A 72,089-nucleotide genomic window follows, 5' to 3' on the forward strand; every position below is an offset into this window, starting at 1 on the left:
TATATCAAATGTTCATTCACGAAATACAAACTCTATTGAATAGCATATGCAATATCACTTTTCATGAAATTATGTACTTGCATTTGTACACATTTTCCAGCTTAATAAGCATAACTCCAGCCTGCACCATCAGAAGAACAAGACAAAAGATGCATCGATGATCATATTGGAAGAAAAGGAGTCTTTTTTGCATAGTGATCATCAATACACATTAACTTCAGAATATACAACAACTATGTTACAGTTGTACAGATGGATGTATAACATCAGTCCTTTCAATTTTGTCATACAATATGTAGGAAACTAATATGAAATGACACAGGCCAAATCCACAATACAAAATGAAGATTCAAATGATTCAACATGAATTGCAAAGTCCTAACATAGCTCTAGTAGTAAATTAGACGAACAGTTCATAAAACAAAGGTTAATTTCACAATGTTTAAGGGATATATCTAAACCATGAGATGAGCTTAACACTGCATATTAGATAACCTCCGTCTCTGTGAATTATAAACACCGACATAAATAATTAAAAAAACAAAATAAAAAGTTACAATAGAGCTAGGAGCACAACAATCGAACTCTCGAAGCAACCCGAAAAACAACCACCACAGAAACCCTCGAGTACCACTAAAGCCGCGCTAAAACAACAAAAATACAAAGAAACAATTTACACAAAGCAAAACGCAGAAACCCCTATTAGAAGCAGAAACAAAGTCCAAAAAAAGTCCGTCATCACACAAAGTCCAGAACACACAAATCATTTCCAACTTGCCCATACAACAATTAGCAAAGCCGATCGAAACCCAGATACAAAACCTAAAAAATATTAGAACTTTGGGTACATAACCCCAACCAGCGGAAATCGATTAGGTAACGGAAAAAAATTAGGGCTTTTGTTAGTTACCAAAAAAGGTGGAATCTGGGGCGGGGATTCAGGAAGATCAAAGTCGGTAGATGCGATTGGAAGGTCCGAAGCAACAAGTCTCTTCTAGCTTTCGGAGCAGAGAAGAGAGGGAGGGAGAGTCAGAGAAAGGGTGCTGCTGGAGCTGGTTGCTCCTGAAGCTAGACAGAGAGAAGAGGGAGAAGGAGGAGAGAGAAAATGAGAAAGAGAAGAAAATGTGACAAGGTAGATGTGGTAATTATAGGAGCAGAAGTGAGAGAAAGAGAGAGAATCATATAAAAAGTAGAACTTGCTGCTGACGTGGCACTGAAGGGTTCGCTCGTGGCATTTTGCTAAAATGTTTGTTCTGGCGAAATTCCAAACATTTCTCCCCGAATTTTAGTATAATTAGTAATTAGTAATATTTATGGATTTATTTATTTTTGAAATAAAAGATTAGTATATGAGTCGGCGCCGTTTTTGTTTTGTTTGGGAGGGAGTAGAGCCGCTCACCTCAGACCTCACTGAGTCACTGACATTCGCCTCACCGCTCTGTCTCCTTGGAGCGTGCATCTACGCTCTCCTCCCCCCCAATGGACAATAGTAGCAATCTTCACATTCAAACCATTCAAACAGTCATTTAAATTGAATTCCATCTTATTTCTGGTACATTTACACTATGTTTGGATGAGTGAAATTTAGAAGGAAAGAAAATATAAGAGATGAAATTGGATGGAAAATTTAACTTTCTTTTGTTTGGATCACAAAAGAAATTAAATGAAAAATAAAAATTTTCTCCTCAATTTTGCCAAGAAAATTAGTGGAGAAGGAGAAACATAATTAAAATTCTATATTTATTCTTTTGATTTTAATAATTTTAATATATTATTATAATAAAAATATTTAAATATTATATATATTAGATAAATAATTTAATTTAAATATATAAAATTATAATATTTTATAATATTTATAAAATATAATAAAATATAAATATATAAAAATATTTATATTTTATTTTGTTATAAATATATTAATGTAATTTTATATTATTATAACTTTTTTTTATCCAAACAATATAAATTTTTTTTTTATCTATTTTTCTCAATCCAAACAATACACAAATAACTCTACTTTTTTATTTATTTTCTTTCTTTTCATTTTTTTTCCTCTTATTTTCTTTCTTTCTATTTTCTTTTCTATATCCAAACAAAGCCTTAGATTGGAAACCGAAAAATTCAATCCCAACCAACAATATCATTATTTATTTTTACTTATAATATATCAAATACATTTATTTTATTTACACATTAGAAGAGTTTTGATACATTCGCTGTCCATAAAAATTGTTATTTTTAAAAATTTAAATCTAAAATATTTTAATTAAAATATAAATACTTTTAATTTGATTAACCTAATATTTATTTTTATTATACACATTTAATAAATAAAATTAGTATATATACTTTCCATAGGAAAATATTAAAGGTTTATTTTTTTAAATGTTCAGTGAAAACGCACAAAACAAATGTTGTTAGAAAAACTTTACTAAGTTACCATCAAAATCAACGTTTAACTAAAAAATAAGAGTAAGAATTTTAAGTTTTTCCAAAGTGGAACATTTATACATGGATAGTAATACATGATAATGTTTATGTTCGGAAGTATTTAGTCCTTTTGAGTTAAGAGTAGATTAGAGACACAAAGTCATCACGATTTTTTTATTTCAAGTTTTTAATATTTTTAATTTTTTATTTTCAATGGTAGAAGATTGTACTTATAAGAATTTTGATATTTAAGTTTAGTTACATCCAAATTTTTTTGATAACTAAATCCAACTAAATTGGTTCAAATTCGACAAAAATCACTTTTATTATATTAGCGTGTACACACGCGCGTTTCACTAATACAAACATATCTTTTTTCGTCTTCGCGTTATTCCTTCTTCTTTTTCGCATTTTTCCTTCTTCGTCTCCTCATTCCTACTTCTTCTTCGCATGTTTTCTTTGAATCGTCGTTCTTTTATTGCTATTATTGTTGCTGCATTTTTTCTTTTTCTCCTTTTAATTGAGGTTCATTTGGATCCAGAATTGAATTCGATGCGTTTTTGTTGATAATTGAGTATTTTTTACTGCTTGTTCAAAATTGAACTAATTTCGGTTCATTTGTGAATTAATTGAGATTTACTTGATACTGCTATTAAGTATTGACGAAAATTTTTATTCCTTAAGTAATTTTGGTTCATTTCTTAGTTTAATTGAGACTCATTTGGATCCAGAAATGAATTGGACGTATTTTTGTTGATGATTGAGTCTTTTTTACTACTTGTTCAAAATTGAACTAATTTCGGCTCATTTGTATGTTAATTGAAATTCACCTGATGCTGCTGTAAGTATTGACGAAGTTTTTTATTCCTTAAGTAATTTCGGTTCATTTCTTAGTTTATTTGAGATTCATTTGGATCCAGAAATAAATTCGATGTGTTTTTGTTGATGATTGAGTCTTTTTGACTGCTTGTTCAAAACTGAACTAATTGAATGGAATGTAGTGAAATCTAATGCAATTGAATAAAGTAATAATGAATAATTTCATTCATCTTTGCTAAAAAATTTGGTTAATATTTATCAGCAGCATCAAGTGGACCTCAATTAACACACAAATGAAGCGAAATTAGTTCAATTTTGAATAAGTAGTAAAAAAATCTCAATCATCAACAAAAATACATCCAATTCATTTTTGGATTCAATGAACCTCAATTAAACTAAGAAATGAACCGAAATTACTTAAGAAATAAAAAATTTAGTCAATATTTATCAGTAGTATCAAGTGAACCTCAAATTAACACACAAATGAACCAAAATAAACTAAGAAATGAACCGAAATTACTTAATGATGGCACCAGAGAATATCAGAATCGATAAAGATGTTAGCAAAATGTTGGTATTTTTGGTGATGACGATAACAAAAGAGAAAGATAACGAAAAATAAAAAGAAGAAGAAGAAGACGCAGCATCAGGGAAGAAGAAGACATGCGCGAATTTGAAAAAGAAGAAGAAAATGGGAAGAAGAAGAACCTGCGTCCACGAATTTGAAAGGAGGAGGAGGAGGAGGAGGAGGAGGAGGAGGAGGAGGAAGAGGAGAAGGAGGAGGAGAAGAAGAAGAAGAGAAGAAGAAGAAGAAGAAGAAGAAGAAAATGGAAAGAAGAAGAACTTGCGTGCACGAATTTGAAAGGAGGAGGGGGAGGAGGAGGAGGAGGAGAAGGAGAAGGAGAAGGCGTATGATTTGAAAAGCGGTTATAACAACTTGATTAGACTTGGTTAAGTATTTTGCTTGGATGTAGAGCTTTATTGATTCAAGTTAGTATAGATCGCGAGATATATTAAATTAGAGATCATACCTAAATGTATTATTTGGAATAATATATTGTTTGTTTGAGCGCCATTAAGTTGATAAAAAAAATTTCAATGAAAAAATATCTTTTTTATTTTTTTTAGCGTGTTTGGTAAATTTCTAATAGTAAAAGTAAAAGTACTAGAAAAAAAAACATCTTTTTGAGAAGTTACCATTTATATTTTTTCTTAAAAAATCTTTTTTCTTTAAAAAAAATATTTTTCACGTAATAAATAAACAAAAAAGTACTTTTATATGGTTATACCCAAATATAATTAATAAATAAAAAGATCTTTTTGCATGAAATATCTAAACATAAAATTACTTTTACTTTTTTATAAGATATTTTAAAAAATATATTTTCTTAAAAATTCACCCAAACAAACCCTGTATATTGTGAGTTTCTCTTATATGAATTATCCTTTCATGAGTTTCTTTTTTTATGAAATACCCTTTTTTTTCTCTCGTCTAATATCTTATTCATGATTTTAGGTCTATATATAGTCTATATTGTAACAATCCTTTTAATAGTAGAATGAAGGTTACAATGTAGCAATTAAACCATAAAATTGAGTTATTAGATGAAGTTAATAGTCAAAATCGTTCCTGAAAGATACCTCGATCTCCATTTTCATCCCCAAAGATAAAGTTAATCAAAATAGTCCTCGAAAGATAATCGAGTTGTTCACGTTTATCCTTCCGTCATCTCCTTCGTTGAGGTGGCTAACGTTGACTTACGTGTGACGTTAACTACCAGCGTGGCAGACAATGAAAACGACGCAGTTTTTATTAAATGGCCTCTAAGCCTTGATGCGTCGTCGTTTAATATCCAAAAGAGATTCAAAACGTTGTAAAGCCTCACCCCATCTCATAACAACCATCTCTCTATGTTTCGCTCCAAAATGTATCGTCTCCCTCAAGCTATGCCCTAAGCCTTTCACCCTGCATTTGAACCACGCCATCAACCTTTGTCAGTATTGGTTGACAATTAAAGCAGAAGAGGTATTGCTACTGAATACAGAGTTCATCATCTCCTGGAGTAACATTGATTGTGGAGGAAGCCATCACGACGGTTAGAGGTAAGGATGAAACATTTTTCATGTTTTTTGAGTCATTCTGTGGCGTGATGTCTTCCTAGTGGTGTGCTGTATGTTTTCCTCTAATTTAGGGCAGGGTTTGGGGTGACTAAGGGTTTGTGTGACTATTCTTAAAGAATTTGAGTGTGTTAGAATGCTTTGCTTTTAGTGGCTTTGTGATGATTTTTAGTTAGGGGTGTTTCATTTTAATGATGGTTCTTTTCATTTGTTACATGTACATTTTGATTTAGGGTATGTTTTCTTATGATTGAGAATAGCTAGTAATAATCTATGGGCTAAGGGTATTTTCATTTCTGTTATTGTTGATGGAAGGTCCTCCGATGACTTTTGTGTTTCACCATGGTGGATTATTTAAAAAGAATGTTGATGGAGACATGATATATAAATCTGACAATACAGAAGTGTTGATGGGTGTTGAAGGAGACACGCTTGATATGTTCTTTGTAAGGAGTTACTATAAGGAGTTGGGATAAATTGAAGCTGGAAACTGTTGGTGGAAAGCTCCTGGAATTCCCGTTTCATCTGGGTTGAGAAGCTTAGTCATAGATGCAGACTTGCTTGCAATGTGCAAGGATTGTAGGAGAAACCAAAATGTGATCAATCTGTACCTTGAGAACTGTATTTCACAGCCATGTATAGTAAACAATATGGAGGAGGATGTAGTCAATGTGGAAGTAGAAAGCTTCAAGCAGATTAACTCTTCCCAAGCTAAGAAGCGTCATTCTCAACCTGCCAAGATGCCCACAACAATGCACCCTCAATCAAACAAGCAAACCTCTCAGCTCACTAGACCAACCTCACAGCCCAATTCTCATCCCAACAAACTAACAATGAAGCCCAATTCTCAGCCCAACAAACTAGTTATGAAGCCCAATTCTCAGCCCACTAACCAGCCTATAAGCTCATCAAGACTACATCTCAGCCCATGAAGGCTCCCTTGCAATCCATGAAATCCGACCCTCGGCCCAAGAAGACCACCCATCAGGGCAATACAGTTCCACCTCAATCCAATGCATCATCTCAAACAGCCAAGAACTCACAAGGTAATAAGAATAAAGAAAGTAGCAGTGGTTGCAGACTCACCAGATCTGGAAGACAAGTGAAAGAAGCTCCCATTCAGGAAGATGACAGTGACTCTCATGACTCATATGAGAGTGCTGAAGATGAACTGTACAGGCCTCCCAAAGTTCTAGGAGACAATCTGTATAGTAGTAACAGTGATGTGACTCTAGCAATATAAAAAGAAGTGCAAGAAGGGACATCAAGTTTGATGTCAGAGAGAAGCACAAGCCTCCTAAGGTCAGATTAGGGGATAAAAAAATAGATACTGATGACTCTAGCTATGAGGGTTTTGAAGATGAACAAAGCTCTGACTCTGGTATGTTAATTTTCTTAGGGTTACTTATTTATTGATTTATTTGGCAAATGTTAGGGTAGCTTATGTTTTGGATTTTTTCTTGGCAAATTTAGATGACAGTGATGATAACCTTGATCGTGCCTCGGATGCTGACTCATGGCATTCAGAGGATTTTGATAAAGTGTTGGACTCTGATGAGGAATCACCAGTTATATATCCTCAGTTTAATGAAAAAATCAAGTTTGGACTGTTGAAATTTGAGGTGAGTATGATATTTAAGTCAAAAGCTAAATTTATGCAAGCAACTATGAATTATACAATCCAATGGGGGTAGAAATATTTTATTTACAAAGAATAACAAGGTTAGAGTTAGAGCTATTTGTAAGACTGAAGATTGTCTATGGGAAGTATATTGTGCATGTAACAAACAAGATGGGTCTTGGCAAATTAACACTCTAGTTGATACTCACACCTGTCCAAAAAGGAGGAAAAATAGAGCTGCCACCTAAACCTGGACACTTAGTAAATTAGTACCTAAACTTAGGATACATCCTACCATGAAGCATCGAGATATTTATGACTAGTTTGTAAGAAAATGTAATGTGCATTTGAATAGCACATGCATTACTAAAGCTTTGAAAGCTGCTAGAAAGGTTGTGGAGGGTGATGAGATAGCACAGTATGGATTAGTGTGGGACTATGCTAATGAGTTACTGACTAGCAACCCTGGATCCACAATACAAGTAGGTGTCATCCCCATGCTTGAGAGTTCTCCCTGTTTGATCGATTCTATGTCTATCTTGATACCTGCAATAGGTGGTTTAAGGCAGGTTGTAGACCTTTAATTGGGTTGGATGGAGCATTTTTTAAGACATTACATGGGGGACAAATTCTGACAGCGTGTGGACAGGATGCTAACAATCACATCTTTGTGATTGCTTATGCGATTGTTAGCGTCAAAAGTAAAGATAATTGAAAGTGATTCCTGGAGTTGCTTTGCATGGATCTAGGAGACTACAGAGACAACAAATGGTGCTTCATCTCAGACATGCAGAAGGTAAGGATGTAATTGATTCACGATAACACACTGTTAGGACTAATTTGATTTAATGATTAACATTGAAGGACCATTTTGATTTAATGAAAATCATTGAGGGACTAATTTAATTTACTATCTTTTCATATATTTGCTTGGGTGAAGGGTTTAATCCATGTTGTTTAGGAATTGTTTCCAAGGGTTCACTATCGATTCTGCGTGTGGCATTTGTGGCGCAATTTTTTAAAGCAGTGAGCAAGCTGTGAGTTAAAAGACTTGGTATGGAAATGTGCTCGGTCAAGGACAACAAATGAATTCAACAGAAACATGAATAGAGTGAAGTTGATCAATCAGAAAGTTTGGGAGTATCTCGACAAATGGCCGAAAGATGCATGGACAAAGGCGCATTTCAGTGAAGTTCCAAAAGTGGATAACATATGCAACAATACTTGTGAGTCGTTCAATGCAAAAATCAAGCACGAAAGGAGCAAGCCCATCCTGACTTTACCTGAGGAAGTTAAAAGAATCATCATGAAGAGTATAATTGACAATAGAAAAAATTACAGAACTATCAAAGAATTCTCTCCCCTGTTCAGCAAAGTAGACTTGAAGCAATGACAACGTTGTCTAGCCATTGGGCTCCTCAGTGGTCTGGCAATAAAAAAGAAGAATTGTACGAAGTTCATGACTGGCCAACCAATATGGTGGTTGACCTGGGAAAGCACACATGCAGTTGTAGGTTTTGGCAACTCACAAGTAACAAGTTCAACACTTAGTTATGATCTCTTCAGTCAAGCATGAAATTTTAATTAATCTTTTAATTTGTTTTGTAAGGAATGCCGTGTATGCATGCAATATTAGCAATACAGTATAGGAATGACAAAAGGGCTGAAGAGTATTGTCATGAATGGTTGAAGATGGAAGCGTATAGGAGGACTTATTGTTTCAACATCAATCCGATCAAAAAACAGGATCTATGGAAAAAAAACTTCACACCCAGCTCCAGTCCCACCAACATTTAAGCCCAAACTTGGAAGACCGACAAAAAAAAAGAGAAGGGACAAAGATGAGCAACCAACTAGGTCAAAGACAAAGATGAAGAGGAAGTTTAACTACATCAGATGCATGTATTGTGGTGAGATTGGACACAACAAAAGAAGTTGTGCAAAGAAAAAAACTGTAGATGCTAAGGAACATGCCAAGAAGATGCAGCTGCAACTAGCAGTTATTGCCCCTGGTGCAAATGGGGCTGAGCCTGAAGTAAACTCTATCCCTGTTGAACATGATCCAGCTCCAGGAGAAATAGCACCATTGCCTGCACTTCCATCACCAAGCCAGCCTCCAACAGAGATTAACATTAGCCAATCTGAAAGCATTCCACCAACCCAAGATACATAACAGATTGTATAATCACTACTCTATTGTAAAAAATATATGCTTTCTTTTATAATCTAACAAATGCAGCTGGTATTAAATTATGTACGAACAAGTTGTAGCTTACAAGTGATTAAGGAGAAAGCCAGACTTAGATCCTCTCCTAAACCTACTGCAGCTGCACCAGTGGCTATATCTGCGGAGACAATCAAAGGGACAAGTTCAGCAACTGCTAAGAAGTTGTCCAATTTTATGTCCTTCGTGCTTACTCCAGGCTACAAGCACCCAAGGAAGACTGATAAAAAAACTTTGATTAGAAAGCAATGTGTTCTGCTTGACTTTCCTTTTGTATGGGGCTATTTTATATTTTTTGCACAAGGCAAATGAAGTTGTATCTGTGTATTTGAAAGTTGTATCTGTCCTTTTATTTTGGTGTAGCCTTCTTTTTAGATTTGTATCCTCTTGCAAAACCTTATGAATTTACTGTGGTATTTATGCTTAAGACAATGTGACAATTAGCCTTCAATGGCAAGACAATCTTAAGATTACTTACTTTGATTACTAAGTCTATTCATGGCTTAATATATCTTATAGCAATAGTGATTCTTATTAGTTTGCAACATTTAATGGATAGTTTGGACTTAATCTTAAACAACCAAATTGAACATCTATTCTCATTCAAGCCATGCAATTCAATACACCATGACATTTCAACAGAATTTGGTTTACTTGAAAGTACATAATAAACAACAAAGGATCACACTAATTACAACTATCACAAACATGAAAATTATTAGCAGTTTCAAAGCTCTAACTTCAACTTCCAAACTATCCAATCTCCATGCCACATTCACCCTCCATTCATCATAGTCTCTTTCAACCTGCAAATCAGTTCTATAATCTTTCTTTGTTCCACTTTCAGCCACTCCTTGATAGTCATCATCATCGACCCACTTAAAGTAATTACAGTGACTGCCCTTCTGCAAGTTGAAAAATCAAAAAAGAAAAAATTGAAAAACACCCAACAACACAGAACAAGATGGAAAACTTTTAGCTTTTTTCACAACACTCACCCAGTACCTTGGACATGCATGGAATAATCTATCTGAATTCTCCGCTGTCCCAGATTTTTTTTATCACAGCCTTCAACCCACAGAAACATGATTCCTTATGAGTCTTCCTCCTAGTTCGCATTGAAGCGCTGGAACCATTACTGTCGTGTGACGAAAATGACACACCACCACTACCACCTCCATTTTCTATCTCCATGATCACCATGAACCAACAATTTCAAGTTCTACCCAAGCATATGGCCCTCTGATTGTTGGCCACTACTTATTCATCATCGAATTTAGGATTAGGGTTCATCAACTAAGGGACTGATTTGAACTGTTTTAACATACTTACCTTGTCAGCAATAGTAGGGTACACCTAGGCGTCTGCCACGCTGGCAGTTAACGTCACACGTAAGTCAACGTTAGCCACCTCAGCGAAAGAGATGACAGAAGGACGAACGTGAACAACTCGGTTATCTTTCGGGAACTATTTTGATTAACTTTATCTTTCGGGGACGAAAATGGAGATCGGTGTATCTTTCAGGCACGATTTTGACTATTGACTCTTATTAGATATCAAAAGCAATCATGAGGAGTTAGTGTTCTCTTTGTAACATTTTTTTTCGGAATTCGAGAGAACACTTAGACTCGGTTTGATAAAACTTTTTGAAGAAATGCTTTAAGGACAAGCACCTCGTTTTGTGTTTGGTAAATTAAAAAGTTTATGTGTTTGTGTTTGCAGCTTTTAAAAGTTAGGGGTAATTTTTAAAGCACCTAAAAGGAAAACTTTTAAAGTTGACTTGTGCTTATCAAAATTAAAAAGTCTAATATAAACTCGTACATTAATTAATATTCACATTTAATTCTTATATTAATGTCTATTATAGTATTTTTAAATTTTAAAAACTATTTTACCAAACACACTTCTTATTGCTTGTACTTATTAAAAGTTATTTTTAATTTAATTTACTAAATACAGATGCTACAACTTTTAAAAAGTTATCTTTTAGAAAGTTATCTTTTAAAAGCTAATTTTTGTAAACTACTTTTAAAAAAATAAAAATTTTACCAAGCTAAACCTTAATTATCAAACTAATTTCTTAAAACTTCTCATACTCTAAAACCTAATTTTTGGTATTGAACTTAATTACAGAAATGGTCCAAATCAATTTACACATAATTATATTTGTTAAAATTTTTTTTAAATAATATTGATTGTTAAATTTACAGATACTATCTTATGAGTTGTGAATAAAACTTTATTTCAAGTTACACTTATTCTTAACGCTTAAAAATGCTATAAATAATTAGCTATAAGTAAAAATCGGTTTAAACAAGTACTATCTAACATATATATAAGATAAAGTTTGCCTTTAAAATTTATTAATTATCATGACAAAAGATATTTAGATGAAAAATTATTTTTGTTAAAATCTAATTATGATGACTTTGTTTATTAATATTATATTTATTTGTATAATCAAAACAATATAACTAACGTATTATTTATTAAAATTTTATATTTTGTGATATAATTTTTAAATTTCTTAATTTATAACCTTATATTATTAAGAGGCTATTGGATTGGTCAATATTATATTATTAAATGATATAATTGACTCTCTATATTTTTTCATCCATATAAATTGAATATGAATTAAGATATAATTTTTTCATCTCTAAAAATGATACACATTAAATAGTTGTTGACCTCTTTAACAATGTTTAATATATGAGTCAATATAATTCTTGCTTTGAAAACATCATTTGAAAATAAATTGTCCAAAATATTTGAATAAGAAAAATCATTCAACTTATTAAATGTTTGGTCTAAACAAGAAATAATAATATTTTTAGAAGAAATATTTCAAATTGATCACCATTTATATTTTTTCTTATAAATCATTCATCAAATTATTTTGCTTCTTCTTAATCAAAAGTAGTACCCACAAAAAAATGTGATTTTTGTTAATTTGAATACTTGACAAAAATATAAAAAATAACATGAATTCATAATAATATTATTTTATCTCGACAACACTCATGAAATAATAATAAAGATTTGTCTAAAATTTTCATTTAATACAATTATTTTTTTTAGAAACCAATTTTTTTTATAAATTGAAAAAAAATCTCATAGTATCACTCAAGTACTTATTAAGTGTTTCATAACATTACTTATTATTTATAAGAATCTCTTTTTAAATTAAAAGTTTGATTCTTAATAACAACATTACTTTAACAGTGACTGAATTTGATGTTGCAAATTAAATTTTCAGTATTTATTTTTCTAATCACCTACCAAAAATAAACGTGACATAAAACTAAAAAAATTAAAAAGAAAATTGAACAAGAGAAGAGTATTTTCATTACTTAAGAAAAAAGAAAAGAAAAAATTGCAAATTGTAGGGTGTTGATTGACTATCCCACGGAACCAAACACACGTTCTTTAATTTTTTTTTGTGAGGATGCATGCCTTATTGTGCTTATAAGATTATATGATTGATAACTAATTAACTATGGCTTCCTCTCAGATATTTACATTGACTTTCGCAATGGAATTTGTTGCCTTATATTCCCCTCCCTTTTCTGCATATATTTTCGAGGGGAGGTAATGTTGTTTGGCATGATTAGACATTAAATTCAGTTATCTCTTCCAACTAATTAAATAAGAAATGAGAGAAAACTCCTCTCCTAAACTCAATTTTCCTCTATGATTCATGTGTAATTATTAGGTCGGTTCTGTTGTTTTGCACATGGACCATCATATAACAGGTCTATTTTTTATTTGATCCGTGTTGGGTCTATCATTTTGTTCTACCAACATTTTCATTGATGCTAAAATCGATTTTTCTTTTTCTTTATTTTTTACGTTTATGCTTTCTTGTATGTAAGTTGTAACACCCTACCACACTAAGCTTTACGCTTAAGTCGTAAAACAAAGGTAGTGAGGTATTACGACCTCTAAAATAAAATGAGTACATATAATAGCAGAAGAATTATAATATGCTAGGAGCCTTGAAGAAAAGGGGGAAATAAAAATCGCACAATAAAGGCGCTACGCTCAAGGAACGAGTTAACTTACGTGCTAAGAAAATCATAACTATCAAACATAAGATAACAGAAATAGGAGTAGAATACCAAAGATACAAAATAACAAGCTCCTAACTCAGCCTGCGAAGTCAAGACTGGCCGGAGAATATTTACACATATATACATACATATCCAAAATCCAAAAGTACATATACACAATCCTGCCTCTCCATAAACCTCTAAGAGGATCAAAAAGAATAAGTCATGCGGAGAGAAAGCTAAGTACATATATATACATCATAGCATAACAAAATATCCCAGTAACCACTCCGCTTCAAGAGTCCAGACGCCTAACGAGATGCCTCTCGACCTGCATCTGAAAAACAACAACATAGTATGGACTGAGAACCGGAGGTTCTCAGTATGGTAAAGGTGCCTCACACATAATATATAAGGTCCTGGGAATGCCAGAGGCAATCCTAGAACATCGACACTCAGATTATAGAGCTTAAAGTATTAAACAGAAGCCATAAAAGGTGGTTTCCTAAAAATATTTAATCATAACTTAACTTAAGAGTCCATTAAATCTAAGTCCTATACTGCCATTCCTCCATACCTCCAACTCCATCATGTATTTTCACAGACAAATAGACAGATAAATGCAAACACAAGAAGGTTACAACTACTGCAGGTAACAAATACACATTTAGCATGGCAAATACAGATAGGCACACCCAATTAGAGCACAAGCAAGTAATTCAAGTAATATGCATATGATGCATGCCTGTCCTATGGCTGATGAGGCTCATCTGTCGGTTATCCAGCCAACCCGACAAGTCTGAATTGTCCTTAGACTGTCCCCCGACGTGCATCCCCAAGAGTCTATGCATAGATTTTTCTCAAATAATCAATATTGCTCAATGGGGGTAACATTCCCGGGAATTTATATAGTGCCCGGTCACACTTACGTCGTAGGGTCAACAGAGTATCGAGTTTTCAACCTGGTACACGTGGTGGCAAGCCACGGCACTTAATCCAGGGAATCTCGTATCTCAGATTATTCAAATTCATAAGCCATATAAATAATTCAATTATAATTCCTCAACATCCACATCATTCTTAATTGCATCTCATTCATCATCATACATTAAACATATTCAATCCTTATCCTTCATTATCACATCTCTCATTCCGTCCATCAATAGTTCTAATTCAAAACATAATTCATTCTTTTCCAAATGAATCAAACTTAAAACATGCTCATTTTCTTAATAACTCAAAATCAAACCATATAACCTTTGAATCTTAAATCTTTATAAATAATCATATAAACTAAATCTCTAATTTTTATAGAATTTCGGTAGCATCTCCTCTAAAACTCGGACTTTGCCACCCTTTTCGGGTCCAAACCTGCTTTCTTTTCAATTCAACATACCCTTCCTCATCATCATAACAACCACCACGATAAATCTACCTCAGATAAACAATTAAACTCATACTATATTCAAATCCAACAACCCAAAATTCAACTAAGGATCATAGTTCACAATTCCTGAGCTTTTAACACAAAATACCTCATTATCACAACAACCTCCACAATAGTTATACCTCAAATCAATAATTCACCAAATCATTAGTTAATCAACAATAACATTCAACCATAATTCCCTCCAAATTAACATAACAACATTCACCATCCAAAATTAAAAACTAATTATCCAATAAACTTCAACCAATTATATTCATCGACAAATTACTAAATATTAAACATACACCTGCATTCCAACTTATCCTATGGTCATCTAGCCTAAGTTTTCACAGAACATTATATATTAAATGCAAGAAACCTAAACCATACCTTGGCCGATTTCCACGTAACGACCAAAGCTATTTATTCAAAACCAAGACAGCCCCTCAAAACTCAACTAATCCGCTTTCTCCAAGTTCCAGTATTCACAATTTCAAGCTCCAATTATTTATTCACAACCTAATACACATTCATAACACATATATATATCCAATTTAATACTCAAAGCTCAAATTCAATGAAAATAAAATAGAATTATCGTATCCTCACCTTACCCAAGCTTCACATAAGCAAGAGTGAACGTTTTTCTCAAGCTAATTGGATCCTAAAACATCAAAAATCAAAGAAATTCAATACCCCTTCTCAAAACTCGAAAATTGGGGAAAAAGAGTGGCTGAGAATATTTAAGGGCTTACCTATAAAATTGTTCCGGTAGAAATGTAAAGCTCGACGCGGTGGACGCGTGGTCGCAAACGGTGCGGCGATCGGAGCTCGGATCGGGAAGTTACGGCGCCTTGAACTTGGAACGAGGGTTCGGACCCCTTTTTCTTCTCCTCCCTGGACGCAAGCTTTCAGCGTCACGTTGCTGAAATGAGGGAGATGCAATGCGTGGGTTCATTTAATAGGTCGGTTCGGTTGGACCGATGGTCCGATTTGGATCCGGTTCAACCGGTTCGGTCCATTCGGTCCAATCTTGGACCGATTTTCTCAAAATTAGTGTCAAAATTTTTGTTTCGATGAGCTCTATCCTAATTTGATATAATATTCACATTTCTAATCCTTCTTATTAAAAACTAATTTATTGACTAATTATTTACTAATTTAACCGGGGTTTACATCCTACCCACCTAATAAAGAATTTTGCCCTCAAAATTCAGATGTAGTCAGCAGTTATCTGAAAAGAGATGTGGGTAATCCTTTCGTATATCTGATTCGAGTTCCCTGGTATGTTCCTCGATACCAGCTCGACTCCAAACTACTTTTACTAATGATACTTCCCTTCCTCGTAATCGTTTAACACTGGTGTCATCAATCCTCATCGGAATTTCTGGAAGTGTTAGATCTTCTCTCACTCGGATTGGTTCTGGTTCTAGAACATGACTTGCGTCAGGAGTATACTTCCGAAGCTGTGACACATGGAACACATCGTGCAAATTCGAAAGATATGGCGGTAAGGCAATTCTATAAGCCACTGGTCCAATTCTCTTCAGAATCTCAAACGGTCCAATATAACGGGGATTCAGTTTCTTGGTCTTAATAGCTCTTCCCACGCCAGTGGTTGGTGTAACTTTCAGAAAGACATGTTCTCCTTCTTCGAATTCTAAAGGCTTTCGCCTCTGATCAGCATAGCTCTTCTGGCGGCTTTGGGCTATAAGCATTCGACTACGAATCTTCTTTATCTGCCCAGTCGTTTCAGCTATCATTTCAGGCCCTAATAAACTCCTTTCTCCAGTTTCATACCAACATAGTGGAGACTGACATTTTCTGCCATACAGAGCCTCATATGGAGCCATTCCGATGCTCGCATGATAGCTATTATTATAAGCAAATTCTATTAATGGCATATACTGATCCCAGCTCGCCGACTGGTCCAATACACAAGCTCTTAGCATATCTTCCAAGGTCTGAATAGTTCTCTCTGATTGACCATTTGTCTGAGGGTGATACGCAGTATTCAAGCTTAACTGAGTCCCAAATGCACGTTGAAAAGCTCCCCAGAATTTTGATGTAAAGCGAGGATCTTTGTCAGATTTGATAGTAGAAGGCACACCATGCAATTTGACAATCTCTTTGATATACATTCGAGCCAATTCCTCCATTGTGGAATCTCCAAAGGCTGAAGGGTCCCTGATGGTCTCTGATGCTCAATCTTAACCTTCTGACATGTTAAACATTTAGATACATGCAATGCCACATCATTCTTTAATATCTGGCACAACAATCTGGTTCTTGAACTTCCACAAACCTTCCTGTCCTTCTAACACTCTCCACTGTTTCTCCTGTTTGACTGCTGGTAATACCTTACGTAACGCTTCATTGTCTCGATGAGCCTTCAGAAGTTCTGATTTAAAATCACTTGAGATCTGCAATTGACTCAAACACAGAATTCCAGATTCTTCTCTAACTCCCAAATTCAAACCTTGAAATGCCCTTAGTAATTCTTCTTCCCGTAGCATCATCCAAGTTGCATATAAAGACTTTCGACTCAAAGCCTCTGCCACAACGTTCGCTTTTCCTAGATGATAATTCAATTCAAAATCATAATCTTTCAGAAGCTCCATCCACCTCCTCTGCCACATATTCAACTTTTTCTGCTCAAAAAGATTCTTCAAACTCTTATGGTCTGAGAAAACATGAAACTTAACGCCATAGAGGTAGTGCCTCCAGATCTTTAAAGCAAACACAACAGCAGCAAGTTTTAAATCATGTGTCGAATAGTTCATCTCATACAGCCTTAATTTCCGTGAGGCGTATGCTACAACATTCTGGTGCTGCATCAAAACGCACCCCAAGCCCTTCAGCGATGCATCACAGTACACTTCAAACGGCTCACTTGGTTCAGACAATACTAACACGAGTGCAGTAGTCAATCTGTGCTTTAATGCTTAAAAACTCTCTTCACACTCTGGGTCCAAATAAAAAGCGTATCCTTCCTAGTCAACTTAGTTAAAGGTAAGGCGAGTTATGAAAGTCCCTTAATGAATCTTCGATACTATCCCGCCAAACTTAGGAAACTTCTAATCTCTATTACTGAAGTTAATCACTCCCATTTCATCACTACTTTTACCTTAGCAGGATCCATGGCTATTCCCTGCTTACTCACCACGTGACCGAAAAACTTTACCTCACTCTTCCAAAACTCGCATTTAGATAACTTAGTGTATAACTTCCTATTTCTCAAGATTTGTAATACAGTTCGTAAGTGATTAACATGCTCCTCTTCAGTCTTAGAATAAACAAGAATATCATCAATGAAGACAATAACAAACTTGTCCAAATACAGCCGAAAAATCCTGTTCATATAATCCATAAATACTGTCGGGGCATTAGTTAACCCGAAAGACATCATTGTATACTCATAATGACCGTAACGTGTCCTGAAAGCAGTTTTCGGAATATCCTCGTCTCTAACCCTTATCTAATGATACCCTGATCGCAGGTCAATCTTAGAAAACACACCGGCACCCTGTAACTGATCCATTAGATCATCGATTCTAGGCAACGGATATTTATTCTTCACAGTGATCTTATTCAATTGCCGATAATTGACACACAGCCGCATACTCCCATCCTTCTTCTTTACCAGTAATACTGGCGCTCCCCACGGAGAAACACTTGGTCGGATAAAATGCTTACCCAACAGATCTTCCAGCTGAGCCTTCAGTTCAGCCATTTCTAAAGGCGACATCCTATAAGGAGTAATTGAAATTGGACCGGATCCAGGTACCAACTCAATTGCAAATTCAATCTCTCGGTTAGGGGGAAATTCATTAATATAATCCGGAAACACATCTGGAAATTCACATACAACCGAAATCTGCTCTAAACTCTGATCATCACCTGATATTCTCGCAGTTAATAACATAATACCCTGACATTCAGTTCCAGAACAGTTTACTATCATAAAATTCAAATAGTAACTATTCACCACAACCGGCGCTTCTGACCTTTCTAACATAAACTGTACTGACTTCTCAGAATAATCAAGCAAAACATGGCTCTTAAATAACCAATCTCCCGACTATCACAGCGTCATCTGCCTGCAGGATACATCGTGTCCCCTGTCACCAATACTGAGCCTCACCTTGCAGTTGATAAATTCCAAATTCAACCAATTACTTCTCAGGAACCTGTTGGGCCTGCAACGTCCGTTCCATAGCTTGAATCCAATTATCTGCGTTAGTGGGATTTGAGGTTCCCCTGAAGATCGGAGGATGAACTTTCAGAAATATAGCAAGTGTCATAGGACCGCCCTCATCATTATTGTTCCCGTGATTATCCTGGTTTATCTTATTACCCAGTGCCTCGGCTGTTGTCTACATAGCTGCAGCCATATTTCCTAGAGTAGCCATAAAGTCTACTGGATCATTCCCTACCGGGCTAGGAGTAACGATGCGTATTCTACCTCTACCTCGCCCGCGACCGCGTCTGCGAGTCGACATCTGGTCCTTATACACATCAAACAAGTAATATTAAGTTGATCAGTCTCAATATCGCAGGTCTAATGCTTTTAAGTTCCAAATACATGCTCACAAACGTTTATGCCATATATATCAATCAGATATCCTAATAGCACATAAACACATATACAGAGAATGCACAGAAGTACAATCAGTCCGTCTTTTAGGCTCTATAGGAACGAACTACTCTGATACCATAATGTAACACCCTACCACACTAAGCTTTACGCTTAAGTCGTAAAACAAAGGTGGTGAGGTATTACGACCTCTAAAATAAAATGAGTACATATAATAGCAGAAGAATTATAATATGCTAGGAGCCTTGAAGAAAAGGGGGAAATAAAAATCGCACAATAAAGGCGCTACGCTCAAGGAACGAGTTAACTTACGTGCTAAGAAAATCATAACTATCAAACATAAGATAACAGAAGTAGGAGTAGAATACCAAAGATACAAAATAACAAGCTCCTAACTCAGCCTGCGAAGTCAAGACTGGCCGGAGAATATTTACACATATATACATACATATCCAAAATCCAAAAGTACATATACACAATCCTGCCTCTCCATAAACCTCTAAGAGGATCAAAAAGAATAAGTCATGCGGAGAGAAAGCTAAGTACATATATATACATCATAGCATAACAAAATATCCCAGTAACCACTCCGCTTCAAGAGTCCAGACGCCTAACGAGATGCCTCTCGACCTGCATCTGAAAAACAACAACATAGTATGGACTGAGAACCGGAGGTTCTCAGTATGGTAAAGGTGCCTCACACATAATATATAAGGTCCTGGGAATGCCAGAGGCAATCCTAGAACATCGACACTCAGATTATAGAGCTTAAAAGTATTAAACAGAAGCCATAAAAGGTGGTTTCCTAAAAATATTTAATCATAACTTAACTTAAGAGTCCATTAAATCTAAGTCCTATACTGCCATTCCTCCATACCTCCAACTCCATCATGTATTTTCACAGACAAATAGACAGATAAATGCAAACACAAGAAGGTTACAACTACTGCAGGTAACAAATACACATTTAGCATGGCAAATACAGATAGGCACACCCAATTAGAGCACAAGCAAGTAATTCAAGTAATATGCATATGATGCATGCCTGTCCTATGGCTGATGAGGCTCATCTGTCGGTTATCCAGCCAACCCGACAAGTCTGAATTGTCCTTAGACTGTCCCCCGACGTGCATCCCCAAGAGTCTATGCATAGATTTTTCTCAAATAATCAATATTGCTCAATGGGGGTAACATTCCCGGGAATTTATATAGTGCCCGGTCACACTTACGTCGTAGGGTCAACAGAGTATCGAGTTTTCAACCTGGTACACGTGGTGGCAAGCCACGGCACTTAATCCAGGGAATCTCGTATCTCAGATTATTCAAATTCATAAGCCATATAAATAATTCAATTATAATTCCTCAACATCCACATCATTCTTAATTGCATCTCATTCATCATCATACATTAAACATATTCAATCCTTATCCTTCATTATCACATCTCTCATTCCGTCCATCAATAGTTCTAATTCAAAACATAATTCATTCTTTTCCAAATGAATCAAACTTAAAACATGCTCATTTTCTTAATAACTCAAAATCAAACCATATAACCTTTGAATCTTAAATCTTTATAAATAATCATATAAACTAAATCTCTAATTTTTATAGAATTTCGGTAGCATCTCCTCTAAAACTCGGACTTTGCCACCCTTTTCGGGTCCAAACCTGCTTTCTTTTCAATTCAACATACCCTTCCTCATCATCATAACAACCACCACGATAAATCTACCTCAGATAAACAATTAAACTCATACTATATTCAAATCCAACAACCCAAAATTCAACTAAGGATCATAGTTCACAATTCCTGAGCTTTTAACACAAAATACCTCATTATCACAACAACCTCCACAATAGTTATACCTCAAATCAATAATTCACCAAATCATTAGTTAATCAACAATAACATTCAACCATAATTCCCTCCAAATTAACATAACAACATTCACCATCCAAAATTAAAAACTAATTATCCAATAAACTTCAACCAATTATATTCATCGACAAATTACTAAATATTAAACATACACCTGCATTCCAACTTATCCTATGGTCATCTAGCCTAAGTTTTCACAGAACATTATATATTAAATGCAAGAAACCTAAACCATACCTTGGCCGATTTCCACGTAACGACCAAAGCTATTTATTCAAAACCAAGACAGCCCCTCAAAACTCAACTAATCCGCTTTCTCCAAGTTCCAGTATTCACAATTTCAAGCTCCAATTATTTATTCACAACCTAATACACATTCATAACACATATATATCCAATTTAATACTCAAAGCTCAAATTCAATGAAAATAAAATAGAATTATCGTATCCTCACCTTACCCAAGCTTCACATAAGCAAGAGTGAACGTTTTTCTCAAGCTAATTGGATCCTAAAACATCAAAAATCAAAGAAATTCAATACCCCTTCTCAAAACTCGAAAATTGGGGAAAAAGAGTGGCTGAGAATATTTAAGGGCTTACCTATAAAATTGTTCCGGTAGAAATGTAAAGCTCGACGCGGTGGACGCGTGGTCGCAAACGGTGCGGCGATCGGAGCTCGGATCGGGAAGTTACGGCGCCTTGAACTTGGAACGAGGGTTCGGACCCCTTTTTCTTCTCCTCCCTGGACGCAAGCTTTCAGCGTCACGTTGCTGAAATGAGGGAGATGCAATGCGTGGGTTCATTTAATAGGTCGGTTCGGTTGGACCGATGGTCCGATTTGGATCCGGTTCAACCGGTTCGGTCCATTCGGTCCAATCTTGGACCGATTTTCTCAAAATTAGTGTCAAAATTTTCGTTTCGATGAGCTCTATCCTAATTTGATATAATATTCACATTTCTAATCCTTCTTATTAAAAACTAATTTATTGACTAATTATTTACTAATTTAACCGGGGTTTACATAAGTCCATGCCTTCAAGTTGGTTTGATTGTTAGCGCGTGGGGGGTGGTGGAGACTTTAGTGTATTTTTGAAAACATTGAAACTTGAAGAAGCCAAAAAAAAAAAAAAAAAAAAATCACACCTTGCCTTATCCGCCCGAGATGCTCTGATGAAATGTCTAACAGGTTTGCTTATGGAACTCTTTAGGCCGTAAAAAGCTTAAATAAATTTTTTTGAAAAAAGAGCTTCAATCATAATGACTTTTATTAATAGTAGCTTATAAATAGAGTGAATACCCCATCCGGCCCCTGACAATTATCTCGAAAGGACAACGAGGCTCCCAAGAAAAAAAAACACCCAATCCGGTCCCTGATAATTTTTTTTAAGGACTGATTAGCCCCTGTACCAAAAAAAATAACATTAATTTTTTTTTGGCACAGGGGCCTCGTTATCCTTTCGAAGTAATTGTCAGGGGCCGGGTTGGGGTTTTTTTTTTTGTCAAGGGCCGGGTTGAGGTTTTTATTTTGTCAGGGACCTCGTTGTCTTTCGAGGTAATTGTCAGGGGCTGATTTGGGTTTTATTCTTATAAATAAGTTATTTTGTATTTGTATTTTTAGTTATAAAAGTACTTATTTTAAAATTGTAACGTTTAGATAAATAACTCAAAAAATAATTTTTTTTTGCAAAAGAGAATGAATATTAAAATAATGATAATAACAAATACTTTCCAATATTAAATGTTGATTTTACATAACCTAATCACTAATATTGTATATGATATGATAGGTGAAAATAAAAAATAAATATAAAATGTGTGTTAATGTATATTTTGTTGCTTTTTTTATTTTACTCATATTAGAACTCCCTTCTTCTTTATTGAGGTCAAGAACTTGCTATAATTAACTATGAAAATAATAGCAAACTATAAAATCACATATGAAAAAAAAAATTAAAACTAAAATTTTATACCATAATTAAATACAAATTTAATAATAAAAAATAGAGTGATAAAATGATAAAAAAAAATACTTAGAAGGAATATATCCATCAGATGAATCATTACGTAAAAATGGTGAGGTTTGGAATATTGCGTGAGAATGATGGTGGAGTGATGATGGAAGGTCAGTGCTTCTAAGAGTCCTTGGCTCCTTGCGTGAAAATGGTGGTGAAGGGTTAGTATTTTTCACAGAGTCAATAGATTTTTTTTGTTTTGAAATTAAATTTTTTTTAAGAAAGTGGTAGAATGACTTATGGAGAAGTAGAGAAGTCATATATTTCTACTTCTTCAAAAAACTGTAAATTAACTTTTTGAAAAATTAAAAACTTTTTTTAAAAATAGTGCCAAACACACACATTGTAACTTTTTATAATCCAAAAATAAAAAAGTAGCTTCTGCTCTTTCCAAACGGACTCTTAGTCCATTCATAAGGTTTTGAGGGAAAAAATCTGATTCTCTTAAGTTTAGTATGAATAATATAGACATCAAATCCTAATACTTTATCTTGCATAAAAATTTGGAAGTTATATATTTACTATTGTCCTTGAAGAATATATTAATTTTTCACTGGATAGTATAAATACTTGTGATCGAATAAAATACATATTTAGTGCTTAACGTTTTAATTAAGTGTTAATTTCATTTATAACATTTAAAATATTTTTTTTTGTCCCAGACGTCTTGTTTTTTCTATTTCTAGTAAAAATTGATTTTTTTCTTCTAAAAATACCTTTTTTCTATTATTATTATTATTATTATTATTATTATTATTCAAATTAGGGTTTATCTAAACTTTTAAGAAAATATCTTTTTTCGAGTTATCTTTTTTTAAAAGATTTTTTAAAAATATAAAAGTAATTTTATGTTTGAATATCTCATACAAAAAGATCTTTTTATCTGTTAATTATGTTTAAGTACAACAATATAAAAGTATTTTTTGTTAATTTATTATATGAGAAATATTTTTTTAAGAAAAAAATTATTTTTAAAAGGATGTAAATTGTAGTTTCTTAAAAAAGATATTTTTATTTTTTTAGTATTTTTACTTTTACTACTAGAAATTTATCAAATACGTTAAAAAATAAAAAATATATTTTTTATTAAAAAAATATTTTTTATCAACTTAATTATGCTCAAATAAACACTTATTATAACTACTACTATGACCACTATCGTTATAATTTTTGTCGCAATTAAGAAAAAATCATAATGGAAAAAAGATATTTAAAAAAATAATTTTATTCAAAATACAAAAATAAGACAAAATAAAAATAAGATATTTCAAATGCTAGAAACGAAATTAAGATTTAATTCAAATATTAAGGACTAAAATTAGAAGATATATATTTATTATCGTCCATGAAGAATATATTAATTTTCCACTAGATAGTACAAATCAGGGACGGATCCACTCCTTAGGGTGTGGGGGCACTTGCCCCACTACAATTTGGAATTTTATTGAGTAGTATATAATAATTATTTATTTGCCCCTACTAAATTATTAAATTTGACCCTACAATAATTTTTTATTCAATTTTCTATACTTGATAGCCAATTTAAAAACTTCATATTAGATGTCCATTATAATGATCAAGTTTCAAATTTAAATAAAATTGATGTTCTTTCTTAGAAATCGACTCGAAAGAATATTATCTGTCCATTTGTATTTCTTCTTTTAAAATTAGTTTTAGTTTTTTCATAATAACTACACTAATTAAATGAACTTTTTCAACTATGAATATCATCAAGAGTTAATGGTATGAAAGTTGAGTTTTAAATGATTGTTTAACAACATATACAAAAAAAAAGACATTTTAATTATATTGTCAAGGTTTTAAAATATAAAATATAAAAAATTAAATTTTAAATTATATGTTATTATTTAAATTACTATTTTAGTATTTTAATTTGTAATTAGATATTTTGAAACCTAATCATATTTTACAATAACAAAATATAATTATAACAACAATTATACTACGTATACATAAAATAATCACTTGCACAGAATAAATTTTAAAAATACAAATTTTGAAATACAAAATACACATTAAAAATAAATTAAATGATATATGTATTTATACACAAATTTATAGTAGATAATTTGATAACTAATTTTTTATGTAAACGTAATATTTTTATTATAAAAATTATTATCATATTATATATATTTCGCCACCACTATTAAAATTGTCTGGATCCGTCACTAATACAAATACTTATGATAAAATAAAATACTATTTTAATTCTTAACATTTCGAACTTTCGATTAAGTGTTAATTTCACCCGTAACGTTTAAAACATTTTATTTTTGTCTCAAAATAATTTTTTTTCTATTATTATATATTTGTTCTTATTATTCTGTCACTATTACTCTTAAATCACTACAACTACTACTATAACCACTATCACTATAATTTTCGTTGTACTTAGAAAAAGTTATAACAATAATAGAATATTTAAAAAAAAATCATTTTTTTTGGTGTTTCTAAAAAATTAATTTTAATAAAAATAAAATAAAACAAAATAAAAATAAAATACGTCAAACATTAAAAACAAAATTAAAATTTAAGTCAAATAAAATACGAGACAAGGTGCGCGTGGGGCCTGTGACTGTATCCAATGATGATGATTATTATTTATGAATTTGAGAAAGTATTAAATTATTAATCCTGAAATCACGATGATGATGTACCAGGAATTGAAGCAGTTTGAAGTTTGAACAAACAGTAGAGAGTAGAGACAAAAAAGAAGGCCACATTTGATGGATGTCATACGTAGGTAAGGTACGAGCACTTCAATCAAGTTCAACTCGTGAACGACTACGCGCCTAAACCACACAACAATGCTAATCAACCAACAACCATCAACCATCAACCGTGTTCACAACTACAATTTATTTCTTTCACCCATAATCAAAACCACATGCTTTTTTCCATCTTCACTTCAGGATTCATATCATATAATACAATGTAAACCCAAAAACCCAAAACCAAGGCTATGTCCCCGTTGTTATTATCAGGTAGTCAAAATTACTCTCCTAGCCTCCTAAGTGCTCTCCAAGAATAGAACTCATTCTGTAGATTGTGTAGCACCCTCGTTATTATTAATTATTATTATTTTGGTGTCTCTGTCTAACTATAAGGAGAATCAATACAAAAAAGACAATACTAGGAATCATGCATGGCTAAGTTCCACTATGCCCAAATTATTATGCAAACCAGGGGACTGAAAGCAGATTGATTCCCTTGGATAACTCCTTTCCATGATGAATTGACTGCTAGAATTACCGGTAATTGAGCTCATAGAGACAAGAGGATAAAGCTTCTTTAGCTTGCATGTTATTGGAATCCATATGAAGGGCATCTTCATAGAGCCTTCTTGCTTGCTGCAGCAACTTCACCTTCTCTTTACTGGTTCCTGGCCTTAACCGAGATCTCTGCTGCAATGCCACACCCCATCTGAACAAAGCTGCTTCAACCATGTTGAGATCCAAGTTAAACATAGCATTAGGACTTTCGAAATGGTACCATCGAGTAAAAGATATATGCAAAACGAGACGGGAGAGAAAAAGAGGGGGGGGGGGGGGGAGGAGATGTGAAAGATCAATTTAATATCATAAGCAACAACCTAGCCTTATATGTTGCGGATTGATTATTATTATTTTTTCACTAAGCAAAAATTCAAACAGACAAACAGCATGAGGCCATCAAACATTGATAGAGTGTAACTTATCCATAAGTTACTTCAAATGTGTCTCCATCTATTATGCATGTTTTTGTTTTCAAGACCTATATTCCGATCCTCCAGTGTGGTTCTTCTCAGAGATACAACTTCAAAACTATTTTTACCTTAAAATTCAAATAGGGTCATATACGGCCCCCATATGCTTTGTACAGGAAATTTGTCAGCAAAATATTTTACAGATGCACTTGTATGTGGAAATTATAAATTTCAAAATTCAGGAGTACAGACATTACCATCTGGTGCATAAACATTGCCCTTCAACAACATAGCATCAAACTTGTCAATAGCAGCCAGGAATACTCTTTCAGCCTCAAAAGCAGCACCCTGTGATATTTGAAGACAACAATAACTTCAAACAAAAACAAAATAATAAAACAACAAAAGTGAGCTTATCAAACTGGCATATGAAATCATGCCAACCAAACAGCAAAATCACAGAAGCTTTTATATGAATTTAAGCAGGCTGCTTTCTAGTAAGATGTCAAGAAATGCATACCGGACCAATGTCTGCTATCAATTGCCCACGAAAAGAGAGAGCAAGGCCCCAATTATACAGGGCTCTCACATCATTCGCATCAATTGACAATGCCAGCCTATACTTTCTGCCAGCCTCAACCAGAAGCTCTTCACATTCTTCACATACATCAATAAGCAATGGTGCAACTTCTTCTTTACTAGTGATTTTTTTCTGCATTCCCTTCAGTACTCTACGACGTCTCCCAGATGATGGTTGGATGCTACCTGAAAGTAGACCTCGCAGTTCACGACTGATCTTCAACTTTAATTCTCCATGAAGAAGATAAGTGTTTCCTAACTGGCCTACAGCCAATAAACTCATAGGCTTCAGGTCTAAAGCTTTGGAAAATAGGTTAGCAGACCTATATAACATGATTTCAGCTTGCTCTTCATCATGCCTAGCCTTTATAAACACTTTTGCTTGCTTTTGAAGTTCGGTTGCTTCAGCAAGGAACCTACCAAACATTTCATCATCTGATGTCTTTGCAGATGAAGAAGCATTGAATTCACTCTCACGCCCAGGCAAGTCATCATCATGATGCTGATTGCGATGATCATAATTCATTGCATCTTCTTCAAATTGAGACCTACGAGGCTCATCATCCCTCTTGTCATAAGAAGACGTGAAAGTTTTGTGCCCTTGATTGAGCAACTGCTCCTGCACAAAGGAAGATTCACTTTCCATGTGTTCCATTCTGACTTTCATGCTTTCAGAATCAAGCAGATTGTCATGAGATTCCCACATGTCTGTTACACTGCTCGAATCCATCTTCAGAGAGAAACTGCGATTATTTGTGAACCTCAATCCTTTGTTCCGGTAACTATATTCTTTCTCATCACGAAATTTATTAGTTTTCCTGCCAACACCTCCTAATCCAAAATCATCATTCTCAGCAGTACCCTTTTTTCTTCCATTTCTGTACATATCCGAAACAGAGCTAATTGAAGAATCTAGAGAAGAATCCAACTTACCATTCCCTCTACTATCTGAATTTGAAGCCTTATCTTCAACAGGAGGCACAGTACCATTTCCTGGTGCTTGATCCAATGCTCTATCCACTGTCTCTTGCTTAACATTTTCTCTGACTTTGTTAGAATTCGAGGTAACTGATTTTTCTCCAAACAAACTTCCAATAGATTGTAGCATCTGGTACCCAGCTTCTCCAGCATCTTTCTTTCTTCTACTACCTTTATTGTTCTCAACAAAAGCCCCATTAGAATTTCCCTCATTATCAATTAAAGCCTTCACAATATTCCTAGCATTCAAAGCCTTCAACTTTATTTTATCTGTGACATCAACATACCCAAAGAAATCACTCTCTTCAATTTTCTTATTCCTGATGGCAAATTGTACATCGCTCTTCATGTTATTGACCACACCATCGAGTTCATCGAAGAATTCCAACAAGCTCCTCAATTTCTCCGAAAACAGCTTCGAATTCTCGTCCTTCTCTTTCCTCTTGGTCCCGCTAATCCTGGCGTCACCGAAGGCACCGCTTCGGAAAAACCCTACGGCGAAACCAACCGCAAAAACAAGAGCTGAAGCTGGAATAACAATGATGGAAGAAACCCTAACCCTGGAAATCGCCATGGCGCAAACAACGCCCAAGATGAACACGAAAACATTCTTCCTATCATCGATTCCAATGGAAGCGAGAAAACTGCGCAGCGAATCGGAGTCACCGGCGACTGCAACCTCGTCCCAGCCGCCATAGACAGTTGAGATAGGAGCACACGAAGCTCTTAAGGGAGAAGACGATAATTTGAGAGATTTGGTTCCAAGGGTCCATTTTCTGCTGGAACTGAGAACAAAGCTGCGTCTTTTGAAAACATTGGAACGGAAATGGAAGAGAAAAAGGGAAGAAGAAGTAGATCGAGAATTTAGAATATTAATTGGGTTTTTCGAAAATACGATTTTCATGGAGGAGTGTTGATGGAAGACAGGCTATTGTCGTTGGAGTAGTTCTAGGCTTCTAGCTGAGTCCACATAGTACACTAACGCGATCTTCTGTTGCAGAACGATGATGTTGTTAGAATGTTAGTTAAAGCCAAGTATGAAAACGACATCGTATAGTAAACATGCCCGCGAAACGGTAAGTCGTTTATATCATCAACTTGGTAGGTACTTAACGGCTCAAAGTTGTCTCATTTTGTGACCCCATCGCAAGACACGTAGTTGGGGGGGGGTAAATGTTGTTATTGTGGAAACTGCAGTTCAGGTGTTTGATAAATTTCCTCTGAGAAGAAGAGATGAATAATTCAGGGCCTTTGAGAACAGTGATTACCGGTGCTGGAATCATATTGGGTGGAATAGCCGCTTTGAACTTGGCTTCTACTGTGACCCTAAAAACGATTTCCTTTGTTTCTGAGAAGAAACGGGTAAAGATGCGTTTTCTTTTATTTTTCTGCCATGGTTCTTTAATCATGCTCTTGTGTATATGTTCATATATTTGACATTTTTTCCCCAGAAAAAGACAGCGTTGCCTTGTATGGCCTGTAGAGGGAAGGGATTCTACATATGCAAACTGTGCAAAGGGAATGCCACCATTTCATGGTCACCAATGTATGATCCCATTGCAATCAACCCTTGCCTTTGTCCTACTTGTGAGGGAAACAGGTTACCTTGCTTCCTTGTTTCTCTTCTCTAGTATACCAATTGAGCATCACAAGATCATTTGATAATTGCGGTTACATTGTGACCTGCGAGTTATCCTCATCATGTTTCATGGCTTTGTAGGGTCCAACGCTGTCTGAATTGTCTGGGAAAAGGCTATGACTGATTCCAACGAGCGTCCAAAGGAAGGGTACAATTCAAAACTTTGGTTGAAATTTGTGTTCCCCATTTAAAACACATATTGTAAGAGATAGATGCTGCACTTCTTATGTTCAGATGTACCCTTTTTTATACAAGCTATGCACTATTTCTGGCATTTTGAGAATGAATTGTTGCATAATGTGGTAGTGTGTCTAATGCCACTAGCACTTGCGTTATTAGGACTAGGCTTGTTTGGGGTCAGTTTGCTAATTTGCTTCGAGGTTCTAATAACCTATGGCTGCTACTTGTTAATACGTTTATTCATGATTAAAAAGAAGAAATAAGAACAATCAAATTGATCCTGCACTTTGCAGAGTGTCAATCACAAAGTGTGTTGCAGGAGAATATTAACAACAATTTGACCAAGATGCCAAGTCTAGACTCTAAAGTCTAGATACTCAACTTGTTGCCTACATGTAAATTATAAAATTTCAACTATCGTTATGGAATTCAAAAGGCTATCTATGCAGGTAACGCCACTTGTTTTATGAAATAAATAAATGAAATAAACGCAAGAGAGAATCTCTCAAGTGGGCTGAAGTTTAATTTTAGGCCACTAGTTCTTAACCGTGAAGGCCTAGATTCTTTTTCAGGGCCTTCAAATGTTTATGGTCCAGCGTTCTGCCTTTCCATGACTATGGTTACTGGTTTGGTCGTGGGCGAAAAGCCACCCTATTCTTGTGGCTTTGCCTATTAGTGGATATGAATCGGTTTTTGTGTGTAATGCAGGTGTTTATTGTAATTAAAAAGAAAAGTTCCCCCCTAAGATTTAATCAAAAAGAATAAATACACCATTAAGATATTTCCTAGAACGGCAACCCAAAAAATAATAATACTTCCTACCATAGTTTAGTAGATTTAAAAAAAAAAAAAAATTAGTTCTCACCTACTAGCATGTAACTTCTTACCAAGATTTCTATTTCATCCGGCTTCCGTAATAGCTGTCAAATACAGAGAGGGGAGGGTGGATTTGGCTATATTGTTTTGTCGTTGTAGCATTATTGTCCCTAAAGGTTACAGGTATGGGTAGTATATGGAACTTTGATGCATGAACATCATTGTCCATGAACTATCACGGTCAGAGAATCAGTTTTAGACTTTTCACAAGAGGTTAAAAGGAAATAGTAAAATTCTTTACGAAAGTGATATTTATTAGACTCTTATATTATCAACCCTATCATGTTAGACCTATCAAATAAGGTCAGCTTATCATTTTACGCTCCAGTCATTTAAGATGATAAGTCTTTTTTTTTTTTTTTGGTTGAAGTTAGTTAGGAAAGAGCACCACAACATTAGATTAAATTAAAGAGTAAAGTATCGTTTTTGTCCTCAATGTTTGGGGTAAATTCTATTTGTGTCCCTAACATTTAAATCGTTTTATTTGTATCTTTATAAAAGTGATTCAATGTTATCCTGCCGTCAATTACACATCATGAGCACTTTAGTTTGAGTTTTAAAAATCTCTTGAAGTTATAATACAAATGCCTGGGATAGAATCGATGATCTACTCCGAAAAATAGCTCATCAAATGTTGAAACTAATTCCTACAACATTTACATAATTCACTTTTTTAGGGACATAATTGAATCTAAACACAAATAGTAGGTATAATATTAAAATTGAACACATCCAAGTGAGACCTAATTGAGAATGAATACATCCAAGTGAGAATAATTGAAAAATATAATCTGATTTGTTAGTATAATTGATAGTAGGATAACATTGAATCACTTTTATAAACGTTAAGGATACAAATAGGACGATTTAAACGTTAGGAACACAAATAGAACTTACCCCAAACGTTGGGGACAAAAACGATACTTTACTTTAAATTAAATAAAGGATAAAGTATTTTTTTTATTTAATCAAGTCTAATCAAGTTGGTCTAACATAATTAAAATCAGTTATGACTAGCATTATTCTTAGTCTTATTATTTAACCTGGTTGGACTTGATTCATTAAAAGATTCGGATGTGTATCATTATTCTTTTTTGTCGGGTTAACGGTTAAATTAATTTCTAAAAGATGAGACATTTTGTAAATTTATTCCTGAAAAATTTTATCAATTAAATTAGTCTTTTAAAGATCACAAATGAATCATTTTTGTCCTTCCGTCACTCAATTAATAGTTTTCATCAATGATTGATGATATAAAAAATTAACCTAATAGTATATATGATACCTAACATGTCTAATTGGACGATGAATAAATATGTTTATAAAAATCTATCAATTTAATATATTTTCCCAATTATATTAACCGTAATCCTAATATAACCTAACGACACTAAAGTGATAAATTGTAATAAATATGTATATGCTAGGTGTCATGTATAATGTGAGTTAACGTTCCATATCATCAATCATTTACGAAAACTATTAATTAAGTGACTGAAGGACGAAAATGATTAATTTATTATTTTTGAATGACCAATTTGATTGATAAAATTTTTAAAGATGAATTTAAAGAACGAGCTATTTTTAGGAATTAATTTGACTATTAACTCATTTTTTGTCCCAAAATTTTACAATTTTTTTCAAAATATTCATAACGTTAAATCTCACAAATTTGTCCTAACTCTTTCAATTTATTCATTTTTGTCCCTAACATTTTGATTTGTATCAAAATTATCCCTAAAAATTTACAATTTTATCCCTAATATCTTGCATAGAATTAACATCAAGAATAATTTTAACACAAATAAAAAATATTAAAAAAAAATTATATACAACTAAGTGTTAAGAATATTTAAAAAAAAAAAATCATCAATATTAAAGATAAAAAAAGAACTTTACCCTTAAATAAATAATGACTATTCGTGAAAATAATAGTTGCGAAGATAGTTTGATATATTTACTAACTTTGACATGACACGTGGCAAGTAGCCACTTTCACTATTTTATTTTCTTAAGGTTTTATATCTGCTGAATTTCCAACTAAGTTTGACTTGGAATTTTTTCATGGAAGCTAATGTGTAGGATATTTGTGATTGCATAAAATAAAAGTCTTTAATTCCATTAAAAAAGAAAAAAAGGGAAAAAGAAAGAAACTAAATAGTTCACTAAGCTAATTACAAATATAATGTTGGATATAGATGTACATGCAACTGAAAAGCATTGATGTAGTTCAATTCAAAAGAGAAACATTATGAGAGAGGGAGGAGTAGAAATTAGTTGTGTTTGGACCCCATGATTCAGAAGCTGCCATGCCCATGATGTTATGTCTGAGACAAGAACAAATCAAGATCGCATAACGGCATAAGGTTGCCATTGCTGTTTTCCCCAATTCCCGGGTACGTGTCCTTCTACAATTCCTTCACTTTTCACTGAAATTTATGCTCTCCCCATTATATTATACACATGTAATTAGTTTAGCATTTATAATAAGGTGCTGATTATGCCACATTCATTTAAATTGTGCTGCTTGGTTCATACATGTTATTCTGGTTTTTATATGATACATTATCTTGCCAGATTGGCCACACTTTGTTCAGTGCATGCTCCAAATTATTGAAGAAGAGGAGTGGAACTCTGATACACACTCTGCTCTTAAGATATGCTGAACTTGTTTCTTTCTTCTGCATGCGTCATCCTTGCTTTAATTTGCTCTCATCTTATTCCAATTCATCATCTCATTAAATTAACCACATTCTGCCAAGTGCATGCCAATACATTTGATCAGAGGGTATATCTCAGATTCCTGTGTACAAATCAAGTACAATCCCACTTCATATAGTATAGCAGCTTTATCAAATTAAATACGTCTCATTAGTGATTACCTCTTTATTTTTATTCACAGGTCAAAAGTTATTATCAATCTCACTCTAATACTCATCCATTTCCCATCTTCCATGAACCAAGGTTCCGGTAGAAATTTAAATAGTTCAAAAATTTAAATAATAAAATAATATATTATGTATAAAATATATAATCTTTTAAAATAAATCGATTAACCAATTTTTCAATTAATTCGCTCTCAAACAGTTTTATCTTATAAAGGTTAAATTGACTAATTCAGTCCGATTCTTAGATAGGGGTGGCAATGGGTAGGGTAGGGTAGGGTTTGGATCTAACCCTAATCCTATCCGCAGGTTGAGAATATTCCAACCCTAACTCTACCCGCTCTTAACCCGCGAGTATCCGACCCTACCCGCAGGTTATAAAAAATATATAACATTATTATATAAATGGATGATAATTTAAAATAAAACTGATTTTTATGTAAAAAAAGATATTAAATTATCAATTAATGATTTTCTTTTAGTGGTTAAAGATATTTTACATTTAGTGAGAGGTCTTTGGTTCAACATCTACTTAAAACATATTTTTATATAAATATATAACATAAACATATATAGAGTGCGGGTTGGTCGGGTAGGGTTGAGGCTCAACCCTCACCCTACCCGACCCGCACGAAAACTCTACCCGCGCCCTACCCTACCCGCTGCGGATCGGGTTGGCAACCCTACCCGATCGGGTGGGGTCGGATTAGATACCCGTGGGTAGGATACATATTGCAACCCCTATTCTTAGTACCATAAAAAACAACAACATCAAGTTTCAAAACCTAAGAAGAGTTCAAATCAATAGATTAAGTGAAAAAAAAAAAAACAATAACTTATCAAAGACTACATCTTTTATTACTTAAAATATGACCCAACATGCATCCAAGTCCAGAGCAAGGCAGTAAGTACATCACTTGTCTATTCAATATGAATGACATTTATTTGTTGTGTTTAACTTTTGTCCCAATTTGATTGCGGGTTCGTTTCCTTTATACAATAAAAACAAGAAGACATCATAAAAGGGTGGTGGGGTGTAGAGTGATGGCACTTTTGAAGGGTTGGGGAGAAGTATGTTATGGACCTTTGAGTCTTCCTATATATTTGCCACTCTGAATCACTGCAAAATTAAAATCATCATTCAGTTCTTGCTGCCTCAAATTGTAACCAAAAGGACAAGATCTTGCAGATAACAAAAATAAAGTCCAACAAATTCTAAAAACTACATTAATAGAGCTACATGTATGGAATAATGATTAGAGTTATTGGCTTTATGTGAAATTCATGAAGCAAGAATTCAAAGTAAGATAATCCACCAAGTAGGAAACAAGATTTGTGTTGCCATTGAATAATCAATGCCACAAAATATATACATGATGCATCCAATTCCAATTCAAAATTAATCCATCCTCAAAATATTTTGCATGAATAAGTTGTGCTTGAATTCCTCTCTTTTAGATAATTACTTTCCCTGCCTGTTCATGTGATCAAATTATTATTAATTTAATGGAAATGAAAATGTGAAAGAAAAAGAGTGTATATTTTATGGGTCCACAAGATCAGCATAATGAAATGGGATATATGTGACAGCTAGTAGTAGTGTATGTACTCTACTCTAGGGGGAAACAAAAAAAAAAAAGATACATAAGACTTAGGAAGAGATAACTCTTTGTTTGACTGATGTATAAAGTTTTAAAAGCGAGGAATATGATGCAGCCAAGCCTCCCTAAAATACTAACAAAGTTAGATTTAATAATTAACACTCATCACATTGAAGTTAGCTAGTTTCTCTTGAAGCTAATAAACTAGGATATACATTCTTCAAATATGATGACATACATAGACACATTATTATAAACACATCAGGTAAACTATAAAAAATATATCTAAATTATTTTGTAATTGATAAGAATATCTTTAATTTTTATTATCAACAAAAATATTTTTAAATTATTTTAAAACGTATTATGAATTAAGACATTTTACGTTAATAAAAAAGAACGATATGACAATTTAGACTCTAACATTAATGACTGAGTCATGTCATATTTTTTTTAATAGATAAAAAATAACAAAATTCAAAAATATTTTTGTCAACATCAAATGATTCGAGTCCATTTTTTTGTGATTTACTCAAAATATTATTCTACACCAATTTTTAGGTTAAAAACACAAAATTTAAGAGAGTAAATTATAGGAATATATATCAGCAACTACATTGACAAGTACTACATATATACATCATCAAATAGCATCACATACACTAAGTATATACAAATACAAGAGATATATAGATATGTATATAATTGGAGAGGTGGTGGGCGCAAGTATGGACCCAAGAAAAGTGACCAAAGACAGGTCCCCTACATTCATAATTAGTTCACATGCATAGCAAGAATATCATAAATCATAAATTAACATCACTACTCTACTACTACTACTCCGTACCGTAATTTCTTATGCATATACTCATCATCATTCATACGTAGACACATAAGCTATATTACTAACTCTACTTTAATTTCCAACCCCCCATTTCAAATTGAGGTGGTGAATTCAATTTGGAACACGGGTTCTTCGTGCATCCTCATTCCTAGCTGCTATATACCATTTATTTAATTTTTTCAATATATGATGGAGTATTAGACAAGAAGAACCAGGTATCTCTATGATCAATATATGGCAGAGTTTACGATGTCGTTTGCATGCTGCTCCTGCTTTCTATGCTTTGTTATTCGAATAATAAATAGAAAAAGAAAAGAAATTATTCTTGATATGCGGTTTACATAAGCTTTAAACACAAAGAGAGCTTGCTTTTGACCAATTCACTTTTAAAAGCTTCGGTTTATAATAAAATTAACTAATTAATTACTAGTTTATATATCCTTTTACTAATTACTTTGGACTGAAGTAATTTATATATCTGTAATGCACCCAAAAAGATCATTTTTGACAATCATTTACCAAATATGAATTGAAGGTGAACAGTGGATACTAAAATAAGAGAGAGAATAATTTGTAGGCATAACACTATCTATTATTACCAAATATTTTATTATGTACTTCTCTCTGCTCTTTCTATATATAATACGGTGCACTCCATAATGATGTCTTCCTAAAAGTGTTTCTGGACTTGTTCTACCAATGGCAAGGTTAGCCAGGAAATGTCATATATGTAACATCCATCAATATGCTTCTCAACTCCTAAAATTAGCTTTCCAGCACATTCTTGATGAATAACATTAGCCTGTAGAGAGAAAAATATTAGAAGATCATTAGAGTTTATTATTATTTTTAGTCATTGACAACAATATATTTTAATCTATATTTTTTGTTAATTGTTTGTCAAAAATAATAAATTTTAATAGCCTTTTAGTATTTCTCTTGTAAAAACAGAATGAAAATTTGTATATGTATGAACTAGTTCTATATAATTTATTTTTATGTTTCAACAACTTTATCTGTGAAAAGTTTTTAATGATAAATTGATAATTTCATCAGCATATACGTTTGCATCCCCGAAATGTGGTTATAGAATATGTTTGGATGGAGAAGTTTGGAGATAGAAGAATAAAGAATCGTTTGAAGCATACCTCAATTAAAGAGACATATATAGAGAACGATAAATATTCATTTAGCAAGAAAAATATATATAATATTAGAATTGATGGGCGTTACTTTTTGGAAAACCGCTTTAGAGAGAACAAGAACTAGTGGGTTCGTCAGCAATTGGCCTGACTGCCTGAGACTAAGAGCATGCCTCAAACAAAAGAAAGAAAGAAAGAAAACCAAAAGCTTTTAGTTACTTCATATATCCCTTTTTGGCTGTCTCTATTTTCTATACAAATCCGAAGAAGAAGAATTAAACGTGAGGACTATCCAAAAAATGCCTTGATACCCCTCTTCCCACCACTCCTTCCTAAACAAAATATTATTTCATTTCAATAAAGAATGAAGTAGAAATAAAAACATTTTCCACGGCTCCCATAAAAATCTAAAGATTCATTTAAGGCTAAACGTTATTACCTGCCGCAGAAAATAATAATAATTTTTAATGAAACAAAATTTTCTTAATTAGGATCAATATGTTGCTGCCCGTGTAGCCTCTCATTCAGTAAAAGATTCTTTTAATTTTAATTATATCTAAGACAGATGTCAATTTATTTTCCTATGAATAAACGCTATCAGAAAAACTAATTAATTACACCGGAAAAAAAAAATTAAGGATGTATATTTGTTCGAGTGAAATGTATGAATGATAATTAATAAAAGTGTCACTTTTTGATACCGAAAGAAACATGGGCTCTCTAATGTGTTCAATATACTGTACACAGACTTAATGACATTTCAAGTTAGTAAAAGCAGACACTCCTTTTGTAAACTTTTGTTTTGTTGTACGTGATCCTGTTAGCTAGTTTGAATTAATAATAAACTTCATTCTTATACTAAATATAATTCTTAAAAATTATAGAAAAAAGGTAAACAATTTTGAAAATATTAGAAAGAATCCTAGTAATATTGTGAAAATTTATTATAAAGAAATAGTAATGATAATAAAGAGTTAGTTGATGTATTATATTGATTCTTATTCCAGGTCACATTTTATTTGATGTGTGGCATGTGCAAGATTTGAATGGCAACAAAATTAAAGTGAAGGGTTGGTTGTGCGTATAAAATGTGAAGCCCACACCCACACACACTTCCATAACACATATGTTACCTTAGAACACACCATGGCTACCACCATCATCACCACACCCTCAAGAGATAATAATAATGAACCTGACTACGACAGCAGCTCCTCCTCCGTCACCACCACCACCACCCTCCCTGAATCCACCCGCAGCTGGATGAGCAACCTCAGCTTCAGCAGCCTCCGCCGCCAGAGCTCCGTCTCCGTTTTCTCGTCGTCCTCCGCCATCACAGACACCCCTTTGTTTCTGACTTCTTCTTCTCTCCAAAGCAAGCCGCACAAGGCAAACCAAGTTGCATGGGAGGCCATGCAGCGGCTCCTCAGCCACCACGGGCGCGTGGGGCTGGACCACTTCCGGTTGCTGAGGCGGCTGGGGAGCGGCGACATAGGGAACGTGTACCTTTGCCAGATAAGGAACCCGGTGGTGGGGCTTCCGCAGTGCTTCTACGCCATGAAGGTTGTGGACAGAGAAGCACTTGCCATAAGGAAGAAGCTTCATAGAGCGGAGATGGAGAAGGAGATTCTTGGAATGCTTGATCACCCTTTCTTGCCAACTTTGTACACTCAGTTTGAAGCTTCTCATTACTCTTGCTTGCTCATGGAGTTCTGCCCCGGCGGCGACTTGTACGCCGCTCGCCAACGCCAGCCCGGGAAGCGCTTCTCCATTGCTTCCGCTAAGTAAGCACTTTCTCTCTCTTATTACATGTTTTAACTAAATCATATTTAATATATGCATGATAGAATGGTGCTAATTAAGTTAAGAAATTGATAGATTCTATGGAGCGGAGACACTTTTGGCGGTAGAATATCTTCACATGATGGGGATAGTGTACAGGGATTTGAAGCCGGAGAACGTTCTGGTGAGGGAAGACGGCCACATAATGCTATCGGATTTCGATCTCTCTCTCAAATGCGACGTCGTTCCCAAGCTCCTAAGGACAAAAACCACCACCAGATTGGAACGCACCATTAAGTCCACAAAGACCAGATCCTGCGCCACCGCACCCATCCAGCCAGTACTCTCATGCTTCTCACTATCTTCATCAAGAAACAAGAAACGTTCCCCGACCGTTACAACCGTCATAACAGAAAACGCTAACCAAGTTGAAGAACTCGATCCAGAGCTCGTAGCGGAGCCAATAGAAGCAAGGTCGAAATCGTTCGTGGGAACGCACGAGTATTTGGCGCCGGAAGTGATCTTAGGTCAAGGCCATGGCAGCGCCGTGGATTGGTGGACTTTCGGAGTGTTCTTGTATGAGATGTTGTACGGAAGAACGCCGTTCAAAGGCGAGAATAATGAGAAGACGCTGTTGAATATTCTCAAGATGCCATTGGTTTTTCCAAGGATTGCGGTTACTAGTAGCAAGGAGTATGAGGAGATGGTGAAGGTTCAAGATCTTATAAGCAAGCTTTTGGTCAAGAATCCAAACAAGAGGATTGGCAGTTGCATGGGTTCTCTTGAGATTAAGAGGCATGACTTCTTTAAGCCTCTTAATTGGGCTTTGATTAGGTCTATTAAGCCACCCGAGGTGCCTAATCATATCAATAATAACATCCTTAGGAGTAGGGTTTTCATGCCTAGTAGATTAACCAAGAAAGAAAGAGATCAACCCTATAAGCTTAGTCATCATCATTTTCAATACTTCTAAGAATGTAAATACTTTAGCTCAACTTTTCTCACCACATATATATCTGTTTCTTCCTTATCATCAACATAGCTCTTCCTTTTCTTCTTATTAAAAATTCTATTCAAGACGAATTCAAATTTTATTTAAAAATTTATCATTAATAAATAAATAGAATTTAAATCTTAATATTTATTTAAGGAGATTAGTGAGACAATCAATATATGCTTGGTTATAAGATTAATTATTACTAGTATTATTGTATGAATGACCAAGGGCACTATGCATTGAACTTACAATTTATTCACTCATTATAATGATATTAATAATGTCTCAACCAATAAATTATCGGGTAGTTGAGGACTTGTAGGTATAAAAAAGTGTGATCCCCATATGTACCCAAAGGAAAAGTGGGATCACATAATTGTCCTAATGTGACTCCCATGAAAGCTTATATGAATTCATGTGATGACAATAATTACACTTCTCATTGACGATAAAATTGAAGGAAGAAAAGAAAAGGGAGGAGAAATTAAAAAAGAAAAAGAAACTTTTAGTTAGTTTAACAATATTTTTATGTATAGAACATTGTATACTTTATATTTTCCCTTATGGCTGTGTTCATATCTGCGCATTCGTATGTCCTTTTCACCGAACGAAGGAAAGGAACAGAAAGTACATGGTTCCTGAGCTACTTTATCTACTCATTCTTTTTGGTAAACTGTGGTATTTATCTATTAGTCATTATAATAAGAATTTAAGATTCTAAAAGCTCATTTGCGGTTATGATTGCTCATATTTTACGGTTGAGAAATGTACTTAAACAAAAGCTTACTCTAATCAAGGGTAATGAATATCTAGCAATTGGTTAATAATAATAAAAGTTGAGAGGAGATTTGGGAATTGTGTTGCTAAGTGTAATGATGAGGTAAGAGAAGGGAACAAAAGGACTGTAGGCTGTGTGGACCATATACTTTTTTAGGAGAACGTTTGATAACAAAAAAAAAAAAAAAATAGAGGTGAGCACGAATTCGTTTGATTCGAGTATAGGATGAAAATAGAATCGAATCAATTGAATTATAATTGGTTCAGTTTGGTTTGAATTTATATTCTTTTGTGTATGTATTCGAATCAAACTAAATCGATTAAAAACGGATTGGTTCGGTTCAGATAATTGAATACCCGATGAAACAGAAATTCATAAAAAAAATAAAATATTTTTTTTTGAAAATTCTGTAAGTACAATAAACATATAAAATCAATAGAAATAATCTAAACATGTTAAACACCAAATATATTAAAAACTAAACACATTAAAATCTAAACATATTAGACATTAAAATCCAAAAATGTTAAACACCAAACACATTAAAATCCAAATACAAAAATGTAATAGAAATAATCCTTCGAAGGAACAATCTTTTAAAGTCTTCACTAAATAATCCTTCATTAAAAGGCATATATATATATTTTAAATTTTATTTTTTTTTATTTAATTAATGCATAGTCGAGTACACGGGTTGGTTTGGGTTCCGCAATCCCAAAATCGTTATCCAAACTAATTACTAGAAAGAACCATTGGTTTAATTTGGTTCGGATTGGACCGATTACCCGTTGATTCCAAAACTAATTTAATTGGTTTGATTCGGATTCGAACGAGTAATCGGATATGCACTATTTGTGCTCACTCCTAAAAAATATTAATAAAATATAGTCATTATTTATTTTATCTAACATTCATTAATTATTACGATAATTAATAAAATATTAAATAAGACAAATTTTGATAGTTTTTTTTTTTTTTTTTTTTTCTAGTATTACCGTACTTTTTAATATAGTAAAAAATCATAGCAATTTTTTGTTTTTTATTGTTTAATCTTACTGACATAGAAACTAGAGGGAAACCAATCAAGATGCACAAGGAATCCTTTTCTTACCTAAAGACTAAAGTATCTATAAATAAATCATAGTCATTGTTAGTGTGTATATAGGTTATGAGAATAAAATTCTCATACGAAAATACGAAAATGTATTTATATTATAGTCATTTGATTAATTTAAGTAACTGAAAATAAATATGATTAATAAATGATATATAAGTAATATATTTAATATAATTATTAAATTTATGAAAAAAATATATTTAATAGTTATTATATTTATAGTTATTATTTTTTATTTTTATTAGACACATTTAATTTTAATAATTTAAATTAATTTAATAACTATAAATATATTTTCACATTTTTATATAAAAATTTTATTCTTATCCGATATATATATAATCCAAAGTTCAAGTTCTGGTCCTTTCTTCCATGAGAGAGCCAGCATAATAATGAAACTCTCATTAGTTAGGTAGTATTTATAATGACTTATCTTTTAAATAAGAGTAATATTATATACACAATTTTTTTTTTAATTAAGTTCAACCAATTTAATTTAACATAACAAAAATTAATTATAATTAGTATTATTTTAAATTTTATTATTTAACTTAGTTGGACTTAATTCATAAAAGTATTTAAATGTATAGTATTACTCCTTAAATAATTTCCTAAATCCAATAAAATTATGGTTTAAAATTTACTTGATGATGACAAAACAGAATATAGCACACTAAACTAATTAGTATTAAACTTGTAAATGTATTTTAGTATAGAGTTTTTTCCTTAAAGAAAATTATTGAGAAAGGGTAAGGTAAAAAAGGTGATCGTATAGAAAATAAAAACTAACACCACCGACTACTATCCCTTTAACTCAAATATATATGGCAGTTCAACTTTCTCCCACCATAAAAGAGAGGTTTCTAATTTGAAGATCATGATCTGTGTCATTTAAGTGATAAACTTTTGTCATATATCTCTAAAGGGAAGACAGAATAAGTCACCATTAGATTTAGGGGATTGTAATGGAGTACAATATTAATAGGAAAGGATCAGCTTTAAGCTTTTATCATGACTCTCATCTCATACACTTCTTTAAACACATATATGAGCTGTAACATGTATGTGTCCAAGTAGTCAGGTACTCATCTCACTTTTTTCTCATTTTCTTTTTCTTTCTTTATTTGTGCTATGAAGGGATTCAACACTCAAGAGTCTATTATGGGTTAGAGTTGTTAATGACTATTACATACATATGATGCATACTTGATAATGCTGAATCATAATTATATATTTTCTTTTGAATAATTATTCATATTATTAATATAAAAATTATATATATATATAAAATAAATTTATTTATGCTGATGATACATACATTAAAATTATATAAATATATATATTAAATCTATAAATATATTTTAATTCACAAATTGATCGGTACTAATTTATTAAATATACTTAAATATTTTTATTGATAAAAAGTTTTAATATAATAGTCAATAACTTTTTCATGAATATTTAACTTAACAATAATTTAAACCAAAGAAAGTACTTAAATAACAATCTGAATTCTGTTTTCTATAGTAGATCTTTTAAGTCTTTAATTTTGACTAATACCGGAAGGGTAAAGATCTCGTCGTATTAACTAAGAGAGTAAGAGAGCATAAAAGCCTCACAGAGGAGTATTACAAGAACCATTGAGTGCTAATAGCAATGAAACAGTATAAAGAAGACAAGAAAAAGCATAATCAATACTATAAGCAAAGTCTCCTAAGTAGTGTTAAGGGAAGAGGAAATTATTGTTACTCATCCATTGTCAAAACAACACCTGAATGATGGAAAAGAAGAGGAATAAGAAAGCAATATTCAAAAGGGAAAATAAGTTAGAGAAGAATTTTCAGAAAGAGAGAACAATACCACTCAACGCTGCCACACATAGCCTTTCCAACCTTCTATTTAAGGTTCTCTCTCTCATGCCTTTCTCACTATCCTTTTGTTGCAAATCAATTGCCATCTGTCCTGCCTCATTAACTAACTCTTTTCCTGGTGATAACGGTTTGTCATTTTGGACACAACTATCACCATTACTTGCCTCAGTCCTCCTTCTACTATTTTTCTTCATTACATTACCTCCCTCTCTAAGCATAACCTTGCCCTCAAGGTTAAATTGAGGAAAAGCACTAGTAATATCTGCAACAGATTCCCAAGTTACCTCTGCTGCCTGGCTTGGACCCCAGCGGATCTTCACTTGGGGTTCCTCGTGCCCATTTTTCATAACCATTCTGCTGTCCAAGACCTCAGAAGGCTGGAGAACCGGCCCAATCTCCAACGTCTGTAGTGGAAAAGGAAGATACTGGTCCTGGTTTTTACCCCTAAATGGTTTCAGAGCTGAAATATGGAATACATCATGTATCTGGGCCTCTGGCAGTAAATTTAGCTTATAGGCAACTTCATTAATTTTTCTGCCAATTTGAAACGGACCGAAGTAGCGCATACCAAGCTTCTGAGTCTCCCGTAGAGCGACTGAATGTTGCCGATACGGTTGTAGCCTAACTAACACCCAATCTCCCTCCTTGAAAGTAACATGTCAGCGTCTTCGGTCAGTGAAATCCTTCATGAATTGTTGTGAGCGGGCCAAGTTGCGCTTCAGCTGCTCGATAGTGCGATCGCGTTCCAATAAAATGTCTTGCAAGGATTGATCATCCCGAGAAGACACTTCATACCGAATCAGTAAAGGGGGATCCCGACCATAAAGGGCCTTATACGGCAACATCTTAATGCTACTGTGAAACGATGTGTTGTACCAAAATTAAGTTCAAGGAACTAAGTCCTTCCACTTGCTTGGGTTGTCGAAACAAAAGCATCTAAGGTGCATTTCCAGAGTTTTGTTAACAACTTTGCTTTGGCCATCGGTTTGAGGATGATACGCAGAGCTCATAACTAACTCAGTGCCCTGTAACTTGAATAGATACTGCCAAAATTTGCTGATGAAAATGCGATCTCGGTCTGAAACTATGGAGTTAGGAACCCATGCAATTTAACCACATTTCCTATGAAAGCTTCAACCACTGTCCTACTATCAAAATCACGTACGTTTCAGCGCAATGAAATGGACAAATTTAGAGAGTCTGTCCACCACTACCATGATAACCGAATGCTCGTGAGACTGAGGCAAGGCAGTGATAAAATCCATACAAATTTGGTCCAAAACTTGAGCAGGAATGGGCAACGGTTGCAATAAACCAGCTGGCCACTTCACTTCGGTTTTGGCTTGTTGACAAATGGCACAGTCTAGCACATAACGCCAGATGTTCCACTGAATATTAGGCCAATAAAAATTGGAGGCGATCCGCTCAATTGTTTTGGCAATGCCTGGGTGACCGCCGATCATACTATCATGGTATTCCTTTAAAATAAGCTTGATCAAGCTACTGCCTAAAGGAATAACAACCTTGTTCATCCAAAGAAGAAGGCCATTATTTGAAGAGTAATTACCCTCACCTTGAGGATTTTGCCTGTCTTGAAGCAATAGGGCCTTCAGTGAATCATCGGTTTGAAGATCCTCCTTTAAAGTCGTGACCCAATCAAGTCGAGGTGTAGAAAATGCAACAAAGAAGCACCGCGAAAGAGCATCAGCTGCGACGTTCTCCCGGCCTGGTTTGTATTGAATTTCGAAGTTAAAACCCAATAACTTGTGGAGCCACTTCTGCTGTTCTGGTGTATGCAATGTTTGGTCAACCAATGCTTTCAAACTTTGCTGATCCGAGAGGATAATGAAGTGCCTCCCTAATAAATAGTGTCGAAATTTAGCCACTGCCTCTGTAATTGCATAAAACTCCCTGACATGAGCTGATTATTGCTACATAGTGGAGGACAATTTTTTTGAAAAATAAGCAATTGGGTGCTTCCCTTGGGTAGTGCTAGCACAGGTTAGGAAGTAATAACATCCTTAAGATGTTAGAAAGCCGCCGATGCCTGAGTGCTCCATAGAAAAGCATCTTTCTTTAATAGGGTCGGTAAGGGGTGCTGCCAAAGTCGCATAACCCTTGATAAATCTGCGTAATAACCTGTGAGGCCTAGAAATCCGCTAAGCTGCTTGAGATTCTGGGGCTGCTGCCATTCACAAACAGCCTTCACTTTGGCTTGCTCCATTTGCACTCCATTTCCGGAAATGGTATGCCCCAGATAATCGATTTCTGCCGTGCCAAAGAGGCATTTAGAGAGCTTGGCAAATAAACACTCCCGTTGCAGAATTCGTAAGACCATCTCAAGGTGTTGTAGGTGCAATGCCCAAGAGGAACTATAAACCAAAATATCATCAAAGAATACAAGTACAAACTTCCGTAAGTGAGGCCCAAAGACATCATTCATCAAATGTTGGAAGGTCACTGATGCACCACTATTTCGTGGTACATTTTATGCTGAATTGAGGGGATTTTATCACCTTTTCTCACACTTATTCAATGAAATAGCATGGTTTTGTAATTCTCCCTTAATTTGTGTTTAAATGTGAAAATATACTTTTTAGGCCTTTAATTTGCTAGTTTTAATTCACCCTTGATTCCACTAGATGCCTTGATATGTTTGTTAGTGAATTCAGGTTGAAAAGGCTAAGAATAGATCAAAGGAGTGAAGAGAAAAGCATGCAAAGTGGAGAGATCATGGAAAATCAAGGATTTGGAGTGCATTCATCGACGCGCACGCGTGAATATGAAGTCGCAAGGCGACATGTACGCGTGACATGACACGTATGCATGGGAAGTAAAAATGCCAATCGACGCGTACGCGTGACCCATGCGTACGCGTCGTAGCTCGCACGTAACCTCATTAAAGTAAAAACGTTGGGGGCGATTTTTGAGCTTCCCAGGCCCAGATCCAACTTATTTTCTGAGCCTATTACATGCAGAAATCAAGAGGAGTCAAGAGGGGGGGGAGGGGAGAGCACATAGTCTAGTTTTCATCATGCTTTAGTTAGTTTCTAGAGAGAGAAGCTCTCTCTTCTCTCTAAAATTAGGTTAGATGTAGATTAGGATTTCTCTAGATCTAGGTTTAATTCATGCTTTGATTTACTTTTCCTTTCTAATTTCTTGTTCATTTACTTTTCCTTTCTAATTTCTTATTCCTTTACCTTTACTTTCCCATGCGTACGCGTCATGTCACACGTACGCGTTGCCATGCGACTTTATATTCACGCGTGCGCGTCGATGAGTGCACTCCAAATCCTTGATTTTCCATAATCTCTCCACTTTGCATGCTTTTCTCTTCACTCCTTTGTCCATTCCTAGACTTTTCAACCTGAATTCACTAACAAACACATCAAGGCATCTAGTGGAATCAAAGGTGAATTAAAACTAGCAAATTAAAGGCATAAAAAGTATGTTTTTACATTTAAGCACAAATTAAGGGAGAATTACAAAATCATGATATTTCATTGAATGAGTGTGAGAAAAGGTGATAAAATCCTCTCAATTCAACATAAAATGCACCACGAAATAGTGGTGCATCAGTCGCTGGGGCATTGGTAAGTCCAAACGGCATTACAAGCCACTCGTAAAGGCCTTGGTGGGTGCGAAAGGCTATCTTGTGCCTATCCTCGGGCGTCACCAAGATTTGATGATACCCGGATCGTAAATCAAGTTTAGAAAAAACAGTAGCACCAAATAGTTCATCAAGCAACTCATCCACAGTTGGGATTGGAAAGCTATCTTTGATAGTAATTTTATTCAAGGCTCTATAGTCAGTACAAGAACGCCATGTTCTATCTTTCTTTTTTACTAATAGAATTGGAGAAGAAAATGGGCTCTTACTGGGTTGGATGATTCCGTCCTCCAACATTTGTTTCACCATCAATTCAATTTGATTCTTTTGGCTATGAGGATCCGGTATGGCCGCACCTTGACCGGTTTGGCACCTTTAGTCAGAGGAATCGAATGATCATGCGCCCGTTGTGGTGACAGTCCCTTGGGTTGAGCAAAACTGTGCCATAAGTGTAAAGAAGGATGGTTAATTCTGGGTTCAACCCTTCCAAAAGCTGTAAAAGAGTTTCTGCTGTTTCATCACTTTGCTGGAGCTGAACTGTGAATGCCTCCGCTATGGCGTCGGTGTTGACCAATCGCCTAATATGATGAAATTGAGCTTGAGACAGGGCTGAAGAAGTCTCACCCTGCATTGTCACAAATTGTCCCTCGTGCCAAAAATGAAGAAAAGTAGCGTCGTAATCCACAATATGAGCTCGCAGGGTCCTCAACCATGGGGTGCCTATCACCAAATCTCCTCCAGTGACATGGAGAACAAAGACATCCGGAATGGTAATCTTGCAGCCTTGCAATGTCACTTCCAGGGAGAGAATTTGCCCCTCTACATCCATAATCGTGAAATTACCCACCATAACACGAACACCCAGAGCTGGTTTGACGGGAAGGTTTAAAAACTTGGCAATGCGCGGCTGGATGAAGCTATCGGAGCTACCCCCATCAATGAGAGCTTGAACGTCTAAACCCCCAATCCGAGCCTTGATTCGAATGGATGCAGGTCCAGAAGTGCCGTGCATCGCATTATAAGACAGATGATGTTCAATTACTTGTTGATCAAGTTTTTGCAACAATCGCCGTCACTGGGGACCTCCTCAATTGAAACCCCTGGGGAAGCATCTGGCTCTGGCTCAACCTGATAGAGCATAAAATGTTTATTTGGGCATTTGTGTGTGGCAGAGAACCGCTCATTACACCAGTAACATAATCCCTTGTCGCGGCGGCTCTGGATTTCGGCAGGTGTCAAACGCTTAATATAACTCTTGGTAGGGATCTGCTGTTGCGGTGGTGTAGGTAGTAACGGAGGCAGAGTGCTGCGGGGTGGTGGTCGCAACGGTGTCGTGTGTTGGGGCGAAGCAAGAGGGGGCCTATAGTTAGAAGGGTCGTGCGTGTTCCTTGTGGTGGATGAGAATTTGTCTTCATACAAGCGCGCAAGACTGACCGCTCGCATCAAGGACGGGGGCACTGTGTCTTTACTTCATGGCGAATATCCACCCGCAATCCACTGATAAAACAATCACGTAGTGCATTCTAAGGTTCGATGCTGGATCGATTCACCAATGAAACAAATTTGGCATAATAATCGGACACAGAGCCGTGTTGTTGAAGCTTGAATAAGAGTTCTCGCGGGGACTCAAAGAGAGAGGTCCAAATTCGATCCTAATGTCGTGTTTGAGCTGGGCCCATGATCGGAAAGGAGCTGAACGTTGAGCCATTTGAAACCATGGCACTGCCATGCCGGTCATGTGCATTGCGGCGAGACCAACTTGTTCTTCCACCGGAACTCAAAAGAAATTGAAGTATTGATCGACAGAAAATATCCAGTTTAGCGCATCCATTCCATCAAATTCAGGAGATCAAAGCTCACCCTTCTGTACGGTTGTAGTTGTCGCTGGTGATGATCGGCTCTAGAGTACGAGCCTTGCGGGGAGTCACACACGACGGAATGGCCGCGATTCGGATCAGAAAGGAGCTGGGTGAGAGAGGACTGGATCGCTTCTAGCTTCAGATCCGTAGCATCTGTGGCGTATGCGCGTTCAGCTTTGCCCTCCTCGGTGGCCGCTTCGATCATCTGATACAAACGCTTGATGTCAGCCTCCATAATCTTCATCCGAGTATTGTCGGCCATGATCAACGAAAGCACCAAATGGAAGGGTAAAGATCTCGTGGTATTAACTAAGAGAGCATGAATGCCTCATAGAGGAGTATTACAAGAACCATTGAGTGCTAATAACAATGAAACAGTATAAAGAAGACAAGAAAAAACATAATCAAATAATCAATACTATAAGAGAAGTCTCGTAGGTAGTGTTAAGGGAAGAGAGAATTATTGTTACTCATCCATTGTCACAACAATACCTGAATGATGAAAAAGAAGAAGAATAAGGAAGCAATATTCAAAAGGAAAAAGAAGTCAGAGAAAAATTTTCAAAAAGAGAGAGCAATACCACTCAACGTTGCCACACATAGCCTTCCAACCTTCTATTTAAGGTTCTCTCTCGTGCCTTTTCCGCTATTTTTTTTGTTGTAAATCAATTGCCATCTGTTCTGCCTCAGTAACTAACTCTTTTTTTTGTGATAACGGCTTGTCATTTTGGACACAACTATCATTATTACTTGCCTCAGTACTTCTTCTACTATTTTTCTTCGTTACAAATACCTTTGTCTATATTCTCATACATTTGAAGACACATACCCTTAACTATTACAATATGTCCAAACTGCAGAGACTCATAACAGAAATACTGAAACTTAATAATTAACAAGAACAAAAGAAATTAGGCTCCAAATAAAGTGTATCACATTGCATGTGTGTGTTGCACAAATCGTGTGAAAAAGATTAATTATGTTTGGAGCCATCATAGCAATAAACCAATAATGCAACCCTAACTTGTCGCTTAAATCCTATTCCTTGCAACCTGTTCACTTTCATCAACAACCATGCATATCCCATATGTTAAGTTATCACCAGTTCAGCATACTATATGGTGCGGAAAATTCGAGTCTGTTGTTCTTTTCAATAATATTATTTAAAAGGAAATTTCACATTAGATTTACTATTTTAAGATAATCAAATAATAGAAGTTATTGATAACTCGGTCAAAGCATAAAATTGGGGTCAAAATGTGAAAGTCTAATGTTGACTATGGACCATCAGTGTAACAAGTTTGACAGAGTAGGCTTCTTGAATAAGGTAAGAAATTGAAGGTGTGGTTAAAAAATTGAAGAAATGAAAAGAATCCTAGGAGGACATAGTTGAAACTTGCGACTGGCCCTGCTCCACGAAAAGGTAAAAGTAAAACTCAGTGGGCATTGCATTCATCATTCATGCCTTTCAATTTTCAACTTTCAACTTTCAAGGATATAACCACACGCTAACAACTACAACAAAGAGTAATTAGGTTAAGGAAATTATTAATTAACGCAATATATGTTTGCCTTATATAAGTCTCGTTCAATATCGCATCATGAAAGCAGAATAGTTAAACTGTGTCGCCAAACGCTCATTATTGCATTTTGTTAACTTGTCCAAAAAAGAGGTAGAATAATGTTTTCTGACCTAGCTACATGGATATATTATATGTAAATTTGGATGTACATATCGTAACAAGTAATATGAACCAACATGGTTTGTGCAGGTTGTTGACCAGTATAGCTGATATGTGAAGAGAGATAGAGATTGAAAGACTGAAATTGATAGATAGAGACTGAGAGACTGAAATTGAAATAAGTCTTAATATTGTGTTGGTGTAAAGTAGGAGATAGAGATTAAAATAAAAATAAAACTCTAATTTAATTTGTACAAATGATAAAATTGAAATTAATTAATTGAAATAGAAGTATTTTATGTACAAAATATTATTAAAATTTTAGTTTCTATCTCCAAAAATTTCAGTCCCCTGTGTCCCTATTTTTTGGAGGTACTGAAATACTAAAATTTTGGAAACAGAGATTGAAATTTTAATACCAGTCTCTAGACCAACAAACATAATACTGAATTTCAGTTTGCCAGTTTTCGTCCCACTATCTCAAAACAAACGCTACTTTTGACTGAGATTGAGAGACAGAAACTGAAATAAGTTTCAGTATTATGTTTGGTGTAAAGTGGGAGACGGAGAATGAAATAAGAATGAAGTTTTAATTTAATTTACACAAAGGATAAAGTTAGAATTAATGAATTAAAATAGAGTATTTTAAGTATAAAATGTTATTATAATTTCAGACTCTGTCTCTAAAAATTTCAGTTCTCTGTATCTCCACTTTTTGGAGGTACTGAAATATGATACACAATTTTTAGACAGAGACTGAAATTTTAATATTAGTTTCTAAGCCAACAAATATGATATTGAATTTTAGTCTCCCAATTTCGGTTCATTACCTCAAAACAAACGATATCTTAAACTATAAGAAGTGGCACTAATATATCTTTTAATTTACCTTTTTTATTAATTAATTGTGTATAATAATAAAAAAATGTTAGTTAAAATGGTAAATACTAAAAGTCATGAATTTAAATATTAAACATTGTAAAGTATATTTTTTTAAGAATCATATATAATAAATAGTATTTTGAAAAATTGTACAGTAAATCTTTCTTATTTAATTTCTCATTATATACAGTAAAAAATAGCTGATGATTTTATTAGTTATTATATTAAACCTATAGTATATTCATCAGGTTCTATTGTATTATACTAAATTTTTTATTGTAAATAGACTCATCTTCAGCTAAAATATAAAAAACATAAAGATGAAATAGACTCATTTGATTATCATTGAAGAAATAAGGAGTCCATGAATAAGAGGATTAAGGGTTTAGAAGTTAGAACCGATTGAAGCTATTTAAGGAAAGCCAATGAGCGAAGCCCAGTGTCATCAAGGTTTCATTAACTTTATTATTACTTGATTATCCATTTCATTAATTTCATTGTTCGTTTCTTTCAATATTTTCCACATCGTGATGGGTCAAAACTCAAAACCGTGGGATTAATGTACCAATAAATGCTTTAAATATTTGTAATATAAAAAAAAATAAGTATTATTTAAAAATTATTAGTTTATATTTTTAAAATTTTTAATTTAATTTAATATATTTTAATTTTATTTATTTAGTTACTAAATTAAGTTTTATATTTATGAGTTTAGATTTTTTTTTTGTTTTAATCTAATAAAAAAATTTATAAATTACTTTATTTTTAAATTATTATAGTCGTCATATTGAGTGGTCTCTTTTTGGATTTCATAATAAAATTATAGTGTAGACAAATGAAGTTGAGTAAGTCTCTCTTGTTAGCTCTGAAAATTAGGTAGAAGATTGAGTTAGTCATTTTAATTTAATTTTTAAATTATGGTGTAGATAAATTAAATTAAGAAATTCCTTTTTTTATTGCATCAAAAAATTAGATAAAAGTTAAAAAATTCTCTTTGTATTCAATTTCAATCTATTATTTTTGTTTTAATTTTAATTTTAATTTTTTTAATTCAATTTCAATTTTAATTTTTTATTCAATTTCAATTCATGCGCTTTTGTTTATTATTATTTGGTATCAAATTTCAAATATTAGATTAATCCTTATTAATCTATATTTATTCTTCTTGTGTCAAAAAAAGATTCAGTATCTCTTGCATCCTTCTTTGTGCTCTTATTATCTTTGTCTTTTTTATTTGTGTTTCATTATTGTTTTGTCATTCTTATTAATTTTATTATTTTAAAAAAAATATAAAAATATCGTGCAAAAAAAAGAAAAAAATTTGTATTTGTTCTTTTCATTTACTATTTTTTTTAACTACAAGATTTGAGGATGAATCTTTTTTAAAGAGGAGGAGAATGATACGTGTTTTAAATGTTCATGATATAAAAAGTTCTAAGTATTATTTAGAAATTATTAGTTTATATTTTTAAAATATTCAATTTAATTTTATATATTTTGATTTTGTTTATTTAGTTATTAAATTGGCTTTTATGTTTGTAGACATAAGATTTTTTTTTTAACCTAATAAGAGATCTTAAATACCTCATAAACTATTGTAGTCGTCATATTGAGTGATTAGAGATATAAAAACCTCCTATTTTGGATTTTGTGATAAAACTATGGTATGAACAAGTTAGATTGAGAATTTCATTTTTTGTTATATCAAGAAATTAGATAAAAAATTAAATGTTTCTCTTTGTATATTTAATTTTAACTTATCCTTTTCGTTTCTATTTTAATATCAATATATTTTTCAGTTATTCTCCACATACAAGCGTTTTTGCTATCCAAGTCTTATAAGTCCATATACTCAATTACACCTAACACGTGCCTCTTCTGGAACGTCTAATCCACGCACCTTTTAACAGATTTTTCAATTAACGCACGAATATAAAACTTCCTTTTTCGAAAGGATTTCATTTTCTTTTTCGAATTTCTTCTGTGTTTTCGTGTCTTCTCTCTACGATCTGTTTCGTGCATTTCTTGTTGTGTTCTCTTTTGGCGTTTACGTGCATTCTCTTTGTTCCTTTTTCTCGATTTTTATTGTTTCTGGAATCAAGCTCTGAAATCATTTTGAAGATAATGGATTATTCAACTTCAGATTGCCAGCTGAACCAGAGCAAAATGCATTTTGAATTTGAATCCAATGAAGTCCCTACGGTGTGGTTTAATTCCAGTTAATATTTTTGTTAGTAGTTTATGATTGTGGAGCTGAATAATGTTGTGAACCTTGCCTGTGAAATTTCTTGTTCATTGTTCATTGTTTGAATTGAATGTAATGTACTAGTTCTGATGAATCTTCTGCATTTTATATCAAACTTTCGAATATAAATTAGGAATATCTGGGTGTAACATGGGAAAGTTTGGGTGTATTTACAGGTTCTGACTTTTCAATTGACTGAGGGTGAATTGTTTTATTGTTTTAATTGAATTGTTTTAGTTTCTGTTTGATGATGAGTCATGAATCTGATTTTTGTTATTTTTTATGATGGTTTTATAGTTGTATTTGCATTCTATAGTTTATGCTTATTTTAATATGGTGTATTGTGGACTATTTTGGGTGTATTTTATAGTTCCTCTGTGATGTTGATGAGCAGTTTATTCCCAAGATTAGGATGACTTTTAACACCTTTGAAGATGCTGCAAAATTCTACAAGGATTATTCGAAAGCTGCAGGTTTTTCTACAAGAGTTCGAAGCACAAATAAGAAGAGAAATGAAATTAAGAACCAATTGATTACATGTAGCAGAAAGGGGAAATGGAAATCGAAAATATCTCCGACGGAGAAGACAAATTCCTTAGCAGGATTAAATTGTCCCGCAAGAATTTATATATACATATTGAAGGACATCGGTGTTTGGATCATTTCCAAGGTTGTGTTGCATCATTCACATCCTTGCTGTGCAAATCAAGTAGAGATGTTTAAACAGCACAGAGAACTAGGCATGTATGTGCGTCGTACAATAGAGAATAACGAGGAAGCCAGAATCATACCAAGCAAAAGTTACCAATCATTTGTGGCAGCAGTCAGGGGTCACCGCGAGTTAAATTTTATCAAAAAAGACGTAAGAAATTACATCACGAGAGAAGTGCGGAATGTTTCGGAACTAGATGATGCAAAAGAATTCGGAAAATACTTATTAAGAATGATAGAGAAGAATCATAATTTCTTTTTTGAGCTCGAACTCGAGGACGATCAGTCGATTAAGCTTGCTTTTTGGGCAGACGCAAGGAGAAGGGCCACCTGTGAGTATTTCGGAGATGTTATTTCATTCGACATCACCTACAATACAAACAGGTAATATGCTGTTCTGGTTTATGATGTTGAATTAATGTTATTTTATAAATCTGCAGCAGAGGTGTACATTGGATGTTTTTGGGTTTAGAGAGTTATTATTTGGGTGTATTTAACGACTTTATTTCTGTTTTCTCGTAATCTGTTTCAGGTATAATTTGGTTTTTGGTTCTTTTGTAGGGGTGAATGACCACGGTCAGTCAACACTTCTGGGATACGCTTTGATAAAAAATGAGGATATTCAATCATTCAAATGGTTATTTGATTGTTGGCTTCGTTTCATGGGAGGAAATCCTCCAAAAGGGATTCTCAGCGATCAATGCACATCGATGCAAAGGGATATTGAGGCTTGTATGCCCACAACAATTCACCGTTGGTGTATTTGGCACATCATGAAAAAGATTCCAAGCAAATTAAACGGCTACAAGAGACACCTAGAAATCGAACAAGATATGAGCCATGTTGTTTAGAACTCTCATACCAAAGAATTATTTGATAGAAATTAGAATGATTTTCTGATGAAGTATGGTCTTGTGGACAACAAGTGGCTTTCAGGTAATGTTTTTTAAAATCTACAGCAGAGGTGTAAATTGCATGTTTTTGGGTGTATTATAGTTCTGATTTAGGTGTTTTCTGCAGAACTTTACGAAGGCCGTCATATATGAATTTCAGTTTATCTCGATCACCACTTCTGGGCCGAGATGAGAAGCACACAAAGGAGTGAAAGCATGCATGATTTTTTTAACAAATTTATTACGTGAAATAACTCACTTATCCAATTTGTTAAACAATACCATAATTACCTCGAAAGTAGGGAGCAAAGAGAGAGAGAATCAGATGTTACAGATTTTCACACCGTCATACCATGTGCAACAAAATTCTCAGTAGAAGCTCAGTTTCAACACGTGTATACTCACTAGAAGTTCAGGGAAGTTCAAGCACAATTCAGAGGGGAGGTGAATTGCATCACAAGATTAAAGAACTCCGCTCTAGGCTATTCAGTATACAAAATTGTAGAACAAGTTTCCAACTCAATATTCAACAAGTTTTCCGTTACATATGATACTGTAGCAGCCCAAGTGAAATGTCAGTGAGAGGGATATTGTGATGTCACGCCCTAAGCGTGTTAAGCTTTGAACGAGTAAAAAAAGTATCACTGAGATACATATTAGAACAATGGAGCAAGAACGTAAAGAGGAGACACACACACATCAAGAGCAGCCATGACGAGCCACCGTTGGAGCCAAGATGCAAGAGGTTTGACGAATTGGTGTTTTGTTCGCAAAATATATGCGAATTTACATTAGAATTCGAGGAGCTCACTGTGATTCTGCACCACGCCTACGATAACGTCGTGGTGGAGATGCAAGAACTGAAAGCCAAAAGCAAGGGCACATGTTCGTTATCTCACGAAGATGCTAACTTGGAATCCATTAACGAGCTTCAAAGCCCTCCACAGATGAGAATAAGGGGACGTCCCAAAATAGACTAGGTTCAGAGTTGGACAAACAGATTGTAAATGCCTCAAAGAAAAAGAAAACGAAAGCTCTAAGTGAGGTAAAAGTGATGTTCTTTAAATAGAGGGTAATTGAGTTTATTTTTGTTAATAGTTTTGCTAGTATGTGAGTTTATTTTTTCCAGTTGAACCATTTTAATGGTGTATCAGTGGTGCAACTAAATTCCAGCCAATATCATGGACATGTTATGAATTATCAGTTCAGAGACCCAGTAGCACATGATAGATTTTTTGGTGTAGAGTGCCAGTATTTTGGTGTACGACCGATAAATTTTTTGGATGTATTTATGCATTCTCTTATTTTTGACATTTTTCTTTTTTTTTAATATTTTTTTGAGATGCTGTTGTTTGTGTTAAAAATTAGTGTATTGAACTATCTGAAGGGATTTGTTTATTTTAAATTTACAATACATATACAATTCAATTCCTAAGGAGGGTAACAATTCAAAATTCTTAATTCTCATAAATCCTGGATAGATTTTCCATGGAAATATGTAAGCACGCAATTTGGGTGTATTCCGGTTATTTTTTGGTGCATTATAAAAGTAATTCGGCGTATTAGTATGTTTGGTCTTGTTTTTCTTGATTTTTTTGAACCTGTAATTGACAGCTTTTGAATACAGCAGAGACAGCTTTGACAAACAAAATTTATGCAAACAAACTTTATACTAAGATTGGATTAATATTCATAAATTATACAAAAAGTGTTCAAACTATTCACATACTACACAACATTCACACTAATCAGTGTCAAAATCATCTGAATCTATTTGACAATATGAACTCAACAAAATTGCAGATGGTTTGGACAATCTTATTGCTTCACTTTCTGAAATGGCTGTATCTCTGTCTCGATTTATCTCATCAAATAGAATCTGCGAAGCATATTCAACCTTGAAGTGGTCCACCTCTGCCTACAGTTTAAAGAAATTTCTTTTATTGAACTCTGTTAATTTAGTAAATTAATATAGAGTTATATATTTTTAAATACAATTACCTGTGTCCAATTGTCCCAGTCATATCTCCCTTTTTTAATGTTTTCTGGCTCGATTATCTCAAGCCATGTCATTACATAAATGACACAATCAAAGCTGAAAACAAAAAATAAATTAGCACAATAAAATTGGACAGTAAGAGAAAACACAAAATTTTTAGAGAGAAATATTTATACCTCGTTTTCTGGCCAGAAATGTTGATATACGGTGGTTGAATTTTATCATCATCTTTTTTGAGAGGTTGTCCACCCGCATATACCCTCATTCTAAAAACTACATACCCCTAAAAACCAAAAACAAAGCAAAATATAAGACTACATTTAAAATCTGTTTACACCTAAAAGATCCCATAGTACACCTTATTTTAAACAGCATCACACCCAAATATTATAATGCTAACAACAATGTTATACCCAGAATTTTTTTAGAGAAAATAAAATCAACTTACAACAAATGTATTAAGCTTCATTCTGGATGAGGCGAGACACTTCTTGTTATAGGGGTCAAGAATACAAAATTTTTTCTTTCTGACATCAGCCATCCGTATCCATCAATGATCTGCGTAGCAAACAGGTACAAATATCTGAAGTTTGGCCAAATTGCACAGTATTTTAGTTTAATTGGCACATAACGAAAGAATTGTGATAAGAAGCTTTTGAAATGAAAACTTACGAACGGATGGGATGCCAATTTTTTCAAGTCCAAGAAAGGGATGAACATTTTATAGTCTTGAATGTCAAATGACTTTTGTGATTTTGTATGTAAGAACTTACCGCCGGCATGGTTCCTAATAGCCATATTCTGTAGAATTTGTATAACACCCAAAGAAATAGTTACTACACCCAATACATTACATAAATACACACAAAATTGAGTTCAATACACCTTACCACAATACTAAGGAGGAGACAGTAAATTTGTTCTTTAAATCTTTTAATTTTTTGTTTGTTCAGAATCAGATACATAGCAGTCACAATCTAAAAAAACAAAAAATCCAATTTAATTACATCAACAATGTAGTCACCGCTCATAATAAAATCATTAATCTTATTCTAGTATTACCCCAGCTTCAATATGTGAACGAGCTTTTAGAGACGCGTAGTGAATTTTAGACAATTGCATTGGTTGTTCGGCATTGAGGATGCATACTGGTTCCTACTCATTAGTGCTTTCATCCTCATATGTCTTTACATGTGTTGCCCAGAGGTAGCACTTTTTTTCAGGTCGTTTGACAATTCCGTCCTTGTCGCAGGAGTTTCAAACTTTTCAAAAAAATGGTTGTCAGGCTGCACCTTTTGGAGCGGGGGAGTTCTATCCTCTACAAATTTTAAGGCTGTCGCAACCCCTGTGTTTGCAACTTACTTTGCCAGTTCCTCTAAATTTTCAACCTGAATCGGGCTCTCTTGACTCTTTCCCTTTTCAGATCCCGCCCGTCCCTCCTGAGTCAGAGTTTCTTCCTGACTCGAATAAGTAAAGCTAAGGATGAATGATGGCACCAGAAATTCTTTCCATACAAAGGATGTTGCCTTGGTGATCATCATCAATGCAACAATGGCTTGAGGGAGTGGTTGACTACATGGTAAGATATAAAATAGTATAAGAATAAGAATTACAAATGATATCAAAAGAGAGTTATATTGTGGACAACTTACATTTTAGAAGGAGCTGCTGCCACTGCAAGTGTGCCATCATCAGGTTGATGGGGTTGTGGAGTGCTGCACAGTTAAAGAAAAGTTTTAAATAAGAAAAAAAACAAATTCCACCTTAATTCGGCAGAGATACACCCAAATAAGTACCAAATATACCTATATATAAAAGACATGTAACCAAATATTATCCCTTACCCCTTAATTGTTTCTTCACTAATTTTTTTGCTCGGAGACTTTGGAGGGGTTGGTTCAGTCTCCACAGGGCTTGGTGCTCTCGTCTCCGATGGAGGCATACATACTTGAAGCGGAACTCTAACCAAGAAAAAATTAAAAAGTTAACAAACTCTCTTAAAATAGAACATTAGAAGGTTAAAATTTAGTTGTAAAACTCACGTCTCAAGAGGTTCAGATTGGGAATGTGTGTCCTTCCGAACAACGATGTATATGATACAATCATAAAATTTTGTATCAGGGGATTCAAAATTTATGGTTTGAAAGTTAAAAAAATCCATCTATGATCTCAAATAAGCTTTCTGTCAATGGTATCTGATGAGCGGATAATTTATACCTTTTTTGGCATTTTTACATAATTTTTAGCATGATTTAATTACTTTTTAGTATATTTTTATTAGTTTTTATTCAAAAATCATATTTCTAGACTTTACTATGAGTTTGTATGTTTTTCTGTGATTTCAGGTATTTTCTGGCTGAAATTGAGGAACCTGAGCAAAAATCTGATTCAGAGGCTGAAAAAGGACTACAGATGCTGTTGGATTCAGACCTCCTTGCATTCGAAGTGGATTTTCTGGAGCTACAGAAACCCAATTAGCACGCTCTCAATTGCGTTGGAAAGTAGACATCCTGAGCTTTCCAAAAATATATAATAATCCATACTTTTCCGAGATTTGATGGCCCAAACTGGCGTTCAAAGTTAGCCTAAAATATTTTGGCGTAAAACGCCCAAACTGGCACTAGAATTGGAGTTAAACGCCCAAACTGGCACCAAAGCTGGCGTTTAACTCCAGGAATAGCCTAAGCACGAAAAAGTTTCAATGCTCAGCCCAAGCACACATGAAGTGGGCCCCGGAAGTGGATTTCTGCACTATCTGCACTTAGTTACTCATTTTCTGTAAACCCTAGTTACTAGTTTAGTATAAAAACTACTTTTAGAGATTTATTTTATATCACCTTTTTAACTTTGATCTTTTTGACGGATCTATCTTTGGACGTTTAGTCCTTAGACCTTTGGATTGGAGGCTGGCCTCACGGCCATGCCTAGACCTTTTTCACTTATGTATTTTCTACGGTGGAGTTTCTACACCCCATAGATTAAGGTGTGGAGCTCTGCTGTTCTTCATGAATTAATGCAAGTACTATTGTTTTTCCTTCAATTCATGCCTACTTATTCTCCAAGATATACTCTCGTTCTTAATTCAGTTAAGTCAGAATGAAGGGGTGACCCGTGACAATCATCCAAATCTTCGTTACTCGCTTAGCCAAGATCGCGTGCCTGACAATCACAAAGCGATCTACATGATGTTCAACGTAGTCATTGGACGACAGCTGGAGTATACTCTCTTGGATATCTAATACACGGACCGAGTTCGTGAGATTAGTATCTTCGTGGTATAAGCTAGAACCATTGGCAGCATTCCTGAGATCCGGAAAGTCTAAACCTTGTCTGTGGTATTCCGAGTAGGATCTGGGAAGGGATTACTGTAAAGAGCTTCAAACCTGCGAATGTGGGGCGCAAGTGACAATGTGCAAAAGGACAATGGTCCTATTCCGACGCTAGCGGGAACCGACAGATGATTAGCCATGCGGTGACAGCGCATATGGATTTATTTTCATCCGAGAGGATCATACAGCTTGCCATGGAAGGAGGTAGCGCATGGTTGGAAGAAGGCAGTAGGAAAGCAGAAGTTCAGAAGCAACAAAGCATCTCCATACGCTTATATGAAATTTCCACCAATGAATTACATAAGTATCTCTATCTTATTTCCTGTTTTATTTATATTTTAATTATCAAAACCTTACAACCATTTGAATCCGCTTGACTGAGACTTACAAGGATGACCATAGCTTGCTTCAAGCCGACAATCTCTGTGGAATCGACCCTTACTCACATAAGGTATTACTTGGACGACCCTGTGCACTTGCTGGTCAGTTACGCAGAGTTGTGAAGAAGTGTTGAGATTACGTTACGCGCACCAAGTTTTTTGCGCCGTTGTTGGGGAACAAACAATTCACGTACCAAGTTTTTGGCGCCGTTGCCGGGGATTGTTCGAGTTTGAACAACTGACGGTTCATCTTGTTGCTCAGATTAGGTCATTTTATTTTATTTTTAAGCTTTTTATTTTCGAAAAAAATTCAAAAAAAAAATTTCGTTCTTCAGAATTTTTAAGAATGAATTCTAGAGTTTCATCATGATATGTTGAAGCCTGGCTGGCTGTTAAGCCATGTCTAATCTTTTGGACTGAGGTTTCCACTTATCTTTACAAGAGCTTCTTTGGATTTCTCATCAATTTAGCTGTTGTATGTAATGCTCTGCTGAAGCTTGGCTGGCCATTGGCCATGTCTAAATTTTTGGACCGAAGCGTTCACATAAAGCTTGGCTGGCTATCTAGCCATGTCTAAATTTTTGGACCGAAGCTTTAGACTAACATCGCATGATTCCTGGAATTCTTATTAAAAATTTTGAAATCCTTATTTTTCTTTTTCCAAATAATTTTCGTAAAATACAAAAAAAATAATAAAATCATAAAACAAAAAAAAATTGTGTTTCTTGTTTGACTTTTGTGTCAAATTTTAAGTTTGGTGTCAATTGCATATTTTGATTTTTCTTTAAATTCTCGAAGAACATATGCATTGGGTTTCTTCATTGATCTTCAAATTGTTCTTGATGATTTTCCTTGTTTGATCTTTGCATTTTCTTATTTTATGTCTTTTCTTGTTTTTCATACGCATTTTAGAATTATTAGTGTCTAAAGTTTAAAAATTTTTAAGTTTGGTGTCTTGCATATTTTTCCTCTCTTAAAAATTTTCAAAAATATGTTCTTGATGTTCATCAGGATCTTCAAAGTGTTCTTGGTGTTCATCTTGACATTCAAAGTGTTCTTGCATGCATTACTTGCTTTGATCTTAATTTCTTGTGTTTTGTTTCATTTTTGTATTTTTCTCTCTCCTTATTAAAAATTCAAAAATCAAAAAAATATCTTTTCCTTTAATTCCTCATAAATTTTGAAATTTTGAATTGATTTAGTCAAAGAATTTTAAAATCAAGTTGTTTCTTGTTAGTCAAGTCAGAATTTCAAATTAAAAACTTTATCTTTTTCAAATCTTTTTCAAAAATCAAATCTTTTTCATTTTTTCTTAATATTTTCGAAAACTTTAAAAATTTGATTTTCAAAATCTTTTTCTTACTTTTATTTCATAATTAATGCTAACAATTAATATTTTGATTCAAAAATTTTCAAATTATTACTTGCCTATTAAGAAAGGATCAATCTTTAAATTCTAGAATCATATCTTTTAGTTTCTTGTTAGTCAAGTAATCACCTTTAATTTCAAAAATCAAATCTTTATAATTTCCTTTTCAAATCTTTTTCAAAATAAATTTCAATCATATCTTTTTCAAAATCAATTTTCAAAATCTTTTCTAACTTCTTATCTTTTCAAAATTGATTTTCAAATCTTTTTCAATTAACTACTTGACTTTTTGTTTGATTTTAAAAGTTTTCTATTTCAATCTTATCTTTTTCAAAACCACCTAACTACTTTTCTCTCTCCAATTTTCGAAAATCACTAACCATTTTTTCAAAAATCTTTTTAATTAATTAATTTATTTAGTTTTCAAATTTTATTTTATTTCTTTTCATATTTTCGAATACTAACCAATAATTAAAATAAAAACAAAAATATTTTTTTATTTTAATTTAAAATTTGAATTCTCTCTCTCTCATCTCTTTCTATTTATTTATTTATTTACTAACACTTCTCTTCTTCTTATAATTCGAACCCTCTCTCCCTCTCTGTGTTCGAATTCTTCATCTTCTCTCTTCTTCATTCTACTCTTCTATTTTTTTACTCACATAAAGGAATCTCTATACTGTGACATAGAGGATTCCTATTATTTTCTGTTCTCTTCTTTTTCATATGAGCAGGAGCAAGGATAAGAACATTCTTGTTGAAGCTGATCTGGAACCTGAAAGGACTCTAAAGAGGAAGCTAAGAGAAGCAAAGGCACAACACTCTGGAGAGGACCTGACAAAATCTTTCAAAAAAGAAGAAGAGATGGTCGAACCCAACAACAATGGTAGAGATGCAAGGAAGATGCTTGGTGACTTTATTGCACCCTCTTCTGACTTCTGTGGAAGGAGCATCTCAATTCCTGCAATTGGAGCAAACAACTTTGAGCTTAAACCTCAATTAGTTTCTCTAATGCAGCAGAATTGCAAGTTTCATGGACTTCCATTGGAAGATCCTCATCAGTTCTTAGCTGAATTCTTGTAAATCTGTGACACTGTTAAGACCAATGGGGTTAATCCTAAGGTCTACATACTTATGTTTTTTCCCTTTGCTGTAAGAGACAGAGCTAGGACATGGTTGGACTCACAACCTAAAGATAGCCTGAACTCTTGGGAAAAGCTGGTCAATGCTTTCTTGGCCAAATTCTTTCCACCTCAAAAGTTGAGCAAGCTTAGAGTGGAAGTCCAAACCTTCAGACAGAAGGAAGGTGAATCCCTCTATGAAGCTTGGGAAAGATACAAGCAATTGATCAGAAGGTGTCCTTCTGACATGTTTTCAGAATGGAGCATCATATGTATATTCTATGCTGGTCTGTCTGAATTGTCCAAGATGTCATTGGACCACTCTACTGGATGATCTCTTCATCTGAAGAAGATGCCTGCAGAAGCCCAGAAACTCATTAAAATGGTTGCAAATAACCAGTTCATGTACACTTCTGAAAGAAATCCTGTGAATAATGGGACAATTCAGAAGAAAGGAGTTCTTGAGGTTGATACTCTGAATGCCATATTGGCTCAGAACAAAATATTGACTTAGCAAGTCAATATGATTTCTCAGAGTTTGATTGAAATGAAAGTTGCATCAGGCAGTACTAAAGAAGCCTCCCCTAAAGGAGAAGCTTATGACCCTGAGAATCCTGCAATGGAAGTGGTGAATTACATGGGAGAATCCTATGGAAACACCTATAATCCTTCATGGAGGAATCATCCAAATTTCTCCTGGAAGGATCAAGAGAAGACCAACCAAGGCTTCACTAATAATGGTGGGAGAACACGGTTTGGCAATAGCAAACCTTTCCCATCATCTTCTCAGCAACAGACAGAGAATTCTAAGCAGAGCCACTCTGACTTAGCAACTGTAGTCTCTGATCTATCTAAGACCACTCTCAGTTTCATGACTGAAGCAAGGTCCTCCATTAGAAATTTGGAGGCACAAGTGGGCCAGCTGAGTAAGAAAATTACTGAACTCCCTCCCAGTACTCTCCCAAGCAATACAGAAGAGAATCCAAAAAGAGAGTGTAAGGCCATAAACACGTCCCACATGGCCGAACCTGTAGAGGAGGGAAAGGCAGTGATTTCCAGTGAGGAAGACCTCAATGGACGTCCACTGGCCTCCAAGGAGTTCCCTAATGAGGAACCAAAGGAATCTGAGGCTCATATAGAGACCATAGAGATTTCACTGAACTTACTGTTGCCATTCATGAGCTCTGATGAGTATTCTTCCTCTGAAGAGGATGAAGATATTGCTGAAGAGCAAGTTGCTCAATATCTAGGAGCAATCATGAAGCTGAATGCCAAGTTATTTGGTAATGAAATTTGGGAGGATGAACCTCCATTGCTCATTAAGGAACTGAATACCTTGGATCAACAGAAATTACCTCAGAAGAAACCGGATCCCGAAAAATTCTTAATACCCTGTATCATAGGCACCATAACCTTTAAGAAGACTCTGTGTGACCTTGGGTCAAGTATAATCCTCATGCCACTCTCTGTAATGGAGAAACTAGGGATCTTTGAGGTACAAGCTGCAAGAATCTCAATAGAGATGGCAGACAATTCAAGGAAACAGGCTTATGGACTTGTAGAGCATATCTTAGTGAAGGTTGAAGACTTTTACATCCCTGCTAATTTCGTAATCCTAGACACTGGGAAGGATGAAGATGAATCCATCATCTTTGGAAGACCCTTCCTAGCCACAGCAAGAGCTGTGATTGATGTGGACAGAGGAGAGTTAGTCCTTCAATTGAATGAGGACTACCTTATGTTTAAGGCTCAAGGATCTTCTTCTGTAACTATGGAGAGGAAGCATGAAAAGCTTCTCTCAACACAAAGTCAAATAGAGCTCCCACACTCAACTTCTAAGTTTGGTGTTGGGAGGCCAACATCAAGCTCTGAGTCTTTGTGAAGCTCTCTAAGAGCTTCACTGTTAAGCTATTGACATTAAAGAAGCGCTTGTTGGGAGGTAACTCAATGTTATTTAATTATATTTATTTTATTTTTCATTGTTATTTTATGTTTTCTTAGGTTGATGATCATGTGAAGTCATAAAAACAACTGAAAAATAAAAAATAAAATGAAAAACAGCATGAAAAATAGCACACCCTGGAGGACAGGCTTATTGGCATTTGAACGCCAGTAAGGATAGCAGAATGGGCGTTTAACGCCCAGCCTAGCAGCATTTTGGGCGTTAAACCCCAGAATGGGCAGCACTCTGGGCGTTTAATGCCAGAAAAGGCTGTCTGGCATCTGGCTGGCATTAAACGCCAGAAATGGGCATCTGACTGGCGTTTAACGCCAAAAATGGGCAGCAGAGTGGCGTTTAACGCCAGGAAAGGTAACAGAGCTGGCATTTACAGAATGGGCGTTTGAATGCCAGAATGGTGCAGAGACTCGAATTTCTTGACACCTCAGGATCTGTGGACCCCACAGGATCCCCACCTACCCCACTTCTCCTTCTCTCCTCTCACACATTTCCATAACACTCTTCCCCAAACACCATTGACCAATCCCATCAAAACCTCTTTCCCACAATCTCTTCACCACTCACATCCATCCATCATTAAACCCCACATATCTCACCATTCAAATTCAAACCATTTCCCTCCCAAACCCAACCCCTCATACACGACTACCCTCTCTCTCTTACCCTATATATACACCTCCTCACTACCTCAACTTTCACACATCACAAACACTTCTCTCCCTCTTGGCCGAACCACTCACCTCCCTCCATCTCCTCCATTTCTTCTTCTTCTCCTCTTTTCTTTCTTCTTTTGCTCGAGGACGAGCAAATTTTCTAAGTTTGGTGTGGGAAAAGCTAAATTTTTTTATTTTTCCATAACCACTAATGGCACCTAAGGCCGGAGAAACCTCTAGAAAGAGGAAAGGGAAGGCAATTTCTTCCACCTCCAAGTCATGGGAGATGGAGAGATTCATCTCAAAGGTCCATCAAAACCATTTCTATGAAGTTGTGGCTAAGAAAAAGGTGATCCCCAAGGTCCCCTTTAAGCTCAAAAAGAGTGAATATCCAGAGATACGACATGAAGTTCGAAGAAGAGGTTGGAAAATCTTCACCAATCCCATTCAACAAGTCGGGATCTTAATGGTTCAAGAGTTCTATGCCAATGCATGGATCACTAAGAACCATGACCAAAGTGTGAGCCCGAACCCAAAGAATTGGCTCACAATGGTTCGGGGAAAATACTTGGATTTTAGTCCAGAAAATGTGAGGTTAGCATTCAACTTGCCAATGATGCAAGGAGATCCTCACCCTTTCACTAGAAGGGTCAACTTTGATCAAAGGTTGGACCAAGTTCTTAGGGACATTTGTGTGGAAGGCGCTCAATGGAAGAGAGATTCAAGAGGCAAGCCGGTTCAACTAAGAAGGCTTGACCTCAAACCCGTGGCTAGGGGATGGTTGGAGTTGATGAGCGGATAATTTATACGCTTTTTGGCATTGTTTTTAGTATAATTTAATTAGTTTTTATTATATTTTTATTAGTTTTATTTAAAAATTACTCTTCTGGACTTTACTATGAGTTTGTGTGTTTTTCTGTGATTTCAGGTATTTTCTGGCTAAAATTGAGGGACCTGAGCAAAAATTTGATTCAGAGGCTGAAAAAGGACTGCAGATGTTGTTGGATTCTGACCTCCCTGCACTCAAAGTGGATTTTCTGGAGCTACAGAAGCCCAATTGGCGCACTCTTAATTGCGTTGGAAAGTAAACATCTTGGGCTTTTTAGCAATATATAATAGTTCATACTTTGCTCGAGATTTGATGGCCCAAACAGGCGTTCCAAGTCAGCTCAAAAATTCTGGCGTTTAACTCCAAAACTGGCACAAAAGCTGGAGTTAAACGCCCAAACTGGCACAAAAGTTGGCGTTTAACTCCAAGAAAAGTCTCTACTCATGAAAGCTTCAATGCTCAGCCCAAGCACACACCAAGTGGGCCCGGAAGAAGATTTCTGCATTAATTACTGATTTCTGTAACCCTAGGCTACTAGTTCTCTATAAATAGGACCTTTTGCTATTGTATTTTCACACAATCTTTGATAAGTCTTATGCTATCTTAGACACGTTTGGGGCTGGCCTCACGGCCATGCCTGGACCTTGTTCTTATGTATTCTCAACGGTGGAGTTTCTACACACCATAGATTAAGGTGTGGAGCTCTGCTGTTCCTCATGAATTAATGCAATTACTACTGTTTTTCTATTCAATTCACGCCTACTTCTTCTCTAAGATATCACTTGTTCTTCAACTTGATGAATGTGATGATCCATGACACTCATCATCATTCTCACCTATGAACGTGTGCCTGACAACCACCTCCGTTCTACCTTCGATTGAGTGTGTATCTCTTGGGTTTCTAATCTAAGATTGGAACCTTCGTGGTATAGGCTAGAATTAATGGCAGCCATTCCTGAGATCCGGAAAGTCTAAACCTTGTCTGTGGTATTTCAAGTATGATCTGGGAAGGGATGACTGTGACGAGCTTCAAACTCGCGATTGTGGGGCATGTGACAGACGCAAAAGGATCAATGGATCCTATACCGACATGATCGAGAACCGACAGCTGATTAGCCGATGTTGTGACAGAGCATCAGGACCATTTTCACTGAGAGGACGGGAAGTAGCCATTGACAATGGTGATGCCCAACATAAAGCTTGTCATGGAAAGGAGTATGAATGATTGGAAGAAGGCAATAGGAAAGAAGAGGTTCAAGGGGAACAAAGCATCTTTATACGCTTATCTGAAATCCACCAATGAATTACATAAGTATCTCTATCTTTATTTTATGTTTATTTTCATCACCTTAAACTCCATAACCATTTGAATCCGCCTGACTGAGATTTACAAGATGACCATAGCTTGCTTCAAGCCGACAGTCTTCGTGGGATCGACCCTTACTCACGTAAGGTTTATTACTTGGATGACCCAGTGCACTTGCTGGTTAGTTGTGCGGAATTGTGACAAAGTTTGATTCACGTTTGAGAGCTCCAAGTCCTTTGGCGCCATTGTTGATGATCACAATTTCATGCACCAGGAGTTCATCCAACGCTCTATCATTCCTACTAGCAACCGGTCTGAAGTTACAATAGACCGGGCCATCATGATCCATAGCATAATGAATGGAGAGGAAGTAGAAGTTCATGAGATCATATCCCTAGAACTCTACAAGGTGGCGGACAAATCTTTCACTTTGGCAAGGTTAGCCTTCCCTCATCTCATTTGTCACTTATGCAATTCAGTCGGAATTGCCATAGAGGGAGATATCCTCATTGAAGAGGATAAGCCCATCACTAAGAAAAGGATGGAGCAAACAAGAGAGCCCACTCATGGACCTCAACAAGAGCATGAGGAAGTTCCTCACCATGAAATCCCTGAGATGCCTCAAGGGATGCATTTTCCTCCACAAAACTATTGGGAGCAAATCAACATCTCCTTAGGAGAATTAAGTTTCAACATGGGACAACTAAGGATGGAGCACCAAGAGCATTCCATCCTCCTCCATGAAATTAGAGAACACCAAAGAGCCATGAGGGAGGAACAACAAAGGCAAGGAAGAGACATAGAGGAGCTCAAGCACTCCATAAGATCTTCAAGAGGAAGAACTAGCCGCCATCACTAAGGTGGACCCATTCTTTAATTTCCTTGTTCTTTATTTTTTGTTTTTGTTTCCTATGTCTTATGTTTTATTTATGTTTGTGTCTTTATTACATGATCATTAGTGTCTAGTGTCTATGTCTTAAAGCTATGAATGTCCTATGAATCCTTCACCTTTCTTAAATGAAAAATGTTTTCTGAAAAAGAAAAAGAAGTACATGAATTTCGAATTACATCTTGAAAATAATCTAATTATTTTGATGTGGTGGCAATACCTTTTGTCTTCTGAATGAATGCTTGAACAGTGCATTTTTTGATATTGTTGTTTATGAATGTTAAAATTGTTGGCTCTTGAAAGAATAATGAAAAAGGAGAAATGTTATTGATAATCTAAAAAATTATAAAAATGATTCTTGAAGCAAGAAAAAGCAGTGAAAAACAAAGGCTTGCGAAAAAAAAGAAGAAAAAAATTGGCAAAAAAAAGAGGAAGAAAAAGAAAGAGAAAAAGAAAAAGCAAGCAGAAAAAGCCAATAGCCCTTTAAACCAAAAGGCAAGGGTAAAAAGGATCCAAGGCTTTGAGCATTAATGGATAGGAGGGTCCAAAGGAATAAAATCCTGGCTTAAGCGGCTAAACCAAGTTGTCCCTAACCATGTGCTTGTGGCGTGAATGTGTCAAGTGAAAAGCTTGAGACTGAGCGGTTAAAGTCGTGGTCCAAAGAAAAAAGATTGTGCTTAAGAGCTCTGGACACCTCTAATTGGGGACTCTAGCAAAGTTGAGTCACAATCTGAAAAGGCTCACCCAATTATGTGTCTGTGGCATTTATGTATCTGGTGGTAATACTGGAAAACAAAATGCTTAGGGTCATGGCCAAGACTCATAAAGTAGCTGTGTTCAAGAATCAACATACTGAACTAGGAGAATCAATAACACTATCTGAATTCTGAATTCCTATAGATTTCAATCATTCTGAACTTCAAAGTATAAAGTGAGATGCCAAAACTGTTCAGAAGCAAAAAGGCTACAAGCCCCGCTCATCTAATTGGAAATGAGCTTCATTGATATTTGGAATTCATTGTATATTCTTTTCTTTTTATCCTATTTTGTTTTTAGTTGCTTGGGGACAAGCAACAATTTAAGTTTGGTGTTGTGATGAGCGGATAATTTATACCCTTTTTGGCATTATTTTTACATAATTTTTAGCATGATTTAATTACTTTTTAGTATATTTTTATTAGTTTTTATTCAAAAATCACATTTCTGGACTTTACTATGAGTTTGTATGTTTTTCTGTGATTTCACGTATTTTCTGGCTGAAATTGAGGGACCTGAGCAAAAATCTGATTCAGAGGCTGAAAAAGGACTGCAGATGCTGTTAGATTCTGACCTCCCTGCATTCGAAGTGGATTTTCTGGAGCTACAGAAGCCCAATTGGCACGCTCTCAATTGCGTTGGAAAGTAGACATTCTGGGCTTTCCAAAAATATATAATAGTCCATACTTTTCCTGAGATTTGATGGCCCAAACTGGCGTTCAAAGTTAGCCTAAAATATCTTGGCGTAAAACGCCTAAACTGGCACCAGAATTTGAGTTAAACGCCCAAACTGGCACCAAATCTGGTGTTTAACTCCAGGAACAGCCTAAGCACAAAAAAGTTTCAATGCTCAGTCCAAACACACATGAAGTAGGCCCCGAAAGTGGATTTCTGCACTATCTGCACTTAGTTACTCATTTTCTGTAAACCCTAGTTACTAGTTTAGTATAAAAACTACTTTTAGAGATTTATTTTATATCACCTTTTTAACTTTGATCTTTTTGACGGATCTATCTTTGGATGTTTAGTCCTTAGACCTTTGGATTGGAGGCTGGCCTCACGGCCATGCCTAGACCTTTTTCACTTATGTATTTTCTACGGTAGAGTTTCTACACCCCATAGATTAAGGTGTGGAGCTCTGCTGTTCTTCATGAATTAATACAAGTACTATTGTTTTTCCTTCAATTCACACCTACTTCTTCTCCAAGATATACTCTCGTTCTTAATTCAGTTAAGTCAGAATGAAGGGGTGACCCGTGACGATCATCCAAATCTTCGTTACTCGCTTAGCCAAGATTGTGTGCCTGACAACCACAAAGCGATCTACATGATATTCAACGTAGTCATTGGATGACAGCTGGCGTATACTCTCTTGGATATCTAATACACGGACCGAGTTCGTGAGATTAGTATCTTCGTGGTATAGGCTAGAACCATTGGCAGCATTCCTT

At 34.8% G+C, this 72,089-nt stretch overlaps 5 protein-coding genes, 2 long non-coding RNA genes and 1 other non-coding gene across 16 annotated transcripts in view; 3 read left to right on the plus strand and 5 right to left on the minus strand.

The window, feature by feature from the left end:
- Positions 1–1,501, minus strand: part of LOC112783616 (uncharacterized) — a 3,388-nt gene extending 1,887 nt beyond the window's left edge. For 2 of the 8 annotated variants that reach the window (XM_072229550.1, XM_072229548.1), the window contains exons 1-2: positions 911–1,158; positions 82–121 (exon numbers count right to left, since the gene is read on the minus strand). The gene's annotated coding sequence lies outside the window, so the exon portion shown is untranslated. Of the gene's footprint in view, positions 122–910 lie in introns of all 8 variants that reach the window. The other 6 variants (XM_072229549.1, XM_072229547.1, XM_025826645.3 and 3 more) reach the window with 5 other exon arrangements.
- Positions 1,502–13,322: 11,821 nt separating this feature from the next.
- On the minus strand, positions 13,323–15,629 carry LOC140182539 (uncharacterized). The gene is made up of 4 exons (XR_011878313.1): positions 15,452–15,629; positions 15,306–15,360; positions 15,087–15,215; positions 13,323–13,604 (listed from the first exon to the last, which is right to left on the minus strand). It is a non-coding gene; the product is annotated as an uncharacterized lncRNA (long non-coding RNA).
- Positions 15,630–19,647: 4,018 nt separating this feature from the next.
- On the minus strand, positions 19,648–21,953 carry LOC140182538 (uncharacterized). The gene is made up of 4 exons (XR_011878312.1): positions 21,776–21,953; positions 21,630–21,684; positions 21,413–21,541; positions 19,648–19,929 (listed from the first exon to the last, which is right to left on the minus strand). It is a non-coding gene; the product is annotated as an uncharacterized lncRNA (long non-coding RNA).
- Positions 21,954–26,053: 4,100 nt separating this feature from the next.
- LOC112782756 (uncharacterized) lies at positions 26,054–29,357 on the minus strand. Of its 2 annotated transcripts, none has more exons than XM_025825316.3 (3): positions 27,417–29,357; positions 27,154–27,244; positions 26,054–26,644 (listed from the first exon to the last, which is right to left on the minus strand). In XM_025825316.3, exons 1-3 carry the CDS (start codon positions 29,355–29,357, stop codon positions 26,460–26,462), a joined length of 2,217 nt encoding a protein of 738 aa, XP_025681101.1. In that variant the 3' UTR covers positions 26,054–26,459. The 2 variants fall into 2 exon arrangements, with proteins under 2 accessions (XP_025681101.1, XP_025681100.1); XM_025825315.3 differs by having other exon boundaries at positions 26,054–26,647.
- Positions 29,358–29,616: 259 nt separating this feature from the next.
- On the plus strand, positions 29,617–30,375 carry LOC112782757 (uncharacterized). Its single transcript, XM_025825318.2, has 3 exons — positions 29,617–29,815; positions 29,905–30,053; positions 30,174–30,375. The coding sequence occupies exons 1-3, from the start codon at positions 29,687–29,689 to the stop codon at positions 30,214–30,216; spliced, it is 321 nt and encodes a 106-aa protein (XP_025681103.1). The 5' UTR covers positions 29,617–29,686; the 3' UTR covers positions 30,217–30,375.
- Positions 30,376–38,382: 8,007 nt separating this feature from the next.
- LOC112784603 (protein kinase PINOID 2) lies at positions 38,383–40,469 on the plus strand. The gene is made up of 2 exons (XM_025827871.2): positions 38,383–39,404; positions 39,499–40,469. The coding sequence occupies exons 1-2, from the start codon at positions 38,767–38,769 to the stop codon at positions 40,373–40,375; spliced, it is 1,515 nt and encodes a 504-aa protein (XP_025683656.1). The 5' UTR covers positions 38,383–38,766; the 3' UTR covers positions 40,376–40,469.
- Positions 40,470–54,855: 14,386 nt separating this feature from the next.
- LOC112785384 (protein FAR1-RELATED SEQUENCE 4-like) lies at positions 54,856–57,027 on the plus strand. The gene is made up of 3 exons (XM_025828858.1): positions 54,856–55,486; positions 55,716–55,907; positions 56,843–57,027. The coding sequence occupies exons 1-3, from the start codon at positions 54,856–54,858 to the stop codon at positions 57,025–57,027; spliced, it is 1,008 nt and encodes a 335-aa protein (XP_025684643.1).
- A 7,363-nt stretch (positions 57,028–64,390) lies between these two features.
- On the minus strand, positions 64,391–64,494 carry LOC112788199 (small nucleolar RNA R71). Its single transcript, XR_003195574.1, has one exon. It is a non-coding gene; the product is annotated as a small nucleolar RNA R71 (small nucleolar RNA).
- Between the last annotated feature and the right edge of the window lie 7,595 nt (positions 64,495–72,089).

This window comes from Arachis hypogaea, chromosome 20 (assembly GCF_003086295.3).
Source record: "Arachis hypogaea cultivar Tifrunner chromosome 20, arahy.Tifrunner.gnm2.J5K5, whole genome shotgun sequence".
NCBI classification, from domain to species: domain Eukaryota; kingdom Viridiplantae; phylum Streptophyta; class Magnoliopsida; order Fabales; family Fabaceae; genus Arachis; species Arachis hypogaea.

Excerpts from the sequence above, each read along its gene's own strand:
- LOC112782756 (XM_025825315.3), bottom strand. The coding sequence starts at position 29,357 with ATGAAAATCGTATTTTCGAAAAACCCAATTAATATTCTAAATTCTCGA. Across the intron at positions 27,245-27,416 it reads TGATAGCAGACATTGGTCCG|GGTGCTGCTTTTGAGGCTGA; the intron begins GTATGCATTTCT and ends CAAATATCACAG. Across the intron at positions 26,648-27,153 it reads CAATGTTTATGCACCAGATG|CAGCTTTGTTCAGATGGGGT; the intron begins GTAATGTCTGTA and ends ACATGGTTGAAG.
- LOC112782757 (XM_025825318.2), top strand. The coding sequence starts at position 29,687 with ATGAATAATTCAGGGCCTTTGAGAACAGTGATTACCGGTGCTGGAATC. Across the intron at positions 29,816-29,904 it reads TTGTTTCTGAGAAGAAACGG|AAAAAGACAGCGTTGCCTTG; the intron begins GTAAAGATGCGT and ends TTTTTTCCCCAG. Across the intron at positions 30,054-30,173 it reads CCTACTTGTGAGGGAAACAG|GGTCCAACGCTGTCTGAATT; the intron begins GTTACCTTGCTT and ends ATGGCTTTGTAG.
- LOC112784603 (XM_025827871.2), top strand. The coding sequence starts at position 38,767 with ATGGCTACCACCATCATCACCACACCCTCAAGAGATAATAATAATGAA. Across the intron at positions 39,405-39,498 it reads TTCTCCATTGCTTCCGCTAA|ATTCTATGGAGCGGAGACAC; the intron begins GTAAGCACTTTC and ends AGAAATTGATAG.
- LOC112785384 (XM_025828858.1), top strand. The coding sequence starts at position 54,856 with ATGACTTTTAACACCTTTGAAGATGCTGCAAAATTCTACAAGGATTAT. Across the intron at positions 55,487-55,715 it reads CGCAAGGAGAAGGGCCACCT|GGGTGAATGACCACGGTCAG; the intron begins GTGAGTATTTCG and ends GTTCTTTTGTAG. Across the intron at positions 55,908-56,842 it reads TATGCCCACAACAATTCACC|AATTCGAGGAGCTCACTGTG; the intron begins GTTGGTGTATTT and ends AATTTACATTAG.